Source organism: Castor canadensis, chromosome 1 (genome assembly GCF_047511655.1).
Source record: "Castor canadensis chromosome 1, mCasCan1.hap1v2, whole genome shotgun sequence".
Classification (NCBI taxonomy): Eukaryota; Metazoa; Chordata; class Mammalia; order Rodentia; family Castoridae; genus Castor; species Castor canadensis.
Window position 1 is genome coordinate 197730352 of NC_133386.1, and position 55338 is coordinate 197785689.

The following is a 55338-nucleotide window of genomic DNA, read 5'->3' on the forward strand; positions in this document are numbered from 1 at the left end:
TTGACCTTCAGACCCTGTGACAGTTAATCTTCCCTGGTTGGTGAGGTGGAAATAAGGCCTTTTGGAGGCTCTATCTTCAGGCAGGTAGAGAACTTCAGAGAAAGCCCCTGAGGAGAAAGTTGTGAGGAGGAAGAGAGGCCAGAAGCAGGAGGGCATACCAAAGCACCAAACTTTGGGGTATCAGTTTCTGAGCTCCAGCAATGCCTTGTTTGGCCCTTGGCCTATTGAGTTATTAATGTGAGAACTGATCAGGCCACCACAAAAAAACTGATTGTGTCATTTACATACCACAAAAGTACCACGTAACAAAAAAACTGTCAGTCCTAAGACACTCCCACAGGGAGCAGTCATTCCTTTTGCTCACTGTGCCTGGTTGGCTGGGCAGTTCGGTTTAATCTAGGCTTGTAGGACTCTTCCAAACATTTGTGTTCCACCAAGGGCCAGCTCAGTGGCCCTGCAGCTGTGGTTCCATGTGTGGCACCTCAGTGGGGACAACTGTGCAGGCTCAGCTTTGTTCTGTGTGTCTTGCCCTCCAGCACGGCAGCCAGACACATCCCGTGCTGGTGCAGAGTTCCCACAGCACAGAGCAAGCGAGGCCTGTTGGCAAAGGAAGTCGAAAGTTCTGTTTCAAAGGGTTGGGGAAATGAACTCCAGCCTCTGCAGCAGGGGGAGTGGGTATAATATAGGGGGACAGATAGAAAGGGAGTAATAAAACACAAAGGAGCCAAAAGCAGGGGCAGCACCATAACCAGGTACATTTTGGCAAACATGCTGTTCCACTATTTTCCTGAATCCACAGGTGGCTGGCGAGGGTCGAAGCTGCTTCTTCATATAGCAGCCAGTAGTCCCCAACAGGGACTTTCCCAACTGTAGAGGTTAGCCAGAGGCCTCACCTACATCTCATTTTACCTGAGGTTTCATGAGGCCTCCCTCAAATCATCACCTTAGCTCTGAGGGCAACTTTGTAGGTAAATCACTCCCCGCTCTCCATTTCTTGGTAATGCCTTCCCTCTTCTTTGGGAAACTCCACAACTATGTACATACCCTTAGCATAATCATTAAACCCTATCCATAAAAGTGTCTAAGACTGGAGCCCTTGACTGCTTGGTCAAGCTGCCTGCCTTGGTTTCCTTTGAAGGTGGACTACTACTTTGTGATGACTTCTTCTTTAATAAAATCTAGTTTTTGCTTAAATATATCTGTCAAAGACTTCATTGTATGTCTACCCCTGAATTCTTTCTTTGGTGAGACCAAGACTTGGAGACCTGGGGTGATTTTGCAGTCAATCTGCCACACTATTCTATCCCAAGTTAGTTGAGTGCTGGTTCACGCTTGTCCCCAGTCCATCTTGAGCCCATGGGTCCCATGCAGTCTCCCTGACTTTGCACAGGGGCCTCAGAAGCTATTTGAGTGAGAACCTGATCCCAGAAACTGATGTACAAATTCTCCATGTACCTGCACCACTCGAGTACCACACACACACACACACACACACACACACGCACCCTAACCTATGTGCACACACATGCATACTCACACACTCACACACCCTGTGCCTCCTGCCATTAGAAAGCCATGGGCCACCCAGCCCCCTTATCTAAGAGCAGACAGGCCCAAGGCAAGAAATATAGACAGCCTTCCCAGAATGGGAAGAAATACGGACAGAAGGTAAGGGGAGAATGAAGGCCAACATAGGTTCCCACTCCAGCTCTGACACCAACAGCGGGACCTTAAGCAGGCTACTTGCCTCTATGGGTCTCAGTATCCCCTTCTGTAGACTGAAGGAAGGGAGGTCTCAGGGCCTTTCGGGCTGGGAGGCCAATGACCCCACATTGGTGTTCTCAGCCAACCTCCACTAGGGAGATGGGTGGAGGCCTTAAAGCCAGGAAGGACTGAGAACTTCCCAGAGGCGCAGCTCACAAGCAGAGTGATTTCCAAGCCCCACGCGAATAGCAAGGCTTTCACACGAAAATGTGTGAATGCAAAAGCACAGAGGCAGCGGGGAGACAGCAGCCAGCACAGCAGCAGCAGCAGCCCGGTAAGTACCCCCTGCCCTTGTAGGAAGGCGGCCCACGCTGCCCAGCCCCTGGGGCACAGTGGGGGACTTAGGGCAGGTATGCATGGGGTCGCTGGGGAGGGAGAAAGAGATCACTGGGAAGAGAAGTTTGGGCCCCATGGATCTCCTCCCAACCTGGCACTAAGAGGGGGCAGGAGGCTCCCAGGGCCCCCGTGGGCAGGAACCTCCAGCTCAGGGCCATGGCCCCCTGCTGTGTGGCAGGTGGGGGTAAAGGATGGATATCTGTCTTCTCTCCTCAAAGCCACTGGCTGAGATGACTCAGAGACCCACAGGCCCTAACCATCCTCTTATGGAAATGGAGTCTCACCCTGAAACCCCACCCAGCCCCAGGCTGGCCAGAGGGGTGATTCCAGCCCATTGCAGGCACCCTGCCCTGTCCCTTCCTCCTAATGAGAAGAAAAAGGATGTAGCAAGTCTTCTCGGCTAGAAAGAGGCGTCAGGCAAATACTGTCTCACCCTCATTTATAGATGGGGTAACAAGACCCCGGGGAAAAAAGGGACTGTCCCTGCTGCTCTGCCTTTAGGGGGTGAGCAGCAGAATCGAGTGGAGCAGAGTCTGCCAAAGGCCAGACAGTGAGCATGGGGTGATCCAGCCTAGAGGGTATAGGACAAGTGTCTGCATCTGTTGACATCCTTTCTGGGCCTGCGGGACAGGCCTGGGCTGTCCCCAGTGGGCTGAAAGGCAGTGGAGGAACCTGGAAAGGCCTCCTAGCAGCCTGATGCTACAGGGTCAAATTTAAACAGAAGGAGCAAGTTACTGCCCCACCCACCAAATGGCAGGCCAGGCAGCACAGCTGCAGGTGGAGTCAGAAGATCCTTGGAAAGCCTGGAGTGCCTCCATCACAGCCACTCATTTAACAAATGGGGAAACTAAGGCCCAGAGAGGTTAAGCAACTTGCCCAAAGTCATTCAGCTGATTAAACTCACAAAGTGACAGTATAGATTCTTACCAGGATGACCCTGGGGCCTAACCAACTAAGCAAATCTGTCCACTCCCCAGTTGTGCAGCCCCCATCCACCAGATCTGCTCGCACATTTCTTCCACGTCCCCCTCCTTAGAGTCTCTCTCTCCTCCAGCTGTAACACTTCCCCAGCCAGCAGCTCCAGCCTGGAAATGAACAAAGCTGCTTCTAGCCTCTTTTGAATAAAGATGGCACACAAGAGATGCTCCTGAGGCCGAGTACTGTTGGCCCTGGGGGAAGCAGCTGGGCTGGGACTCTGGGGCAGCCTTTTACTGAGGACCTGAGCCCAGCTTCCTCATCTGCAAAATGGGCACAATGATGGTCCCTGCCTCAAGAGGTTGTTAACAGCAGGAGCTGACTGGTATGAGGGTCTCTCACCTGCCAGGCACTATTTCTTTTAAAATTTGTAACAATCGTAGCAGGGAGAAACGGGGGCAGTCCTGTGACTTTTCTGGCTGCTCTCTGGCATGACAAACAGCTGCGACTTAGTAATGAGAGTATCCCATCTTAGTGACAGCATATCTCGGTCTGGAGTTGGCCCTCAACCCAGAAACAGGCAGGTAAGAAGGGCATTTGCTGCACTCCCCTCCCTTTTTCCATGGCTTCCCCTCTGCTTTGTGACCTGGCATCACCCTCCTTACAGCCCTCTCTGCAAGGGTGTTTCATGAGCTGTATGAAGATACCCCCATTATTGAGGGTCTCACTCCTGTGAACATCCCCCACAAAAAAAAAGACTCCTCAATCAGCTCAGAAATTGGTAAGTCCAATATGCAGGGCCTACATACAAATTTCTCCCTGCTGGCCTCTTAAAGCAGCCTCTCTGCCAGGCCTTAAGGCAAACAAAGCTGGAGCGAACAAGGAGCTCTCACTCCCAACTCTGTGGCTCAAAGAAGATGCAAAGGTCACCCAGCAGGTTCTTGGCAGCCTGCTTTTTGCAAGTCCTTCTGGGCCACATGCATCTCTGCTGCAGGAAGCTGTTCCCCTGGTGAGGACCATGTACACACCTGGAGGCAGGGGGGCTATGGCTTTCCCTCTTTTCCACCTGTATGCCCCTGCCATGCAGGCATGAATGTTGGGGGCACGCTAGCTGGTTGGTTAGTAAGGAAAAGGGAATTCTCTTTCTGGGTGGCACAGAGCCAATCTCAGTTGAGGCAGCCTCTGGAATGCAGCAGGTGGGTCGGTTCCTGGCCTCAGGGAGGGGGTGGGGTGTGAGTCCGGATCTATGTGACACTTCCCCTGACTGTGGGCTGAGAGCCTATTTTTGTAGGTGTTTTTCTTCTCCTGAAGATCACAAGGTCTCTGCTGTGTCAAATTTCTCACCACCTGCCTGGGAGAGATGTTGTTAATTATCCCTCTGCTCCTCTGTGGTTGCTCAGGCCCCATGGGATCTGAGAGTCCTTCCCCACCCCCAATGTCCCCAGCATGCCCACTACCCACCAGGGGCCTCGGACACAGTTTTCAATTGTCCTTGGTAAAATGACAACCATAGGGTTGGGGGTGAGTTTTTCACTCAGCTAAGTCTGTTCCATTTAAAGATAAAAGGACTTTTATTCAGAAATTATGCCCTTCCTGCCTCACTGGTATTTCTAGATGAAGGTAAGAACATGGTGATTTTTTTCTTTTAATGAGCTGACTTAGGGAAGTGCAAAGTTGACAGGTTCATTCAGCCCTCCTTTGTCTTTAATTTGATGATCTGTGAGTACAAAGCATTTTAGAACTTACTCCAAGGAGTGAAGTACAGTGTGGGTCCCTTCACTCTGACAAAGCCAGGATTCAAACCCAGAGGTATATGAATTCAGTAAAGTCAGTATCATTCCTTTTGGGAAGTGGGAGTCTGGGATCTACCCCGATTCTGTCACTGAGGTACTGTATGACCATAAGGGAGGCACTTGCCCTCTCTGAACCTCTGTTCCTCATCTCTAAAGCACAGCTAATAATCCATGCCTGCCTCTCCCTCAGAATGTCATGAGGGCTGTAAATGAGCATATTCACACCTCAGGAACCCAAAGACCTACAGGCAGGTAGCTCCTCCTCAGCCCAGATGTTCCATCTTTCTGTCCTCTTGTCTCTGATACCCCACTTTCATGGACTCTCAGGCTAAGCAATCTTTAGTGATGTCCTCAGATCTTCCAAAATATGTCTGGCAGGAAAGAAAAAGGTTAGAAAAGGATAAAGACATGGATAAAGAGGGCTGGAAGTGTGGCTCAAGCAGTAGAGCTTCTGCCCAGCAAGTACAAAACCCTAAGTTCAAACCCCAATACCTCCAAAGAGAGATGGAAGAAGCAAGAGAAATAAAATGAAAGGCACATGGGGTCTAAAAAGGATAAGAAAAGCAAGTTCTGTTGTAGGGCCACATCCCCCATGAGGTCCACACTCCAGGACACTTTTCCCCTCCCTCCCCTGGCCTCTCTCCTAGCAGTGACCCCCTCTACTTTTCAAGACTGTGAGAGCAGGACACCTGCCTTATTTCATCTTTGCCTTCCCAGCCACTAAGTTTGTTGCCCATAGTAAATGCTCATAATTTTTGCTGAACTAAACTGCAAATTTCCTGTGTTCCTATACTAGATGACCTAACAGTCAGGAGGATTCAGGTTACGCTGCTGTAACAAACATCTTAGTGGCGGAAAGCAACAAAGATTGATCTCTTCCTAGTGTTCCACACCCTCCTGAGGCTCTGCTCACTCAGGGACCCAGGCAGATAGAGCAGCCTCTGTCTGAAGCATTTCTGTGACAAAGCACTGTGACAAAGGGGATTCTGCAGTATCCTGCACTGGTCACTAAGTGGTCCACTCAGAATCTGTGAGTTTATTTCCACTTACATTAATTTAACCAAAATAAGTCATGTGGCCACACCAAACTTTAAGGCAGCCAGAATGTAACTGCTGGAACAACAAGCAAGTAATAGTGTGACGGTCCCTGGAGGCAGCAATGCGGACAAATGCAGACCTTGGACATGGGCTTGGACTTGAATCTTTACCCTGCCATGTGCCATCTGAATCACCTGAAGCATGTCCCGACACTGCTCTGAGCCTTGACTACCACAGCTCCAAGAGAAGCTGTTAGGACTGATTATGGATGATTATGGAGGAAAGCCTCAAAAAAGGTTTCGTACAAGGTGTTGGTGACCCAGTCCCACCACCGCAGTGAGGTGAGCTCCAGTCACCGTGACCTGATTCAGAAAGTGCTACAGGTGAATGAGGAGTTAGGGTCACTAGCAACACTGCTATGTAAGCAGCACAGCACTTCGCCAGTTTCCAAAGACGTTCTTATCTATTGTTGCGTTTGATCCTAACTGTAAACCTCTGAGGAAGATGAGCGGCCATGTTGCTAGCTTTCCATCACTGTAACAAATAACTGAGAGAATTAATTTATAAAGAAAACAGGTTTATTTTGGCTCATAGCTTTGGAGGATTGGTTTGCCCTGTTACTTTGAGCCTACAACACATCATGGCAGAGCAAAACCACTCACCTCATGGGGAGGAAGCAGAGGGGCCAGGATCCCACAATCCCTTTCAAAGGCATGTCTTCAATGGCCTAAAGATCTCCCACCAGGCTCCACCTTTTAAAGATTCCACTACCTCCTAATATTTCCACCTGGCAACCAAACCTTTCTTAATATATGTACCTTTGGAGGGCATTCAAACTACGGCAGTAGCTATCATTATTCTTGTTTTATAGAAAGGTTGAGTTACTCAATGCAATTTCCTATCTTGCCCAAAACCACAGCAGGAAAAAAAAAAAAAAAATGTAAACAGCATTTTAAGCATCAAGTAAATTTCACTGAGCATTCACTTACATCTGGCAGTGTTCTAAGTACAGGGTTGGTATACTAGAGCCCACCAATTGGATCTGGCCCACCACTTGTTCATGTCAATAAAACTTTATTGAAATATAGACTCACCTACTTGTGTATGTGTTACCCATACATTAATGAAACTGCACAGGTGAGGAAACTCTTGCCCCAGGTCCTCACAGTCAGTTACAGGAGCCAGGATTCAAATCCTGGCTTCTATCTCAGAGTCCTGTCCTAAGCTGCTGAACTCTTTGCCCATCAAGGCCAACAAGAAGGGTAACTATTTATAAAGCCTTTGTATCACAGGATAAACTTCTAAAAAATTTATCTCCTGACACATGGTTAAGGAGAGGTTTTCCCCTCTAGTGTTTTCCCAGGCCATGATTTTCCAGCAAAACAAGAAATTATGTGCATGCATTAATATAGATCGAGAAGGTCAATGTGGCCAAATGTTAACAACGGTAGATCGATGGCTGGGGTAGCTCAGTGCATAGCATGCACCCCACACCAAACACCCTTATCTTGTCAATGTTAATAACAATTGCTCTAGTGATAGAAAAGAAAGGGTCCCATGGCAGGAAATTCCCTAGGGGATTTATATAAACAAGTTCAACAGATGTGGACAGAGAGACAGGAAGTAAAGGGTGAGTCCCTGGTCTCCTGGGAAAGAAACTGACACTCTGGCTAAGCTGTACCCTGCACTAGCTGTGTGTTCTTAGGCAAGTCACTTACCTTCTCTGAAGAAATGAAGATGCTTAAATACATGCTCCTACAAAACGTTCCACTGGGCTGGGGATGTAGCTCAGTGGTAGAGCGCTTGCCTAAAACACAGCAGGTCCTAGGTTCCAATCCCCAGCACTGAGGGGGGTTGGGGGGAGGCTCCTTCCACATAATTTTGCACAGAGATTAAGATTGGGGAGTCAGGGTCAAGGAAACCCCAGTTCAAGTCACAAACCTTACCCTGAGTACAAGCCCTTGACCTCGAGCTACTTTATTTCTGTGAGTCTCTGCTTCCGCAGCTATGGTCGGGATTTGGGCGCCACCGCCCTGCTCCCCAAGGCTGCAGTAGGCTAGGACAGGTGAAGTTATTTATAAATTAATAAGCCTTATGCAAATGTGTAGCCACCATCGTTACCGTTATTATCTCCCGAGCCTTTGTTTCCCAGGCCCTCTGAGCACGATGTCCACACCTCCCGCCAGCAATGGGGTGTTTGTCGTCATCCCGCCCAGCAACACCAGCGGCCTCCGCCCGCCTGCGGCCATTCTGCCCACCTCCATGTGTCAGCCTCCCGGGATCGTGCAGTTCGAGGAGCCACCGCTGGGGGCGCAGGCGCCCAGGGCCACGCAACCTCCTGACCTGCGTCCCATGGACACATTTCTGACCGGAGAGCCCAAAGCTTTAGGGGTGAGAACAGTTTCCCCTGACTTTAGGCGTAGGTGCTAGGCAGGTAGTAAGTGCCCGACACCCGATCACTCTGCACATCTGGTAGAAGGGAGCAGGTGGTGGGCAAATATTTACTGAGGAGGCAGTCATGCACCAAATAAGCAAGGACCCTTCCCCACGGAGCTCACAGACAGCAACACGGTAAACACATGACTAACAGAACTTCAAAGAGGGTAATAAGGTTGGGAAGGATGGATGGAGAAAAAGCAACACCAACAAGAAAGGGCAGGAAGTTCTCTGGGGAGATAACTTCCAATGAGCTAAATCCTAGATATTAGATTGAAGCCAGCCCAGGGAAGAGCTGATGGAAGAAGAGTGAGGGGAAGGATTCAGCAGGTAGAGGGAGCAGCAGGTAGGAAAGTCCTGAGTTGGGAATGTGACTTGCTCCCGGAAGAGATATAAGGTGAACAGAGCTAGAATACAAGGGGCAAAGAAAGAAGATGATGATAGAATGGAGATGAAGGGGTAGGCAAGAGCCAGCTCCTGTAGGGCTGGCAATCCATGAAAAATGGCCTGAAAGCCTTTTTCTAATCTCAGATGGCTTTAAGAGATTGGTCTCTTGGAAAGCATAAAATATCAGACAGATACACAGATATATAGACATAGATACATGTGTATTGCTACAAAGAAAAACATGAAACAAATTCAATTGAGCAGGCTTTAAAAGATTTGTAAATGGGGCAGCCCACAGAACCAGAGGTTCACAGGGTTCCACCTAGCAGTGTAAGCAGCAAAATTTTAAAGGCCAAAGTAGAGAAATCACCTGAGTGGCTACAGATAGGTGTCTGCTTTGTTTGGACAAGACTGCCTAAGACTTTTGCCTTATTTGGGCATGGTCTGATCAGCTTGTGATTGGCTGAAGCTCACCTGTTTTGTTTGTGTTTAACCGAAACCTATCTGTTTAAAAAAATACTCCCAAATTACGTTCCCATTTGTTTATTTACTAAGTTTAAGTGAGTTAGCAATTTCTTACCAAGGAACTCAAAGTAGGAAACAGTCTATAAAGGCTAAATCACTAGCCCAAGGCCATAAATACAGGTGACATCCTGTAACCAAGGACAGCCTGACGTTATTAAAGTTCTACTTTCTACCCCACTACATCCAAGACCTCTGGCTCAAACTTCCTGGAACATAGGACTCTGCCCTAAAAGCTGCATCCAATTCACTGATGCACAAAGGGACTGGAGCCAGTGAACAAAATTCAGCATTGAATGTTAGAATTCTGAAACCTCAGAGCAGAGCAGGGAACCTATGACCCTCCCACAAAGGAATCTGACCAGACAAGTACAAATTGGTAGAACCATAACTGTCAAGGAGCACAGCCCAAGGAGACAAGCACTGCTTTAGGAATACCTGGCCTGCTGCTCTGTAACTGGCAAGCACTAAATATCCCTGAGCCTTGGTTTTCTGGTCTCCGAAATGAAGATAATTGTACTCACCTCCCCCCATTAGGAGTCAATGAAATCCTGTATGAAAACACCCAGCACAGCACTTAGCATAGACAGGCATTTGGTACATAGTGTTTGACAAGGAGTAATTCCAGTATTAGGGAAAGGACTTACAAGAAAGACAGCCAGACTGGCACGGGGACACTGCACAGAAGGAAGCTGAAAAGACCAAAGACAGGCACCTGATGAGACAGAGATAGAAGACATGGGTCATGCCCCAAAAATATCCCAAATCTTGGCACCCACATTAGACAGAGACATTAGACAGAGATATGAGCCCAAGAACAGGATCTAGTTGTTCACAGAGACTGTCCATGAGTGGACACTGCTCCTTTGAGTAATGGTGAGCCCTGGTCAGGGCAGTCCCACACAACAGACCTCCTGGGCTGGGCAGGGGCTGGACTCAAGGATCTTCCACACCTCTTTCCATTCAGCTCCGGAATTCATTCGTTACCAGAAACTCTTGGAAATCAATGTGGGAGAACTTACCAGAAGCCCTCTCTCCCTGAGGGGTTTTCCACTCTTGGGAAACCCTCCCACTTCTGCGGATGGATCCGTGGAGTGTTGGTAAAATCTACTCTCAAAAGTAAACTAAGGCCACAGTTTCAGCCAGATGGAGGCAGCTGCAGCCCGCCGCTGGAGTGGCTCAGGGAGAGACCTGTGAAATGAGAAAGGTGCTCAAGGAGCATCTGCAGGCTGCAGGGGACAGGAAGGGTGAGGTGAGGCATTCAGCACACAGAGGCTAAGAAAGCCAGGCAGCAACAAAAGGGATGAGAGAGACCCACAGATCAGATCACAAAGCCATTGCAGCCCACTGGGAACTGTGCCCTGTGGGTCCCGAAGGCTTCGGGGAGGCTATCTCTTCAAACTGTCTTATAGGATTGTTGATGCTGTCTCAAAAGAATGGAATCTGGGTTTATTTCCAGAAGCTGGGACGGGCAGGCAGGGGCAGGCCGCACTTTCCTCCGGGGCCGACAGGGGGCGATGTGGAGCCGGAGGCCCGCAGGCCGAGCGCTCGCTTCTTTCCGCAGACGGTGCAGATCCTCATAGGTCTCATCCACCTGGGCTTCGGCAGCGTGCTGCTTATGGTCCGCCGCGGCCACCTGGGGATGCTCTTTATAGAAGGCGGCGTCCCCTTCTGGGGAGGAGCCTGCGTGAGTACGGGGGTCATTGGGGAGGGGGCCTGCTCGGGTTCACCTCTTCCCCCTGTCCGACTCCCACTATTCTCCTGGGCTCAACCTATCTAGGTGAGGGCCCAAACCCTCATCATAAACCTTAGGTTGATCCAGTTGTTATGTATGGAAAGCTCCCGACGAGCAGCCAGAGAAGACTGCTGAAAAGGATGGGATGACTTGGATGGAAGCCACATCCAAACCTGGGCACCTGGATCCTCAGCTTCACCCCACACCCAAAACCCCACATGCAAAAACTCTTGCTGGGTCCCAGTCCTCCATGATCTCTCTTCTCTGGGGATCTGACCAGCTCTGAAGACCCTAAGCTCATTCCTCCGACCATCCCTGGCCACGGCAGCTGGAGCAGCAGGGGAGGCCATCAATGTGAAAGGACAAAAGTGCAAAGATGTTGGTACCTCTGTAATGTATTGCAGAGCCTCCCAGCCAGCCCCAGGAGGTCAGGCCAATGGGATCAAATCTTAGCTCAGGCCATGGGTTACCATGGAGGACCTCAGGCAAGTCACTGAAACTCCAGCCTCCACTCCCTCACCTAAGAATTGGGTTCATAGACCTACCCCATAGTTTGCTGAGGAAATCAGGAGAAAGTGCAGGTGAGAGCCAGTGACTAATCCTCAAATTTTGCACCTAATAATGACCTTCATCTGCAGTGATCTCCTTTTGGAGAGTGGCTCAGAGACAGGCATGAGGAGCCTTGAGAGTGAGTGATGATTCCAGAACCCAGATAGTGACTTTCTTCCCAAGCCCCATCTGCCTCCAGCAAAAGCTCAAAACCCTCAGAAGTAGGGTGCCTGGCACATCACAGTTAGAGCACCATGGTCACCTGGCCATGCCTGGTGACAAGCCTAAGCTCTCTCCAAGTTGGAAGAAAATACTGGTTTCCACTGGAAGAAACTTCTCTGTACTCCCTCTGCCAGGATCTATCGCAAAATATTCTTTGTTGTTTGTTTTTGATACTGGGTTTGAACCCTGAACCTTACACTTGCTAGACAGGTGCTCCACCACTTGAGCCCTTTTTGCTTTAAGATAGGGTCTTGAGTTTATGATGGGGCCAGCCTGGAGTGAGATCCTCCTATCTATGCTTCTCTTGTAGCTGGGATGACAGGTGCCTGCCACCACGCCCAGGTTTTATTGGTTTGAGATGGGGGGGGGGTCTCTTGAACTTTTTCCCCAGGCTGGCCTTGAACTGAGATCCTCCCAATCTCCACCTCCTGAGTAGCTAGGACTACAGGTATGAGTCACCTCACGTGGCTTCTGTAAAGATTTCAAACATGGTGGGAGGAGAAAAAAAAAAAAGAAGAACCTGCTTGCTAATCTTAGGAGACATCAGGGCCAGAAGACCTGAGCAGGACATTTGTAGCTCCAACATTTGATTGCTGCCTTGGATCTTTCATCACTGACCTCCAGAGGTCCCCTGAAAGTATGTGTGTCTTATGTATGGTATTTTAGAGGGGGTCTCATAGCTTTTCTCAGAGGCACAAAGAATTCTTTAGTTGAAAATTACCAAAATTCCAGGATGGCAAGCAGCTTGGTATAAAAGGAAGAAGACAGAACAGCTGGAATGTGGGTCTCCTTCTGTATAACCTTGGGCCAGTCACTGCCTCTCCAGGGATCAGCTTCCTTGTTGGTCTCCAGCCTTGAGTCTGGACTCTAAATCCAGCTGCCATCTTGACATCTCCTGGTGTTGAAGAGGCAACTCAACATATCAAAGCAAAGCTTACTTCCCACTCTGCTCCCAGCGCTCTTCTTCCCCCTTCTCCTCATCTCAGCCATCCAGTTGCTAAGGCTAAAAGCAAGCCAAGAGCCATCATGGACTCTTCTCTTCCCCACTCCCACATCAACCCACCAGCAGGTCCAACCTTAGGGCCTCCCCACCTCATCACCCCCACTGACCTCTCCATGTGACCTGTCCCTGTGATCGCTCCAGCATGATAGCTGAGTGCATGTATGCAAGCTTCCAGGCCTGCTAACTCATTAGGCCAGAACTGCACAGACCTCGGCCACTCCATAATCTCAGTGAAGCCAGTCTCAAGTTCAGCAACCGACTATGTGAGGCAACTGCCCAGTGTGTGGGCACCATGATGCAGGTCCATTGGGAGCCATCCTTAGAGCCAGCATCTGTACCGCACATGCCTGGCATCTTTCATTGTCCCCCCGCCCAGCTCAGAGAGAGGACTTCTCTGCCCTGTCCCCCAAACTCAAATAGCCCCCAGTAACTCCGTACCATATCATGACAGCTCTTGTCCCTACTCTCCCTTGATTTTCAACATTACTTATTTGCTAAGTGTCAGTGCTGACTAATTAGAATGTTAGCTTGGCCCTCTTACCTGGCAGTGTTGTGTTCTTGGCACATAATTGCTCCTCAGTAATGTTTGATGAGTGAATGTTTTGAATTACAGTGCCTTCTTCATGAGGCTCTGATGATGTAGTCAATGAAAACACTTACTTTGTAAGCTACTGGTCCAAGTTCCCAGAACAGGGGCCCCTAGAAACCCTTAGAGATCCTCTCAAGTACTCTTAGAGAAACCCCAAGGGACCTGGACAGGAGTCAAATAAGCTGGCAACCAGAATGTAGCTGTTGCACTCTCCCTGGTACTCATGACCTCCTAACAGAGCCCAGGCATGGTGTGTCCTGAACAGCCTCCCGGCTGAAACCTCATTGGGCCTCCTCTTCCCACACAGTTCATCATCTCTGGGTCCCTCTCAGTGGCAGCCGAGAAGAACCACACCAGCTGCTTGGTAAGTCCGAATGCAGATAAGGATACCAGGGGCAGGAATGTGATCTACTTGATCCAGCTCCCCACTCCCATCCATGCACTCCTTTGGCCCCTTCAACAAGCTCTTCCTGGGGTCTACTAAGTCCAGAGGAGGAGCATCCCCAGGCAGACCAGACATACAGGAGTCTGTGTATAGGAAAGAAACTTCCAGAACCTGTTTCCAAAATATAGTCCAGCGTAGAAAGTAAGGGTCCAGGGAGAAAGTGCTTATGGTCACTTTGAGGAAGGAAAGATGCATGAATGGCTCCCAGAAGAAGAGACACCAAGCTGCTTTGGTGGGTGTGTAGCATTAGTAATGCCTGGGCCTAGAGGGGGGAGGGACCCACAGTGAGAGGTAGGCCAGGGATCTGTGGCAAACCCAGTCGAGGAAGGCCATGAATGAGGTCTGGCTCTCTCCCTGCCACTCCCCAGAAGATGAGAAAAGGAAAGAGAGGCAGTGGGGCCTCCTCTTAACATTCCAAAGAAGAAGAGGGAAGAAGGGCAGTCAAGAAAAATAACATCCATACACGATCACATAGTGTGGTCACAGACACTTTGACCATAGCCACCTTGGCCATGGAAGAGGGGGTGTAGGAGGCTGGGCTCAGTGAGCTGTTGCATCGTGTCCTTTTTCCTTCTCTGCCTCTTCCTCTGCTCCTTCCCTCCTGTCTTTCTTCCTCCTGCAGGTGAGGAGCAGCCTGGGGACCAATATTCTCAGTGCCATGGTGGCCTTTGCCGGAACGGCTATTCTGCTCATGGATTTTGGTGTCACTAACTGGGTATGTTGTCAGATGCCCTGGGGTGATAAACTTGGAATGATAGAGCCATACCCAGGAGAGGGAGGAATGGGAGGGTTGGCAGTACTGGGTCATTAGCAGGGCCTGTGGGTCCCAATAGACCCCATGAGTATACTGACCCCATAACCCTACCCAAGGATGGGCATCATGTCATGGAGGTAGAGAGGTAGCCTGGTAGAGTGAAGGGGGCAGGGAACCACTGGACTGGCAGCAGGAAGGCTGGCTGCAGGTAGAACTCTGCTACCACTGCCTGGCTGTGTGTCCTTGGGCAAGTTATTCTTGCTTGGGAGAACCTTACTTTTGATACGGCTACAAGCTTATCCTTGACAAGTTGGCCTTGACTGTGGGTTTGGTCCCCAGGATGTGGGCGGGGGCTACCTCGCTGTCCTCACCATCTTCACTGTCCTGGAGTTCTTCATTTCAGTCATTGCCACCCACTTTGGATGCCAAGCTACCCGTGCCCAAGCTAATGCTGTGAGTACCCCCACCCCCCACCCACCCAATCTGAGCCTCTGAGGAAGCCTGTCAGCCTCCAGCCCCCTCCAGTATCCCTCTGGGAAGCAATATGGTGGGGCTGTGCTGCAGTGAGCTCCCACTGTCAGACACAGGGGACCTGAAGAGGTTTTCATAGATCGATGAAGATAGGAATTCACCTCAGGGCCACAGAGGGCACCACACAAGTGGACCTGCTATGCTGAGATCCTTGATATGGAGTGGGAGGCCTGGGTGGAAATTAATAGCAGAGGAACCCCTTAGAGCAAAGGCTACTGGAGGATGCTGTCTGGGGAGTGGGGTGAGGTAACTGAAGGTCTTGAAACAAGGGAATGAGCTGGGACCAGGGAGATCAACCCAGTACAGGGGCTGTAGGCCAGGAAGCAGCCTGGGGCTAGTGCTCTGGACCAGGCAAGAGATATAGAAGCCCCAAACCAGAGCAGGGCTGACCAGAGAGAAAAACGCAGCACTGTTTCTCCTAGACAAACGGAACTCTTGCCTGGCTGTTCTAGGATCATAGTTGGCCCCAGGTGATGTTTAGTTAAATGAATGACAGTTCTGAGTGTACAGTTCAGACTTGCAGAACTCATCATTAAGGCACCATTCTCAGAGTACCCACAAGGTTACAGAGCCCCAGAGCCCACCAGGACTTTCACAGAGTTCTTTTCCTTTGCAGTCTGTGATTTTCCTGCCAAATGCCTTCGGCACAGACTTCAGCATCCCCAGTCCGGCAGCCTCTCCACCTCCTGCCTATGACAATGTGGCATATATGCCCAAGGAGTCATCTGAGTAGAAGGTTGTAAGTCCCACATGTTGGGGTCCAGTCTTCCTCCTCTGGATCCAGCTTCTCCCCCAGCTTGTTCATCTGGGGGCAGCCATTCCCCAACTGTCCACTCTGAGTCACATGTCATGTGGCACTGAGTGAAGTGTTCCCAATGCCCCTCTCCCGTTTCCCCCAATGACTTCTTTCTTAAAAGACACTAAGCTGATGTGAAGCATATATGTCCTTCAGCCTCCTGAGCCCTGTCACCCTTCTAGTGCTGGCCCCTGGGACTGCTCTACATTGCTCTCTGCTCATTCAGGGAAATCATGACCTATTTGGAGACACAGGTTTGAGGCTTGGCCTAGCCTTCAGACCTTGGGAAGGTCATTAAGCTCAGAGAACCCAGAATGGAGTGAAAATGACCCCATGACTTCACAGAAGTGTGGACTGACTCAGGGCTCTTGACCCCAGGACCAGTTCTGTCTTTCTTATTTGCTGCCACATCTTTGACCTCAGTTTCCCCACTAAAGTATTGAACCACATAGTCATAAGGCCCTTCCAGAATTCCTGGGCTCATGATGTCCTGGGTCTAAGCCAGGCATTGCCCCTGATCCCTCTAGGAACCCTCCTTTTCCTTATCTGATATATAGAGTCAGTATTGACTCCAGCCCTGACCACCTCCCATGGGATAGGAAGTTGCAGAGAAGGCTGAAGCCAGCCTGTTCCTCCACCACCTGTCAACATCAACATGTGCACAGTGAAGATGACCGTCCTGCCCCAGGCAGCTGGGGACTCTCCTGTTTTTCACCACTCCCCTGTCCCATCCCCTGCCTGAGGAGCAAGGATACCCCTGAGGGTTACCATGGAAACTGGGATGGGCCTACAGGAGACACTTTCAGCCTGGCATTCACAGGCCCTGGCATATGGCTTGTTTCATCCATTCCATGGGGGAAAATAAACAGTTTACATTTTGAGCTGGTCTCATTGCAATGACTTTTACTTTCTAACCTTGGAGAGTTCTAGGTGTTAACCCAGGTTTATCAGAAGCGCTATGTAACTGTTTCACTATCACAGCCAGAGGACACCTATGCGTGCCAGGAATGTACTCAGTGTGACATAATCCTTACATTTATTCTGTTCCCACCTCAGTCCAAACAAGCCAGCATTCATATCCTCACTCTACAACTAAGGACACTGAAATCTATAGTGGTTAAAGTCTATGCCCCAGGCCACTGAGCTAGTCAAAAGCAATGCTAAAATTTGAACCCAGTTCTACCTGGCATCAGAGTTTGTGCTTTTCCCCCGTGGGCTCCTCATAGTACAAACCAAAGTGCTTCCCACCAACCTCCTTCCTTCCTTCCTTCGGTTTCTCCCACCCAAAGACTGAAACAGGGCTGTGTTCATCACCACACCCACTTCTTCATCTAACAATCTCCCACTCCTACTTCAAGACCCAATTCAAATGTTACCTCTTCTGTAAGTCTTCCCAAAGGAGGGGTCGTCATTGGACCATTGACTGGGACTAAGGTGAAATCAAGGTGCCTTTAAGAAGGCCTTCACTCCCAGAGTGATGCCAGGGCAGAGTTAAGGGGAGGTTTCACTTTAAAAACTCAAAATAGGAGCAAGGAGTGGTGGTGTACACCTGGGCTACAGAGCAAGTTTCAGGCCAGCTTGAGCTGCAGAGTGAGTTCCTGTCTCAAAAAAAAAAAAGTCAAGATGAGACTTAAGAATTTAGAGTTAAGGATTATATGATATAGAATTGGGAGAAATGTGCTTGAGGATTTAAGACCAATTTTCTAGACACACATAAAGGAGATCAGAGACATTTCAGAAATGAGGGAGGAGTTTGGAGACAAGGAGGGAGAGACAGAGGAAAAGGAAGAGGGTACTTAGCCCCAGGCGAGATTACTGCCTTCTACCCTCAACTCCCTCAAGAGGTATGTAGGCCAAAAACCATGGACCAGTTAGGAGAAATTAAAGAACAGGGATGCTTCCTTGCATGCTAGGTTGTAACCTGAGACAGATGCAAGGCCCCTAGAGATGTTCCTGTCTAGACAACATGGAGCCACAACATAGAGTAGAGGTGGCTGTGGACTATGCCTAGAGTCAGAGTCATGTAGCCCCATCTGGTACATAAACCAAGCATCAGAGAGCTTCCTGTGCTTCCTGAGAGAGCCGGTGGCCAGATGTGCAATGTGGATTGTATGGGGCTGTAGCTTTATAGCAAATAAGAGAGGGGGCACTTCTCGCTTAGAAACCAGTGAGGACAACCTACCTCAGCCAAAGCCAGGAACAACAAATAATAACTTATCTATTATCTGTCCACAGTTTGGAAGTCATGGAAAGTGACTGTATTGTCCTTAACTTGCAAGCTTAAGTTTTCTACCACTGAGAGGAAAAGGTAGCTACAGAGATAAGTTCCTGGAAGAAGAACCCTAAAGAAATTAACAAATATTTAATAAATGAAGGGATATACTATGTTCATGGATTGTGGGCTTGATTTTATTAAAATATCATTTATCTCCAAAATTTACCTAGAGATTCAATAGAATCTCATTCAGAATTCCAACAATTTGTTTTGGAGGGAAATTGGCATGCTAACTCTAACATTCATATAGAAATTCAAATTATCTAAAGGATCTAAGAAAATCTTAAAAATCTCAACAGATGATGAATTTCTAGCCAGACACTAAATTATTATTCCACTGATATGAATTTCAAGAACAGACAACCTAGAGCTGGTGGAATGGCTCAAGTGATAGAGCACCTGCCTAGCAAGCATGGAGCTCTGAGTTCAAACCCCAGTACTGCCAAAAAAAACATAAGAATAGGCAACCTAACCCAATGGCAATGGCTTAGGTTGCTCCATGGAGTGGAAATACTGACAAAGCATGACATGAGGAAGAATTTGATAGCCTGGGACATTTCTGTATCTTGAGCTGAGTGATGTTTACATGGGTGCATACATATATGCAAATTAACTAAACCCAACACACTTAATCGATTATTATTTGTTTTTAAAAAGTGGGGGGAAATGGAAACTATTACTATGTTAGTTGTCTATTTTTGCAAACACAAACTTAATGGCTCAAAGCCACACATATTCACTCTTTCATTATATCTTCTGAGTTAGGGTCTCTCAGAAGGGTCTCACAGAGAGGTCTCACAGGCTACAATCCAGGTGGCTACTGGGCCGCGCTCTCATCTGACAGCCCTAATGGTGGAGAATCCACTTCCAGACTCACTCGGGCTGATGCAGAATTCATTACCTTGAAGCCATGGGGCTGGGGCCTGGCTTCTTTTTAGATGGCAGGTGTCCATTTCCTCAGCCCCTCATCACATAACCTCTTAACTTCTTCAAAGCCAGCAAGGGAGAGATCGCTAGAGTGAACCTACTAGCAAAAAGCAGTCTTCTATAACAACACAACTATGGAAACAACATCCTCTACTCTGCAGTAAACTATCCAGTACAGGTGAGTCACAGGCCCACCCAAACTCAACAGGGTTAGTGGGGCCCCTAGAAATCTGTCCACCATGGTTACATCTCTGCTCACTTAAGTTTTGTGAATGTGAAAACTTGTCATATTTACATTGTTCCCAGCTTAGGAAGCCCTATTTTGGCCTCCTAAGTCTCCTGGCTGTGGTGTACAGTTCCCCTTTCCTTTAAGAGTCTCCACTTCCTCACCCTGCTTACCCCACTAAAATCTCTCTCTCCAAAGTTGTTGTCAGTGACCTTCTTATCAAAGCCAAGGGACTTTTAAACCTCATTTTAATAATGGTTCTCTTCTATGCTTATGGATCAGTAGAATCAACATTGTGAAAATGGCCATACTATCAAAAGCAATCTACATGTTCAATGCAATCCCTATCAAAATCCCAATGACATTCTGCACAGAAATAGAAAAATCAATCTTGAAATACATATGGAAACACAAAATCCTTGAATAGCCAAAGCAATTATAAGCAAAAAGTCCAATGCTGGAGGCATCACAATTCCTAACTTCAAACTATACTCCAGAGACATAACAATAAAAAGAGCATAGTATTTGCACAAAAACAGACAGGAAGACCAATGGATCCGAATAAAAACTCCAGACATAAACCCACACATCTATAGCCACTGATCTTCAACAAAAGAGCCCAAAACACACAATGGAGAAAAGACAGCCTCTTCAACAAATGCTGCTGGGAAAGTTGGATATCCACATGTAGAAGACTAAAACTAGATCTGTGTCCTTCACCCTGTACCAAAATCAACTCAAAGTGTATCAAAGACCTTGATATAAGGCATGAAACCCTGAAACAACTCCAAGAAGCAGTAGGAAATACACTGGAACAGATAGGTATAGGGAACGACTTCCTAAACAGAACTCAAAAGGCTCAGCATCTAAGAGAAATAATGAACAAATGGGACTGCATCAAACTAAAGAGCTTCTGCACAGCAAAGGAAACAGTCACAGAAAAAGAGACAGCCCACAAAATGGGAGAAAATTTTGCCAGCTACTTATCCAATAATGGACTAGTACCCAGAATCTATAGGGAACTCAAAAAACTCAGCCTCCAAAAAATCAACACCACAATGAAGAAATGGGCACATGAATTAAACAGGGAATTCTCAAAGAAAGAGGTATAAATAGCCAGTAAATACAGCAAGAAGTGTTCAACTCCCCTGGCTATAAAAGAGATGCAAATCAAAACAACGCTTAGATTTCATCTCACCCCAGTTAAAATGGCCATAATTGAGGGTAATAGCAACAAATGCTGGTGAGGATGTGGTGAAACAGGAAAACTTATACACTGCTGGTAGGAATGCAAGTTAGTACAACCACTTAGGAAAACAGTATGGAGATTCCTCAAAAAACTAGAGATAGAACTGCCATACGATCCAGTGATACCACCTCTGGGCATCTACCCAAAAGAATATAAGAAAGGATACAGTAGAGACACCTGTACACTGATGTTCATCACAGCACCATTCACAATAGCCAAGCTTTGGAAACAATCCAGATACCCTACAACTGACAAATGGATCATGAAATTATGTTATATACACACAATGGAGTATTTCTCAGCCACAAGGAATAATGACATGGGGTTTGAAGGTAAGTGGATGCAATTGGAGGAAATCATGCTAAGTGAAGTTAGCCAGGATCAGAAACACAAAAGACACGTGTTTTCCCTCATATGGGGAAGGTAGATCCAAAGATAAACATATACACAAAAACAAGCATGATCATATACAAACTCAGATGTAGAACATGTTTGTAACAGTGGAACCACTCTGTGGAACTTGGGGAAAGAAGGAAAGGAAAAGAGAGTGATAAGGCATCAGTAATATCCCATATCATAAGATGTGAAGGTAGAGGATATAAGGATGTGTATAGAAAACTGTTGAAAAATGGCAGGTGGGAGGTAAAGGGGTAAGGGAGAATATTCAAAGGGATTAACAGACCAAAGTAAAGCACACCCACAGTGAGCATACATAGAGACACACTTTGAAAGTCAACTTAGATATTAATAACAAAATTCTGGACTGACAAATAGGCACCCTGTGTGGGGAGATATAATACTAGTGGGAAGAGGGAGGGTGACGGAAGGAGAGTAAGGTGATGGTATGTGGTTCATGGACTTCAAATGCCTATAGAAACAGAACTAAAAAACCTCTTGCAATTGCTTTAAGTAGGGTGAGGAGGGGGCTGAGGGGGAGAGACGATGAGGGCAATGTAAATAATGTACAATTTAAGTCTAATCAGAGTTGTCATTATGAATCCCCCCTGAAAATGAATACTTCCTAATAAAAATTTTATAATTAAAAAATAATAATAGTTCTGTTTCTTCCCTTGGAGTCTCCTCTCCCTATGCTGCACACTCCCTGGGTAATATCAGCCATCACTTTGTTTTTATTTAATCATTTGTTCAGCAGGTGTTTTTTTGGATGTGTCCTGGCTCTGGGGACACCAGAGGTTAGCCAAGACCCCTGCCCTCATGGAGCTCACATTAGTCATCTATCACCATCCTGACAGTTCCCAAATCTCTATCTATCCAGATCTCTTTCTTGGAGACAGCTTCAGCATCTACTTCCATGGCCCACTGAAAGGGAATTTACAACCTCTCTTCCAACTCAAACCATCTTCCCTCCTGGGTTCCTGATGTCAGTCAACATCACTGTAGACTGAACTGCTGCCCAAGGCAGAATCTAGGCATTACTCTGGTTTCTCCTCTTGCCAGCCCATATGTAATCATGCCCCACAGACTCGCCCTGCTCCTGATTTCTCAGTTCATCCCATCTCCCCATCCTCCATCACAATACTTTGACTCACCTTCATCTTTCACCTGTGTCTGGCATTCAGGCTCCAAACCTCCTAACCTATGACCCCAGCACTGAGCTTATCTATCCCATCTCTTGGCAAGATAAGCCATGAGGATTCTTCTAAAGTACAAAACTAATCAAGCTACTTTTCTCCCTCCATGCATTTTGAGACCCTCCATGACAAATGCTCTAGCCAGGTGCAAGAAGCCCTGGAACTGTAACCTGCCCACCTTTCCAGCTTTGTCCCTCCCACCCTTTTCTGACCAGGCAGTCATAGTGAACCTCCGTGAGATCCTTCTGCCTGGAATTCTGTTCCCTGCCTGCCCGCCCCTCTCCCAACCTCCTTCAGATCTTAAGGAAGTGGTTTTGATACCACTTCCTCTGGTTTCAATATCACTTCCTCTGGAAGCCTCACCTGGCCTCATCCCTCTCTCTGTCTCCAGGTTGGGTGGCCTCTGCCCAGCTCTCACCACACCCATCCAGAACACAGTGACTCATCTCCCTGGTTGTCTTTCCCATTGGACTCTTTGTTTCCTATTGCTGCTAGGACAAATTACCACAAACTTAGTGGCCTAACCCAACATAAATTTACTGTTGTACATTTCTGAGGTCAGAAGTCCTAAAATCAAGATGCTGACAGGGCTGCCTTCCTGCTGGAGGCTCTAGGGAGAATCCCATTTCCTGGCCTTTTGTGGCTTCTAGAGTCCACCAGTATTCCTTGGCAACTTGTCCCTGTACTCCACCTTACCATCTCTTTTCGACTCTGACCCTCCTGACCTTCCCCCCTTCACCCCCATAATCACATTACACCCACCAGATTGTCTGCTTACTTCAAAATCCATAATTTAATCATGTTGGCAAAACCCTTTTTGCCATGGGAGGTAACATGGTCTACGGGTTCCAGGAATTATAATGTGGATGTTTTTGGAAGTAGTTATCCTGCTGACCACAACCTTTGAGCTCCCCAAGAATGGGGGCAGCCTCTTGTCTGCTCCTGAGCCCCAGCATGTAGCACAGAGCTTGTCATGAGCGCTCATTGCTTGCTTTATCAATGAGCGAGTCAATTAGTGAACAAGAGTGTGGGTGTGGGTGGGTGTCTTGTCCTCTGGCCCAACAAAAAGCCGTGGCATGATGGAAAACCACCCCATGTTTGAGGAGGTAAGGCAGTGGGTGCCAAGCAACCAGTGACAAGTGTCACCCTTGAAGACTGTCGTGGCAGGAGGGGCCTCTAGGAGAAATGGGTCTTAACCCTCACCCTCACAGGAGGACTGCACTCTCCAGCAGGCCTCTCTCAGTGGGTATGATAGGCAAGAGAGCGCATGTTCCGTGCCTGATTGTGTGTGTGACATTGCAGTGCATACTACATTGCATGCTCAGGACAGCTGAGCGTGAGTGGCCTCTGAAAGCCACAGCAACCATTGTAATTATGCACAGCCACTAGCATGTGCCAGGTACTGCTTTCAGCATCTTACATATGCTAACTCATTTAACCCTCCAGCAACTCCATAAGTTTTATTACCCCCATTTTACAGAGGGGGAAACTGAGGCCCAGAGAGCTCAAATAACTCACACCAGATCACACTTAGCTCTTAAGTGGTAGAACCAAGATTTGAACTCAGGCAAGTGGACATGTGAGTCAGCTCTGAAGTGCTCTACCATGCTCCAAAGCAGTGGTCAATAAGCACTGGCCTTGGGGACCGTCTGAGATGAGGTCTGATGATGCTTTCCTACCCACCTTCTGCATAACGAGGTGGAGAGAGAGGAGCCTCCAGAAGTTGGGGGTCATCAGAGCCCCTGTACAGGTCTAGCACCAGAAGAAGCTCACAGAGGACCTGCACCTCCCAGCCAGTGGGCACAAGCTCAGGGCGGGGTGGGACAGGTGCAAGATGGCGTGACTGGATCTGCCTGATGTAATTTGGGAGCCGTGCCTGATCCTGACTCCAGAAAATCAGAGATACTACAGCACTTATAAGACAATCAGAGGAATGTGAACGCTGACTAGATGACTGGAGGGTATTTATTGGCATATATTAAATTGAACATAGTAAGGAGTTTTCATCATAACATACATGCACTTGTACTTTGATATGCTTTGATCATGTTCACACTCTCTATTATTCTTTCTCATTCTCCTTTTCCCCTCCCCTTTTTCCCTTCCCCTTCTAACTCTAGTAGCCCCCCTTTTACTTTCTTTTTTATATTATTATTCATTTATTCACATGTGCATACACTGTTTGGGTCATTTCTCCCCCTGCCTCCCTCTCCCACCCTCTCCTCCCTTCCCCCCTCAGTTCCAGGCAGGTCCTGTTCTGCCTTTATCACTAATTTTGTTGAAGAAAAGACACAAGCATAATAAGGAGGACAAAGCATTTTTGCTAGTTGGGTTGAGGATAGTTATACAGAAATATTCCTAGCATTGCTTTCATGTACACGTGTTATGACCCATGTTGATTCATCTCTAACTGATCTTTACACTGGTTACTGATCCCCTTCTCATGATAACCTCTGTCGCTTTAAGGTTTCTGTATTATTTCCTCTGGAGTGGGGACATCAAACGCTTTCGTGTTTTCAGTTTTCTACCTATTTCTATATCACCCATATGTGCTCTCCCCTTGTCATGTGATCCAAGTCCAACCACATTGCTGCATTTGCCCTAGATCTAAAATCCACATATGAGGGAGAACATACGATTTTTGGCCTTCTGAGCCTGGCTGACCTCACTCAGAATGATGTTCTCCAGTTCCATCCATTTACCTGCAAATGATAAGATTTCATTCTTCTTCATGGCTGCATAAAATTCCATTGTGTATAGATACCACATTTTCTTAATCCATTCGTCAGTAGCAGGGCATCTTGGTTGTTTCCATAACTTGGCTATTGTGAATAGTGCTGCAATAAACATGGGTGTGCAGGTTGCTGCTGAAGTAACCTGTGTCACATTTCTTTGGGTATATCCCCAGGAGTGTGATTGCTGGATCATATGGCAGGTCTATGTTTAGATTTTTCAGAAGTCTCCAAATTTTTTTCCAGAGTGGTTGCACCAGCTTGCATTCTGACCAGCAGTGTAAGAGGGTTCCTTTTTCCCCACATCCTCTCCAACACCTGTTGTTGGTGGTGTTGCTAATGATGGCTATTCTAACAGGGGTAAGGTGGAATCTTAGTGTGGTTTTGATTTGCATTTCTTTTATGGCCAGAAATGGTGAGCATTTTTTCATGTGCTTTTTTGCCATTTGAATTTCTTCTTTTCAGAAAGTTCTGTTTAGTTCAGTTGCCCATTTTTTTAACTGGCTCATTGATTTTAGAGTTTAGTTTCAAGTTCCCTGTATATTCTGGTTCTCAGTCCCTTGTCTAATGTAAAGCTGGTAAATATTTTCTCCCACTCTGTGGGTGGTCTCTTCAGTTTAGAGACCATTTCTTTTGTTGAGCAGAAGCTTTTTAATATTATGAAGTCCCATTTGTCCATTCTTTCTCTTAGTTGCTGGGTTGCTGGTGTTCTATTGAAGAAGTCCTTGCCTATACCTATTAGTTCCAGAGTGTTTCCTGCTCCTTCCTATAGCAACTTCAGAGTTTCAGGTCTGATATTTAGGTCCTTGATCCATTTTGAGTTGATACTAGTACAGGGTGATAGACATGGATCTAGTTTCAGTTTCTTGAAGACAGTTAACCACTTTTCCCAGAAACATTTGTTGAAGAGGCTGTCTTTTCTCCATCGTATGTTTTTGGCACCTTTGTCAAAAATAAGGCAGGCATAGCTGCGTGGATTCATATCTGGGTCCTCTATTCTGTTCCACTGGTCTTCATGTCTGTTTTTGTGCCAGTACCATGCTGTTTTTATTGCTATTGCTTTGTAATATAGTTTGAAGTCAGGGATTGTGATACCTCCAGCATTGCTCTTTTTGCTGAGTATTGCCTTGGCTATTCGCAGTCTCTTGTGTTTCCAAATGAACTTTAAGGCAGATTTTTCAATCTCTGTGGTGAATGTCATTGGGATTTTGACAGGAATTGCATTAAACATGTAGATTGCTTTTGGTAGTATAGCATTTTTACTATGTTGAGTCTACCAATCCATGAGCATGAGAGATCTCTACACCTTCTGTAGTATTCCTCGATCTCTTTCTTCAGGGGTTTGTAATTCTCCTTGTAGAAGTCATTCACATCCTTTGTTAAATTTACTCCTAGGTATTTGATTTTTGGGGGGCTGTGAATGGAATTGTTTTCATATATTCCTTCTCAGTTTGTTCCTTGTTGGGGTATAGAAAAGCTAATGATTTTTGTAGGTTGATTTTGTATCCTGCCACCTTGCTGTAGCTGTTTATGGTGTCTAAGAGTTTTTGAGTAGAGATTTTTGGGTCTTTAAGGTATAGGATCATGTCACCTGCAAATAAGGATATTTTGACAGTTTCTTTACCTATTTGTATTCCTTTTATTTCTCCCCTTTTACTTTCATATGCTTAGTTGTTTTGTTTTACCCTTCCCCTAGCTTCTACAAATGAGAGAAAACACATGCCATTTGTCCTTATAGGACTGACTTATTTCACTTAACATGATATTCTCCAGTTCCATCCATTTTCCTGCAAATGACATGATTTCATCCTCCTTTATGGCTGAATAATATTCCATTGTATAAATACACCAAATTCCCTTTTCATTCATCTGTTGATGGGCACCTAGGTTGATTCCATAATTTGACTATTGTGAATAGTTCTGCAATAAACATGGGTGTGCAGGTTTCCCTATAGTAAGCTGACTTTGCTTATTTTGGGTATATACCCAGAAATGGTATGGCTGGATCATATCAGAGTTTTATTTTTATTTTTGAGGAACTTCCATACTATGTTCCACAGTGGCTGCACTAATTTACATTCCTACCAGCAGTGGATAAGAGTTCTTCACACACACACACACACACACACACACACACACACCCCGCATCTTCACCAAAATGATATTTGATATTTAGTAAGTAGCAAAACAGGAAGAGAACAGGCTTTTCTGACCCCTGTAATGAGCTTTTTTCTCTACCCGAGTAGTTTCTAAATATGCAGCTTAGCGCAGTATGGATGCAGGGCTGGGCACTGAAACTTCTTTTTCATATTTTAGTGATAATCACAGTCATCCTTTTATAAATAGTCCCCATCTTTTAGAAACAAACACTAAAATGTTCATAAACATGGCAGGATGTCTGAGTTTTGTTTACCAACTAGGAAGAGCAAGGTCAGCCAAAAACTAATGACAGCTCCAGCTTGGGGAGGGACCCAAGGGGGGAGGTCCCTGCATCATTATTTCTACTTTTGTGAATGCTTGAAAATTTCCAAAATTTAAAAAAAAAAAAAGGTAATTTCAAAACACTCAAACTCTACCAAGATATGTGCTCCTCCCCCTCATCCCCCTCCCAAGTCCTGCACCATAAGGAGGCTGAACTGTCGATATTGTGCCTGCCAAAACAAATTTGCAACTATAAAAGGGAGACACAAAGAACACTAAGGTTTTCACTTGCCCAGGTTTGGAAGAGGAAGAGACTTTGATGGCTCCCACGCACTTGGGCCATAAGCAGGAGGTGGGTCCAGGAGGGCAAAGAGCCAAAGTCTATCATTATAAAGACGTTCTGATTTCCTTCCGCTGTCTCTGTGGGGCTCAGGCAACTCCAGAGGGCAAAGCATGGCTGAAGCTCAGAGCAGAAGTCCCCAGGCCAGGTGAGTGGTCTACACACACACACACACACACACACACACACACACACACACACACACACAAAGGGTAGTGTCCTTGTGATCCCATGTGGGGTCAGGGATTGACCACAGACTTGAGCTCACCTTGAATGGGACCAGCCTTTTATTATCTTCCCCTGCCCCCTCCACCTGCCCTGTCACCAATCATTGGCTATAAGGTTGGAAGTGGGTGGGTGAAATTTAAACCCCCAGAAGAGAAGCAGGTGTGAGCCCTTAGCAACCAAAAAACACAGACACTGGGGAAACAGGTGTTGCATGCTGTGAAGAGGATCTAGGAAATGGGGGACCACAGCTTCTCCCCTGGGGAGGAATTTGCCACCTAAAGCCCCATCCTGCTGGTAGTGGGTGACCCTGGGAGCAGAGAAGAGCAAGGCCCCTTCTAAACCAATCCCAGAGGCCAGGCACACAGAGCCTAGTTTGAGAAAGCAAAGGACCAGAGAGGGAAAGGGACTTGTTGAGGACTATTTTCCCAGAGCACAGCCCTCTGTTTCCCACAGACCCTGGGAGTCTTTACATGAAGGTCTCTTGATACCAGTGCCTCCTTCTGACACCCTGGGCGGATGCTGCTTTGCACACTCATAGCTGCTTCCTAACTGGCATACACCAAAACCCAGATCCTCTAAAAGTACCCACCCTAGCCTCTCTATGACATGGTACATACAACTCAATATCTCTCAATTCCTGCCTTCCTCTGCTTGCCTGCATGCATGCACACGCACACACACACCCTCAGAAACTCTGTGTGAGGCTGCCACTACACAGTCTGATTAGAGTCACATTATTCAAGCCCAGGTTTTCTCTGCCTGCCTGACCTCCCATAGACAGATTTTACTCATTCCTGCATGGAATCCTGCACATGGTATCCAGCTCAGAACTCCATAGACAAACCCATGAATGGCAGTTTTGGTTTTCAGATCCACAAAGTGCCCTCCTTCCCTCTCCACCTTTACCAGCCCACCTGCAGAAGCCCAGAGAACTCATGCCCCTCTCCCCTTTGAGAAGTACAGGCAAACTCACCACTCCTGGTGATAAGGTTGAGTGTGACTTGTCTTAACAAAGAATCAGAAACGGGCAAGGTGGAGCCTGGCTGGCAGGATTCCAGGCATGTGAAGACTGTAATAAACATAGCTGATATTTACTGTTGAGTGCCAGGCCTCACTGGTCACCCCGGGGACAGGCACTAGAACTCCATGTGCTGGTGAGGAGAGACTCAGGCACTGAGATGTAAACCACCTGCTCAAGGTCAGAGATCCCAGGAGCAGAGCCCAGATTGGGCTTCAGCCTTCAGCTCGTGCACTTCTGGGCTCATGGTTTGACCCACACAGCTTCCCAGCTGGGGAGCCTGGAGGGTTCTACTCATTTCTGCCCCTGCCCTCTCAGAGCTGAAGGAACAAAGGGAGTATGTGCAAGGGGCAGGCAGTGCATGGTCCAGGACAGTGACAAGGCCTTGGCAGGTTTCTTTGGGATGCCAGTCTGTCTGGCCCTGCGGGTCCTGAGCTGGCCAAGGGAACAGGGCTAAAAGGTTTCCGTCCAATACCCTGTCTCAGTTAGCCCACCTCCACTCCAACGCGGCCCAGCCCAGGTCCCGAAGGTGGAATAGACAGGACAACAGAGCCTAAGCACTTTAGGAAGTAGAGTTTGTTACCAAAATCAGGTTCGGAAAGTCATCACCCAGAAAAGGCAATGTCTTAGAGGAGTGTTGGGGAAAAGAAAGGTCTTAATGAGGATGCTGGTAGAAAGGGGAACAGACTAAAGTCTCAAGTTCATTATTCCAAGTCTGTGGGGAATATTCACCTGAGGATCAGGTCAAGGGCCATCAGCATTTCCCAGAGATTGACTAAGCAGCCTGATGTCTCGCTGGCCAGACGTGATAACCTCCTAGTGACACCTGTTCTTATCTGGAGGGCAAGACATTGGAATGCAGAGTGAAGGTCACTGGCCTGTTATAAAGTTCACACCCTTCATGTTGGAAAGTGGCCACCAGACTTCATAGCAAACAAGCCTTTCCTTCTGACATCTAAGGCCCAACTCCTGCAGCAGCTCCCCCTCCAGTTAATGGAAGCTTCCTTGTAGCAGCTCTCTATCCTGGGAGTGAATTATTTCTAGTTGGAAGTGACTCTAGAGATGAGAGCCAATTCTCAACCACACCATGATATACCCATGAGAAAACCAAGAGGAGAGAAAAGAAGGCGAGGAAGGGAAGGGAAGGGAGGGGAGGGGTTCCTAGAAATGCCTTAGCAGAAATTCCCTTCCCTCCTCTTCCCCATCTCCCCAAACTCCAAAGTTAATTATTTGGTTTCCACCTGCCTTCATCTTGGGCAGGTGAATGGGAGCTGTTTACAAAGTACCCACATCTGTCAGGCTGCCTACCAAACTGTGCGGTGGCCAGTGTGGAGTTCATCTGCACTAGTTGTGAAGTTTGTCTGGTCCTTGTTTTTCTGCACCCAAAGTAGCCATGTCCCTGTACCCCCCAGAGCGGCTGTGAACCACAGTTACTCCCCATCCCCAAGGCCCAGATTATTCCAGGCCACATCAAGGTCAGAGATTCCAATGTCCTGGAAGGTGCCAGCCCAGGGGTGGCGGTGACAGACAGAGTCTCACTCAGGCACGAGCCTCAGAAGTGAGCAGGGCTCTGATGGGGCCTTTCTCCTTGGCCTGTAGGCAAGGCCCTGGGCTCCAGTTAATGGCAGCAACGGACCATGGAGCAGCAGTAGCCGCAGTGACTCCCAGCCCTGGTGCTGCGGGCCTCCTGACATGGAAGGACCTTGGCCCAGCCCAGCCTGTGCAGACAGGTCTACCCCAGGGTCTGGCCCTGCCCAATCTCCAGGCTCCACACAGGCACCGGGAGAGGAGCAGCTTCCTGCAGGAACTGGGTGTGAGTGTCTTCTCCCTGGGGCCCTGAGCGGGAGGCATGGGGCTAGGGGAGTCTCAGCTTCCCTGCTTGACACTCATTCTAAAACTGAAAACACCTTGACAGGGAGAATTTGTGAGGCATGAACAGGGCCCCCGGGGTGCCAGGCACACAGAGCCAGCCCCAGGACAGATGCCCCTTCTAGGGACTTGGAAGCCTTGGCTGTTTCTGGGGAGGGTTTTCCTTGGAGCCCAGGATCCCTGAGAGGGTGGGAAGAGAGTTCCTTTCAGCCAGTGGGCCCAAGGCACTGAGGGCCTCATTTCCATCCAGGCTTTCCATGTCATCATCGCTCTGCTGCACCTGCTCTTCGGGGGTTACCTGGCCTCCACAGTCAAGAGTCTTCACCTGGTGGTGCTGAAGTGTTGGTATCCATTCTGGGGGGCTGCCTCTGTGAGTAGGAGCCCAAGAAACCTGCATACAGGGAGGAGTAGGCAGGGATGGTCTTGGGGGACCCTTAGTTTTTGAGGCTAGATACAAGGTGGAGGGGTCGGGAGCCAGAAGCCTCCTCATTTGCCATTCTCCCAACTCTGCCCCACTGCCTTAGTCACACTAGATGTAGCTCCTTCCCAAGGTCCCATTGCTCCTGAGTCCCAGGAGGGCACCCCAGGCTCTGTGGACCCTTCCCTCATCGTATATGTGCATCTGCCAGGGATGAGGGCAAACATCAGCCCTTCCTCCTCAGGCTTCTGAGCCACCCACAAAACATCCCTGGTGCCCTGAATCTCTGTCAGGGTCCTTCTGCAACCACAGATGGAGCAAAACACATGTCTTCTATCCTCCCAAGGCCATGGCCAGGATGAGACAAGACCAGATCAGTGCACACCCCATTTCTACAGTCTCCATGTTCCTCTCCAGGATGCCCACCCCAGCCCTCACTCTCTGATGGAACACTCCTTATGCACTAAGTCCCTGCTCCATAGTGCCCTCTTGGGCAGGTGTCCTGTCCCCCTCATTTCCACCTCAGATCAGAGGTCTCCCTACACAGTGATGGAACTTTCTACACATGTGATGCCTGTTCATCCTGTGCTTCTGGGGACTGCACTTAATAAGTGCTCAGCAAACATTTGAAAGAAATGAGAGGCATGAAAGATTTGAAAGAATGCTTGAGAGCACCAAGGCTCGCAGCCTCCCAAGCACAAGATTCGGGAAAGGAGAAAGGGTTAGGTGGTAGGGTGGTGCCTCTGATAACACAGGGATGCTTGGGGTTTGCAAAATGGGGGAAATGGAAGGTACTGAGGACATCCCAAGGGCAGGCCCAGCCTGGTCCCAGCTATGCAGACAGACGAGGTATGGAGGTTCTGCACCCACTGGAAGGTACGAGGTGGGGCAGGACAAGCTTGCTTCATCCAAAGACTACTGTTCTCTGCCAGCCACTGGGGGCTGGTTTTCTTGAACAATGGGTGGAGGGGAAATTGTGAGTTTCAAGGAACCCCAGCTTCCCTCCCGTGACTTTGGAATCTGGCCTGCAGTTTCTCATTTCAGGGATCTTGGCGATAGCAATGGCGTCATTTTCTAAGTCCTATCTGGTGAGTTGTTGCCTTGAGATCATTTGCTGTTGTGCCAAGTTTGGGGTGACTTTAAGAGTATCTGTGTGTCTTGGTGATTTGGGAGGAGTTGCTAGGAGCAGGTATGCACCTTCAGGGGAGCTGAAGGTCCAGATGCAGACAGGCTGGCAGATTTGACTAAAAGGAAAGGAAGCCCCCATCCAAAGCTTCTACCCTCCCAAGTAGCAAAAAATTGCTTCTAGGTTCACCAATTCCACCACCACCACCACCCCGCTGCATCTAGAACAGATTGACTTCCTCCCACATCTACTGGGTTTTAATCTTGGTCACTACATGGACATCCACCCAGAAGCCTGGGAACCATGCCTTGTTCTGCTCCCCTGCTCCAAGTCCAGGCTGCTTATAGACACCCTTGCTGGTGTCTCTCCACCCCATGCTCTCCCTCCATCTGGTCCTGGTCCTGGCATCTCTGGCCTGGAGGGGGTCATCCCTCATTTTCTCCACACAGCCCAAGGGATTATTCTTGAGTGTGAGACCCACCATGTCACTCTGCTGCTGTCATCCTCATCTGGACTCCAAGTGCCCTCGGCTTGCTTCCAGCATCAGCAAGTCTGCAGGATGTGAAAGCCCCAGCCCAATTTCTACTTATTCTACCTCTAACTACCAGGCAGATGGAAATGTTGCCCTGCCTCTTCTGCATCCTGCTCTGTCTCCTACACATGACTCCTATACTTAACACATTTCTGTTGTCTCTCTTTTTTTTTTCTTCTGTTGGCTCTTTAAAACTCCACTCACATGCCTTGTCCTCCAGAAGTCTTCCCTGACTCCCATGGCCAGCTTCCATGTCCCACATCTCTTTGTCCTCCCTGCCCCCACCATGCACTACATTCTATATGGGCAGCAAGTGTCCCGATCATCTTTGTAGCTCAGAGTAGCCCAGGTGGGCACAGAGCAGAAACCCAGCACAAGACTGGATGGGTGGGGATGGACAGATGATAAAAGGACCATCCCTGAAAATCCTGTCTCATGGCCTCAGCCCATGGTGGGGTCTTCCCAGCCCCTTCTACTCCCTACCCTGGTCCTGTGTGTGTGTGCCCTGCAGCCCAGGCTGGGATGTAGCTGTTCCCTGGCTTCTTGGGGGCATAGAGAATGGAAAGAGGTTGGTGCAATTGGCCCAGCAGAAGCAAAAGATGCCTGGCAGATACCTGCCCAAGAGGATGGTGGATCCAGGACCCATTTCAGGACCACAGTGGACTGAGCAGAGACTGACACTAGGGTGCACCTTTTGGTGCTTTTGTTCTTCCCTGTGAGGTCATCTGGGTGTCTGGCCCATTGGCATATCTGATAAAGAATGGTTGGAGCTGATTGTAAGATGGATGTAATATGGGGCATCCTTCTTTATACAGAGCTCTGTGTATCTGGAGGCCACTCTAGAGCATAAAACCTCTGCTCCTCCTCAGTGGTCAGGAGCTCAGCACCTCACGTGTGTAAGTGAGCAGCCTCAGGCCCAGAGATGGGCAGAGTCTTTCAGGGGCTCAGAGCCAGCTCCCAGCAGGCCTGGGGGGAGGACTTAGACCTAGGCAGAGTTTCTAAACCCTGGTGCTAAACTTTTCTCTTTTTTTGCAGAAAGTGTTATGTATGACAGCAAATCTCGTCAGCTTCTTCTGTGCGCTAGCCGGCCTCTTTGTCATTGCTAAGGACCTTTTTCTGGAAAGTACATTCCCATGGCCAATCTGGAAACCATACCCCCACTCCACAGTGAGTGCCCGGGACCCAGGGGTCCTCTCTTCCAAGGAGGGATCTGCCTTTGGCATAACTGAGAGGAAGCATCAGACTCTTGGAAAACCTCAGCCAGGCACAGACAGCTGAGCCCCTGGCCAATCTATCCCCCTCCATTCCAAAGCATTATAGATGGGGATGCCCGGTCTTCTCATGGTCAGTACCAGGGAGCAGGACATGACCTTAAGTCAGTGTGTCTCACCCTACTTTTCTAGATGGAGAAACTGAGGTCTAGAGAGGAGTTGGGACCCACCTGAGGTTGAGCAGCAAGTTGGCTGCACATCTAGGACCACAACAAAGAACTGCCAATCCCCAGCCAAATCTCTAAATATGGTGTACATGGAGGCCTCTCCCAGCAGCCTCACAGAGCTGGCCAAGTCTACTTTGCTACTCCCATTTTATGTGAATGAACACTGAGGTCCAGAAAGACTAAATTAGTGAGCCAAGGTACACAGCCAGTCAATGGTACAGAAAAGACTAAAAGCCAGATCAGTGACTCCAAGTCCAATGCCCTCTTCAGCATACCTCGGCTGCCTCTGGATCAGATCCCAGGTAACCCGGCCACAGTAATTAGCTCTCCTATCTCCCCCATCACGCACACACCTGTGCAAGGACACACATGCTTCCCTAACAAATGTCAGCGATCTTGTGAGATGTCACCGAGCTGCTCTGTGGTTTTCAACCCACTCTTCCCCTCCCCTGCTATAAAAAAAATGCTTCTTTCTGGGCCCAGAGAAAAGCATCCTCCTCTGCCAAGTAGAATTAGGGCAGCTGACCTTTAAAGCCACCTTCAGTTCTCCCAGGGACCCGTGAGATTTCCCAACCCTCAGACTTCAGGCAAACACTTACCAATGACACTCACGTGCTGGGTGTTGGGTGCAGAGCAGTAACTGAGGCAGCCCCAGCCCAGTCCTTCCCCACACATGCCTAGGAGCTGAAGCCCACTGCCTGTGCTGAAGATCCGACCCCCTTTCCTGCCAGGCCCACAGGATGGGTGCAGATACCCAGCAAGACCTCACCCCGTCTCCCTCCTATCCCCTCTCAGATCCACATCCAGAGACTGGAGCTGGCCCTGCTCTGCTTCACCTTCCTGGAGATCTTCCTGCCAGTGCCCACTGCTGTCATAAGCTATAGGAGGGGCCGCCTGTCTGCAGAGGTGAGGCCTTCCTGGGGACAAGCCCTCAAGAGATGGGGATATGAGGCAGCAAAGTGTTGGGGAAAGGAAGAGAGCAGGCAGGGGTCCAAGAGGAGAGGAGCATTGCCTCTCACTCATTTGTTGCATTCCTGAGCATTTTCTATGTGGTAACACACAGTCCAGGAGGAGCAAGGCCATCACAGAGAAAATGCCACTAGCATGAGCCATGGCCACCACACTCCTGGTTGCGAAGGTCCCAGGGGATGGCATTCAGGAGACACATAGAAACTGGGTAGAATTTGAACCCGCAGGTATGGAGAAGGGATTTCCAGCAGAGAAAGAGTGTAAGCAGAAGACTGGAGACAGGACCAGGAAGACCTGGGAGCAACAGCACATGCAGGAGGAAGTGAGAGTTGGGGTGGTAAGTGACTGAACACAGGGCACTCAGTGCACTCTGTGAGGTCCTATAGTAATCTACATAACTACATATGGTTACATACAGTTATACAGTATGTGACAATATAGATAAACATAACTGCTTTGTCTTCTCACCATCCCTATTAAGTAGGTATTTACTTCCCACTCTATAGATAAATAAACTGAGGCTTAGAGAGATCACATCACTTCCAAAGACCTAACAGCCAGTGAGGGAATCCAGCACTCAGCTTGATGTGTACCAAACTCCTGACCAAGCCCTCTCTATGAGCAAGGCTAGCAGAATGGTGGACTGAGGCCGGGCATATTTTAAAATAGAAGACTGGCCTTTTGACAGGATGGTGGTACGTATATGTAATCCCAGCTACATGGGAGGCCACTGGTAAGAGGATCACATTCCAAGGCCAGCCCTAGTGAAAACACAAAAATCTTATCCAAAAACTAAAAGCAAAAAGGGTGGGGCATGACTCAAGTGGTAGGGCTCGAGGCCCTGAGTTCAAAGGATTACCAAGAAAAAGATTGGGCTCTCCCCACCCCAAAGACCCTGCCTGCAAGTGACCTTCAAGTTTCATGTCTTTATTCATTTTTAGAGACAGGGTGTCACTGTGTAGTTCATGACCTTAAACTCATGCTCCTCCTGCCTCAAGCCTCCTGAGTTCTGGGATAACAGGAAGGTTTGTTTCTTTAAAGGAAAAAAATTCATATTACAATCTCAACTTTAGAACACCATAAAAACATATACTCGTCATCCCCCATAATCCTACAAGAGCAGCACTAGGGATTTTCTGGTTTTGCTGTGCTGTGTTTTTGTTTTTCCTTTGTAAGACAAGGTCTTTTTATGCAGCCCAGGCTGGCCTTGAACTCTTCAGTCCTCCTGCCTCAGCCTCCTGAGTGCTGGGATCACAGGCATGTGTCACCATGTCCAGACTCAACGCTGATGAAACTGTGCACCCATACACAGTACTGAGTTTTCCCCTGAGGCAGATGTGACTCTGTGGCCCTCAATTTTATGTAACACCACCAGGAAAATATGTTACCTTCCTTAATGCCTGACCTGACAGGAAGCCTTCCCACTGGGGTGTCAGAGGCAAATGGGAACCTTGAGTCCACTGCTAAGGATGCAGAAACTGAGCCTCCACACCTGGACACAGATCTTAGCAGTGCTCGTTCCTATTTCTTGGCACTTATGTGCCAGGTACTGTGCAAAGTACTCCAAGTGGTTGTGTTTATTTCTTTTTGCCACTAGGACAAATTATCACAAATTTTGTGACTTAAAATGAAAGCTATATTACCTGGCTCTTCTGGGGCTTGGCACTTCGAAATGGGTTTCCAGGAGCTCAAATCAAATCAACGCTGGCAGCCACAGTCTTTCAGGAAGTGTTGGGAAGAAACGGTCTTCCTGCCTTTTTCACCTTCTAGAGGATGCCCCCATTCCTTGGTGTCCGGCTAAGCATAGGGCATGAACTGTTTGGGTGACCCGTGCTTCTACCCCTCACTAACTGGAACTTTCTTGAGTCCTGCAGCCATTCTGGGAAGCAGGTCCAGCTTTTCCATCCTAAACAGGAGGGGATGAGGCTCCCAAGGGTTAATTGACTTCCCAAGGTCACACAGCCAGTAAGTGGCCTTGCTGAGCTTTCCCTGAGGGGTTTTGGGCCCCTCCATCTGAGGGGACAGTGCCATGGTCAGGTTCTACAGCACTGGGTTGGTGCCACCTTGTCACAGATCAAGGATGAAGATGTGGAAGCAGTCAGTGGGGACTCTGAGGGTGTCATTAGATATGTCCCTAGAGCGTGTTCCAGTTAGAAGTGACTCAGTGTACCACCTGGCTTCAGGGAACCCAGCAGGGTCAGTGACCTGCCCATGGTCACCAGGATACTAGTAGCAAGAACAGAACTCACACTCCATCCACTGACCACCGTCCTCCAAGGGTCTCGCCTAGCTCTCCTCTCTAGATGAGTGACAGGGCGCCAGTATGCACTGGCCCTGAAAGTCACCTATCTCAAGCCTGTTCCTATCTTTGTGGGGACATCGAGACTTCAGAGGAGACCAAGCAGGGAAGTGTTTTGTAAACAGCTAATCACGCCACATTCGTGAACAGCTAGGATGGATGTCCTCTTGCAGGACAAGAATGACTCTTCTGTCATTCCCAACACACCATTGGAACTCAACGGCCTGTCACTGGAGCCTCTACCATCCTATGAAGAAGTGACTCGAGGTGACACACGAGTTGAGCAAAAACAGAGGTGAGGAGGGTCTGGCCTGGGCTCCACAGATCTTCAGAAGACACCATGACCCCTCTACCCAGCACGGATAGCAGCCATTCCTGAGGGCAAGGGGCAGATAGTGCTGTTGCCTGAGCCACTGGCCCTAGGAGTGATGGCAGAGGTGCAGGTGGTCCCTTCTCTCAGGCCCACCCCCAGGGTCACCTCAGTTCCAGACTTAGTTGACCAGAGGTCACAGCCTCTCCAGGCCTCAGTGTCTCCATCTGTAAGCTGAGGGGCAGGTGGTCTCAGTGATCCGTGAGCCTCCTGTGATCTCAGAAGCCCAAGAGCAGGAGTGGCGGTCAAGTTTCAAGTTTCTGGTTGTGCCATCTAAGGCAACCTGCGAGACCCCAGCTTCCAAATTCCAAACCTAATTGTGCTAATACTAGGTAAAGTGAGAGAGAGGCCTACGGTCCTCGTTTTCCAAATTTCAGTCACCTGAGGAACTTCTTCATGATTCTGGTTTATTTATGGGCAGTGTTATGTTCTGTTTCCTTTAGTTGACTTTTTGTCTTATTTTGAAAGGAGACTTTGTAGCAGCAACAAGTGGGAAATCAGTATCTTAGCCTCCAAACCAACACGAGCATGGTGAAATTAAGCACCATGTGACTCCCGCCCCACCTCCATGATCTCAGTACTTCCTGTCCTCGGCCTCACTAAACTCCAGCCACTCAAGATGCCTTGAGGTTTCCCTGACGCCCAGCCTACCTACCCCACCTCTGAGCCATTGCCCTGGAGGTGCAGGTGGTCCCTTCCGGCAGGCCCACTCCCAGGGTCACCTCAGTTCCCTCTGCAAATACTCCTCTCCGGGTATTTGCAGAGCTCACTCAAGAGTCTTTACGGGCCAGGTTGATATCATTTACTCTTCCACCTTCTGGGGTGTCGGTGCTGTGACTACAGCCATTTCGCACAGGCTCTGAGAAGTTAAGCAAGTTGTCCAAAAACATTCAGCCTGGTTCTACCCAGCTGCCTCCCAATTTTGTCCAAAATTGGTTGTAGTGTGACCCCTGTTCTCCTGAAGGGTCACATTCACTGGGGACATATGGTCTGTACATACAAAGGGCTGCTGATCCACATAGCCAAGTCAGTCCTCATAGCTCATGGGAACCTGTCCTGCCAGGATGGCTTAGTACTATGGTAGCCGAATTTTTAGCTCTCTGGAAGGATGATCCATTCCACACTGTCTTGTGAAATCCCTTGAGTATATGGAGCCCTTGGTCTCAGCTGCCCTTTCATTGAATATCTCTGGAGTTCTCTGAATTCACTTCTCTGCCTTGTCACCTCCCACACTGTCACCTGTGGCTGTCACCTATGGCTGTGGTCTCTGGCTTGCCCAGAGCACCTTTTCTGCTTCTGATCTGCTATTTCTAAGTTTCCATGGGTTGTAGCTGACTTTATTTTTTGGGGGGAGGGGGTAGTTAATTCTTTTTTTGGGTTTTTTTTGTTGTTGTTTGTTTGTTTTTTTATTCACATGTGCATACAAGGCTTGGGTCATTTCTCCCCCCTGCCCCCACCCCCCCTTTACCACCCACCCCACGCCCTCCCTCTTCCCCCCACCCCCTCAATACCCGGCAGAAACTATTTTGCCCTTATCTCTAATTTTGTTGAACAGAGCATATAAGCAATAATAGGAAGGAACAAGGGTTTTTGCTAGTTGAGATAAGGATTGTAGCTGACTTTAAAATAAAATGTCAAGGAGGAAACACAAGACCCTGACAGAGTGGCAAGTGTTTAAGAACACTACTATCATTCAAAAGATTCACCTGGTAGGGTGAATCTTAGCTTGGCCGTCCAGAGTCCTGTGTGAAAAACGCCACCTCTGACAGAAACATGTATGTGATCTGGACTCAGCCCCTTTCCTTCTCTGGGCCCATTTCCTCATTTGTAGAACAGGACATTGTGCTAGAGTTGTGCACTGGTGGCTCGAGCCTGTAATCCTAGCTACTTGGGAGGCTGAGATTGGGAGAATCAAGATTTGAGGCCAGCCTAGGCAAATAGTTCATGAGACCCCATCTCCCAAAATAACCAGAGCAAAATGGACTGGAGGTATATCTCAAGTGGTAGAGCACTGCTTTGAAAGCACAAAGCACTGAACTCAAACCCCACTCCCACCAAAAAAGTGGGGAGGGGTGACCCTAGCCTCTGTGGGCAACTCATGGAAGGCCAGGCAGGATAAGCAGAGCTCGGCCAAGGGCTCACAGCTCTGTCCTGGACGGCTTAGCAACACTGCCACCTTCTGGAGGTCCTGCCACACACAGTTGGTATTTTCAGTACAGGATGTCATTTTTTTGTAGTTTGGGGGGAGGTTTTTTGTTTGTTTGCGGTACTGCAGTTTGAACTCAGGGCCTCGCTCTACCATTTGACCTGTGCCCCACCCTTTTTTGCTTTAGGTTAATTTTCAGATAGAGTATATCATTTTGGGACAGGGTCAGCCTTGAACCGTGATCTTCCTACCCATGCCTCCTGGGTGGCTTGAACTATAGTTGTGAGCCAATACACCCAGCCTAGACATAGAATTTCTAATGGTAGCCAAGAAACTGAAAGCAACAGTGATTCCGGTTGATGTTAAATTTCAGTCAACATTTGGATATGGACACAACTGTAAGAATGAAGCCTAATTTCATTTGTACCTAGTATGAAAAAAAAATCAAACATGCAGAAAAGTTCAAAGAATAATACAAGGAATATTCCTATACCCTCCACCAAGATTAGGGTCACCATTTTGCATATTTGCTTCCTCTTTCTCCATTTTGATCTATGTCTCTCATATTCTTTCATCGTTTTTTTTCTTTGTATTGCAGTTCTGGGACTCAAACCTAACCTTACAAGTGCTAGACGAGCTACATTCTCAGCTCCTGGTTTTTTGGAACAGGGTCTCTCTGTATAGCTCAGGGTGACCTTGAACTCACTATGTCGCCCAGGCAAGCCTCACATTTGCTGTCCCCCTGCCTCTACAGGTATATGTCACCATGGCCAGCTCTATATCCCTATTTTTTTCATTATTGTTGTGCTGGAGGTGTATTGTGACATTTACAAAAGTTCTTACAATATATCATAGCTGAATTTACTCCCTTCTTATCGCTTTTAAATATTTGTGTGTATAGATATGTGTGTCCAGCATATATGTAGTTTGTATGTGCACACACATTTATATTTTCACATATACAGGTTTTTTTGCAGTACTGGGCTTAAACACAGAGCCTACAGCTTGAGCCGCTCCCTCAACCCTTTTTTGTGATGGCTCTTTTTGAGATAGGGTCTCACAAACTATTTGCCTAGGCTGGCTTTGCACCATGATCCTCCTGATCTCTGCCTCCTGAGTAGCTAGGATTACAGGGGTGAGCCACCAGCACCTGGCTTCACATATCTACTTTTTGTGAAATTATTTAAAAGTAAATTGCAGACATCAAGACTATGTCCCTAAATTCTTCTACCTCCATTATTTCCTAAGAATAAGGGCTTTCTCCTACATAATCACAGTAATATTGTCACACTAATTCCATAATTCTAAAGCCCTGTCCATGTTTAAATTTCCTCTGCTGGACCACAGCTGTCTTTATCATGATTTATGTTTCATTTGGACCTAATCACATCTCACACATTGTATTTGATTGTTACATTGCTTTGTTTTCTCCTAATCTACAATAATCCCCCACTTTTACTCATGAAGTGGACTTTTTAGCACATTGTCCCTGGTCCTCCACCCTCCCTCCTTCCCAGAGCCTGGTGGAGGGAAGTTTGAAAAAAAGTGGTTTTGAACTCTGTGGTTGAGATTAAAAATTCATGGTGGCCCTTGAACATGGAATTCTACTTTCTAATCTCATTGAACTTTTTGTGTTGAAAGAATCTTTGTGGATCATCTCCCCTAATCCTTATGTGACAGATGGAGAAACAGGCCAAGGTGGGTGAGGGGGCTTACTGAAGGTTACCCAGCAGGCCTCATTGATGGGGATGAGATTAGAACCCAGGTCTTATGTAGCCATCCACCCGGCTCATGGCTCCCCAGCCCTGTCCCACCTGCTTCCCTGGGAACCTGAGAGCAGAAAGAAGGCCAACTCCTGTCTCTGTCCAGTCCCCACCCTAAGTCCCCAGCTTCCAAACTTACTGTCTCCCCAGTCTGTGAGGCAATCTCCAGCCTCACTGGCACCCCAGGAGCATCAGGACAAACTTCCAGAAGGCCCTTCCTCCTTCCCTCCCCCCATGCACCTAGCCCTGGAGGCAGATCCTGGCATTGCTCTCATTTGTGCCTTCCCTCCTCCTCCCACAGGTGAAGATAGTTCCAAAAGTGCCATGCCACTTGCAAACCTCACACCATCCCCAGTCTCTCAGAGGCAGGAATCTGGCAGGTGACACAGGCACGAACCAAACAGTCATGCAAATAAATGTATTATTGTTGTAAAGGGAAAAGAGGGAAGGGAAGTCATGTTAATGGAGGCCTTAGGCATAGGGTCAAGCTGTCCTGGCTCTGCTGTTTCTTTAGTGTGTGTGTGAGAGAAAGATTTAAAATTTGTTTTTTTATTATTATTGTGCTGGGGGTACATTGAGGCATTTATAAAAATTCTTACAATATATCATAGTCAAATTCACATGCTCCATCATTCTCCTTTATCCTGCCTCCCCCGTTCCTGGATAGTTTCAATAGGTCTCATTTTTCCATTTACATACATGTGTACACATTATTTGTATCATATTCACCTTCCTACACCCTCTCCCCACTGGCACACATCCTCCCCACTACCGCCACTGGTACCAACCCCCCAGACAGGAACTGTTCTGCCCTCTTTTTCTGTTTTTATTTAAAAAATATATTTTGCATGTGTAAGATAGTTACACAGGGAGTTTCCTTGTGACATTTCCGTGCATATATGTATTATAACTCGAATTGGTTCATCCCCTCTGTCTTCTTCCTACCTTAATCCCCTTCTTAAGGTGATTTCAACAGGTTTAAAAATTCCACATTCATTCTTGTATAGGAAGCACCTCAGCCACATTGCTTCCAAGAAGATGCCTAATTCTTCCCAGGCTGGGGCCCCTAAGCCCACCCCTTCTCCTCCTCACCACCCCACAAGGCTGCCGTCACTTCCTCCCACCTCCCACTCACTCCCCAGAAGTCCTGCTGCCTTGCGTTGGTTCAGCAGCAATTGCTAAGCTTATGCGTGGTCTCTGCTGGATGTAGGACAGTCACCTGTCAGGGCTCAGACAGAATAACAGAATACTGGGAGATACACACTGAGGTTTATTGCAAGGAATTGGTATACACTGGCAGAGCTGGTGATCAAAAAAAGCAGACTGAATGTCTCAGGCACAGCTGGAGCTGCCCCCCTTGGAGGAATCCCTTCTTCATCAGGAAAACCCCAGTTCTGTGCTTTACACCTTTCCACTGGTTGAGTCAAACCCACCCAGGTTATCTAGGAAAATGTCCCTTGCTTAGTCTCTCATTATACATTCCATCACTCCCAAAATACTTTCATAGCACCACCTAGTGTTTGATTGAATAACTGGGGACTGTGGCCTTCCCAAACTGACAAAAGACCATCACAGAGACACAGGTAAATGAAGTACAGGAGCATGGGGTAGGACTGGCGATTATAGAATTATCTTTGGCAGACTGGAGGGAGCTAGTCCTCAATAGCTAATATTTACTGAGGGTTTACGCCAGATACCACTCAAGCACTTTTGTAAGAAGTCCTCATTTAAAAAGAAAAGTTTGTGGTTGAGGCACAGGGTGGTTAATTCATTTCCTCAAAGTCACACAGTAAGAAACAGGAATCACACTCAGTTACATGCCAGAGCCTGAACTCATGATCTCTTTGTTAGCTCATATATGCCAGAAGTGGCTGAGCAGTTTGTTGGCCTCATCTCTTAGTCCTCAAGAATTCTTTTACACGTAAGATGTTGGGTCCTAGAGAGGCCGTGTGGTGCAGTTCTTGATGGCAGAAACAAGACCAGACCTTCATCTTTTTGATTGCCAAGCCCAGGGCCTTGGCCTCCCCGAAAAACAGGTGAGGGAGCTCGTCTGCAGGGTGACTCCAGGGAGTAAAAAAGTAAACACAGGACAACCCAGTGAAATAGGAGTGCCAGGGCCCCACCTCTGGGAACACAGAGGGAGAAGCCATATTTCAGCCCTGGGGTGGAGCCAAAGTGATGAACGAGGACTGGATGCCCAAGCCGGCTCTCAAAGGGACCAACGATGTTCCAGGCAGAAGGCACAGCGTGGTGAAAGGCCTGGCATGAGAGACACGGGAAGCAACTATGCCCACCAAGTACAGGAAATCCCCTCTGCACAGATGTTAGCACCCTAAGCCAGCGGGCAACAATAAAATCATAGTGAGTCAAGGTTATCCCTGAAAATCCCTTAAACGCAAAGGTTCAATAATGCAAAACAGGAGTAGCACGCTCTGCGTCCCACCTGGATTCACCCTGGATGCAAAGAAGGCAGTGGGAATGGCAAATTGCTTAAACCTTCCTTTTCTCTCCCCAAGCCCTCGGGCAGGGGGCGGGGGAGGCTGAGCCGCAGAGTGTGCACAGTTGAACCTGAGGAGGTTACAGGCGTGTCTGCGGATCTGCTCTGAGCTGGTGTAACTGGGCTGAGGTGCAAAACACTGGGGCAGATGTGGTGCTGAGGAATGTGGGGCCGGGGGTCCAACGGGGATCAGATCACTGGGGCGAGGAGGGTCTTTAAGATACTCAGGCCTATCCACACCCACAGACCCAACTCTCGTTTGTTTAGCCTGGAGCTTGGGACTCACTGGCAGTGTCTGGGGACATCTTGGGTTGACACAGCTGATGACAACTGAGAGGATACTACCATCACGGAGTAGGAGGAGGCCAGTGACATTGTTGAACACCCTACGGTGCACAGGGGTGAGGCCTGGACTTCCATACTGTGCTGCAGGTCATGGGGGGAACCACAGATTTGTGTTCTGGGAAAAGCTGGAGATTTTCTCACTTAGGTAAGAGTTTGCACCTATTCACTGGCTCATCAGCTCACAACTCAAGTAGTTCAGGAGCTTCTTGCCTGTTTCCTGCCTGTCACCACTCTCATAGCCAGTCCCCTACCCACTCTGGCCAGTGCATCTCACCTCAGAGCAGTTCTGTGACTTGTCCAAGGAGGCACAGCTAGTGAGCAGCATTGCGGGTCTGTCTAGGTGAGGGAGCTCAGACCATGAAAGCCAGGCCTGTTCCCCTGAAGAGGTGGCAAGCCAGCATGGCTGACATGAGGGAGAGTGTGAAGAGAGGGCTGAGAAAATAGTGACCAGAGGGTGCCTACGACGGGAGGCAAAAGAAGCTGTGGAGTGAAGACAGTTACAACAGGAGGAGGGTAAAAGAGCTGAAGACTGTGTGAGAATGTCCTTGTGTATCTGTGGATGTGTGTGGATGTGGATGTGTGTGAGGGTATCTGTGTGTGTATCTGTGTGTGAGTGTATGTTTCTGTGTGTGAGAGAGTGTCTCTGTGTGGGAGAAAGTGTCTATATGTATGTATCTGTCTTGCCGTGTCAACACCCTTCTTTATTCAGTGAGGTTGCCATGCACCCAAAGTCACTTGCCGTGTGTCTGAATGACTACATAAGAATGCATGGTTATCCATATGATGCTCCACCATGGATTTAAAGGGCACCATGGGCCCTGCATGACAGAGGCACTTGAGGCAGAGGCAGGAAGATCTCAAGTTTGAAGCCAGCCTGAGAGTACACAGCCATCTTGTCTTAAGAAAATAAAAGGGGGATGTGAGGGCAATCTGGCTCCGACATCTGTCACCCCATTGATCTCCAGGATTGATTCAGCTGATCTGGCCAGCTAGATGGATGTCCCCTTCCTCCCTCACCACTCCATGTGCATCCCTCCAAAGCTGAATGCTTGGTCAAAGAGGATGATCGTCCCCAATAGAGGAGGACCGTTCTTCAGTCAAGGGTTTATGAGGAGCTGCGCCCACCCACCACTAGAACCTCCAAACAAGCTCTCAAGAAAACAAAAGGGAATTGGTACTGTGGGAAAATGGAATATTCTAGTCTCAGTTTTCCTAAGTGAGTGAAGCCTGGCTGCAGAGTCCACCTTTAGTAGTTATTGTTGCACTGTGTCACATAGAAACCCCGGGCCTTGTCCTTGTAATATTGGGGGAGGGGAGAAGGACCACTTCCTTGGTGGAGTCTGTTACCTGTTGGCTACTCCAGTCTGCTGATGACCCCAGAGATGCCCCCACGCCCTCAGTGTGGGGCTAGCTTGCCCCCACTTGCCTGAAGGCTGGTTCTGGGTGATCCATCCCTGTGTACTCACTATGGGGAATCCCCTAACGCCTCCAGGAAGGTCCCTCTGCATTTCCAAACCAAGCACTTTCCTCTCCTCCTCTCCCTCAGACTCCTTCACACAACTCTGTTCTTTTTTTTTTTTTTTTTTGAGACAAGTTCTCTGTTCTGTAGCCCAGGCTGGCCTCAACTTTGCAATCCTCCTGCCTCAGCCTCCCAAGTTCTTGTATTATAGGTATGTGATACCATGCCCAGTTTCCCTTCTAATTTTTTGATGGACCAAAGCTTTTCAGAAAGATCTGCATGGAACATGCTGAGAGCAGCCCTTGAAATCATAGATGCTCTTCCTTCTCCTAGTCTCTCTTTGCCTCCTCTGACAAGAAGAACCTCAAAAGATTTCTCTGTTCTTCCCAGGAAGGGGGAGGAAAGAGCCTCAGGTCTGGAATACAGGAGAAGGTACAGCTTCAGGAGAGGCAGCTCTGCTCTGGAGCCTCCATGCACCTACTCCTAGCAATGTTTGGAAAGTCAGAGAGAGGGGGGCAGGTCCTGTCGCTGCATTCAGTATCACCATCATTCTCCTTTCAGAGGAGAGAGCACCAAGGCCCATGTTTATGGAGCTGTGCAAAACCTTCACCATAGGGAGGTGGACCGGGAAGGCACCATGCAGTCCCATGTGCAGCCTTCACACTCTTCAAAGTGACTCAGCCTTCAGCCTGCCACTCTCCCTGCTGCTCAAGTCTTCCCTGGACACTGTTCTGTGTCCACAAGGGCTGCCTCCTTCGCTGTCTTTCCCAGGCTCTCACTTCCACTCCAAAACTTCTGCAGAGGGGCTCCCAGGGGACCATAGACTCTCCTCCCCCTCTCTGGGAGAATTGTGGCTTCAGAGCTCAGAGGAGAGAGAGGGGAGGAAGAATGGAGCCAGGAGTCCCCAACAGTCCCATTAATCTGGGGACAACACATCTGGGAGACTGAAGAGCAGGAACCACCACATCTGACCCATTATCCCCAAGCCCTGGCTTATTTCTGAACAGGCCCTAAGGAGGAAAGGCCCTAAGGAGGAAAGGCCCAAAAGAACATATGTGTTACCCAAAGTCCCTTCAGAGGGCTCTGTGACCACCAACCTCTTCTGCTTTCCAGAAACTCCTAACTCAAGTCACACCTAATACCTAGCATCCCCCACCCCCAAGCAAAAAAAAAAAAATGTCGTGGATATCCCCATGCCCCTCTGTCTGGAAAGGTCCTTGACCTATATCCACCTCATCATCCTTCTCCTCCCTCCTTTTGTCCCCAATGTATGCTGTGTGTTCTACCTTGGTTCTCACGGTGCATCATTCATTTTTAAGGGTATCACACAGCCCTTTGGGGACCTGGTAAGTTGCATAAATGAGTGACAATATGAGTATGTATGATAATAACGTGAGGATGTTAACTGGAAAGGTCTTACCATTTCATCTCCCAAAAAATAGAAAAGACTTGGGAAGCAGACAACTACTTCCAAGGACTGCCAACCTTTACCCCTTGGCAGGTGTAAGGAAGATTCTTCACAAGTCCCTCCAGCCTGGTGACATCTTTTACTATCTCTTTGCTTAGTCAAACACAAGGTTTCAGTTTATCCAGTTAAACTAACTGAGCTTGTATTTTCTCTGTCACACCCTTACACACAGTCTGGGAAGAGCAACATGTTGGGTGAAAACAGCAAAGGCAACAGCTCTCACCAAATCCCTGTCACGGTCCGGGTATGAATTACAGTTCCTAAAGAATGGCAGATTATAGATTGCAGCAATACTGAATTTCCAAACTGATGTCTTAATTCTCTTCAAAAAACTCTCCTCCCTGGCCTTCCTCATCCCCTTTCCTTTGGGACACTCAGTGATCTTCCTGACCTCTCTAGACATCTCCACCTGAATGTGTACCAGAGTGAGGTAGGATGTTATTCTTCTCTACTTCCACTATGGCATGGATGAGCACAGAACTGACAGAAATTAAGAGGTCAGAAAAAAGTGCTGAGAGCTTGGAAAGCAGTGAAAGAAAAGGGAAAGAAGACATTTAGAAAGCGAAGCTGGAGGGATTTCCAAGATGGCAGCTAGAGGGAGGAAGCAGAAAGCATGTCTCCTAAAGTGAAATCTTGGAGAGATGCTGGAGACACACCTTGCAGGCAAGGCCACCGAGAAGAGGCAAAACTTTGACCCCTCCACACCTCCAGCTGGCACAGAGCATCTCCACTTCATGTTAAACAGAGAAACCAGGAGAGCCCCTGGGCCGCCAGACGCCCATGCCCAGATGGCTTGGGAAGATGCAGAAAAGGTGAGCTAAGTGGTACGTGGTACTTCCACAGACAACCCTGGGCCAGATCAGCATAGCCCCCTGGACGGACTGACCCACACCCGGGGAAAAAAGAGAAACTGAGTAATAAGCAATAAGAACAATGAAGACATGCGGAAAAGAGGGTGGGGTGCCCTGAGCGCCCAAGAGTGGGGAGGGGAATCCTTCCCGGAACTAAAACTAAACAAGCCAGGCCAGGGGGGAGAGGGCGGGAGCGGGGGCGTGCACCCAGCAACCAGGAGCGGGAAAGCTTGTGAGAGTGGCAGAGGGAGGAAAACTCCACAGGAGAGGGAGAAAGACCCACTTCCCACGTGAACCGTAAATAAACACGCCGGCCTGAGAAAGTGGGTGCAGTGTCACCTCCCCCAGTGTGCTTGGAAAGGAGAAAGCTTGTAGCAGCAGCTCACGCACAGGACTCTGAGGAAACAAAGCCTTTGGGGCCAGGTGAGTGCTAAGCTCACCCCTGAGATCTGCATAAATAACACCTCCAGCAACAGCAGACTGACAGCAGCAGGCAGGCAAGCCACAGCCATAAATAGCAATTCATAGACCTGTCTCCAGACTCTTTTTTTTTCTCTCTCCCTACCTTTGATGAGAAAACAACCGAACTACACCTGCATGCTGAAAAACTTACTGAAACTGTATTGCATTTGAACTTGGGGCACTTTGTGGGTTTTTTTTTTTCTTATGTTACCCCTTTGATGAGACAACTACAGAACAACATCTGAGGCACCATCTCCAGGATTAGAGGCTGAGGGACGAACACCAAAATTATTAAGACTGAAATGTCATTTGAACTTGCAGGGGTTTTTTTATTTCATTTATTTTTATTTTATATTTTATTTTATTTTATATATATATATACATTTTTTTCTTTCATTTACTTATTTTTATTTTTATTCTTATTTTTATTCTTTTTACTTTTTATTTTCAATCCTCTCTCTGTCTCTCTAATGCCTTTTCAGCTCACGGTTGATTAGTACACTGTCTCTCCCTGTTATATCTTTGAAACTTTTTTTGTTTGTTTCTTTGTTTTGCTTCTTGGTTTTTTTTCTACTTCACTATTTGTTCTTCCCTTTTCCTTTAACTTCTTTGCTTTCCATAGCCTCTCACCCTTCCATTCTAAATATCACTAGTGCTATTATTACAGCCAGAAAATACTTAATTGCACACAGTACAGGGACAGTAACAACACCAAGGACAATGACGGGAAGACAGAAAAAACAGGGAAACCAGTTTCCCCACAGCAAAAAATTAGTACAGGAACCAGAGGGAAATGAAGAAAACAGATACTCAGATCCAGACTCCAACAAAATGAAGATAAACTATGCCAAAGAACCCAATGAGGCCCACAAGAATAATTTAAAAGAAGACATACTACAGGTATTCAATGAGAATTTTATAAAGATACTGGATAGGGTCAACCAAAATGTACAGGAGACACTCAAGAAATTCCAAGACAACAAAAATAGAGAATTTGAAAAAGCAAAAGAAGAAATAAAGGAAACCATAGAAGCACTGTATAAATACCAAAGTGAAACAAAGAACACGATGAATAAACAGATAAATGAACTCAGGACAAAAATAGACAACATTAAAGAGGAAACCAGCCAGGATATGGAAAACCTCAGAAAAAAGAATGAAACAGAACTGCAAAACAAAATGGAAGGCCAATCCAGCAAAATAGAACAAACAGAGGACAGAATCTCAGAACTCAAAGATGAAATGGTAATTAAAGGAAAAACTGAAGAACTATTAATTAAACAACTCAAGTCCTGTGAAAAGAAAAAGCAAGAACTCACTGACTCCATCAAAAGACCAAACTTGAGAATCATGGGCATTGAAGGAGAAGAGGTGCAAGCAAAGGGAATGCATAATATATTCAACAAAATAATAACAGAAAATTTCCCAAATCTAGAGAAAGATATTCCCATACAGATGCAAGAGGCCTCCAGGACACCAAACAGACCAGATCAAAATAGAACTACCCCACAACATATCATCATTAAAACAACAAGTTCAGAAACTAGGGAAAGAATATTGAAGGCTGTAAGACAGAAAAAACAAGTAACATACCAAGGTAAACCCATCAAAATCACAGCAGACTTCTCAACAAAAACATTAAAAGCAAAAAGAGCTTGGGGTGAGATCTTCTGGGCACTGAACGAAAATAACTTCAACCCCAGGATACTCTACCCAGCAAACCTATCATTCAAAATAGATGGAGCAATAAAAGTCTTCCATGATAAGCAGAAACTAAAACAATATGTGACCACAAAGCCACCACTACAAAAGATTCTTCAAGGGATTCTGCACACAGAAAGTGAAACCCAACATAACCATGAAAGGACAGGCAGCACCAAACTACAGGAAAAGAAAAAGCAAAACAGTAGAGAGTAACCTAAACTTAGGTACACACAATCAAACCTTCAAACAACTGAGACAACTAAATGGCAGGAATCACCACATACCTATCAGTACTAACGCTTAATGTTAATGGACTTAATTCACCCATCAAAAGGCACCACTCGACAAAATGGATTAAAAAGGAAGATCCAACAATTTGTTGCTTACAGGAGACCCATCTCACCGACAGAAATAAGCATAGGCTTAGGATGAAAGGCTGGAAGATTTACCAAGCCAATGACCCCTGAAAACAGGCAGGAATAGCAATACTTATCTCTGACAAAGTAGACTTCAAACCTACATTGATCAAATGAGATAAAGAAGGACATTCCATACTAATAAAAGGGGAAATAGACCAAAAGGAAATAATAATCATCAATCTGTACGCACCCAATGTCAACACACCCAATATTTCATCAAACATACCCTGAAAGACCTAAAAGCATATATAAACGCCAACACAGTGGTTGTGGGAGACTTTAACACCCCATTATCATCAATAGATAGGTCATCCAAACAAAAAATCAATAAAGAAATCCTAGATCTAAAATATGCAATAGATCAAATGGACCTAGTTGATGTCTACAGAACATTTCATCCAACCTCTACACAATATACATTCTTCTCAGCAGCCCATGGAACCTTCTCCAAAATAGATCATATCCTAGGGCACAAAGCAAGCCTCAGCAAATATAAGAAAATAGAATTACACCGTGCATACTATCTGATCACAATGCAATAAAAGTAGAACTCAACAACAAAAATTAAGACAAAAAACATGCAAACAGCTGGAAACTGAATAACTCATTACTTAATGAACAATGGGTCATTGATGAAATAAAAGAGGAAATTTAAAAGTTCCTGGAAGTCAATGAAAATGAAAACACAACCTACCGGAACCTATGGGACACAGCTAAGGCAGTCCTGAGAGGAAAGTTTATAGCCATGAGTGCATATATTAAAAAGACTGAACGATCCCAAATCAATGACCTAATGATACATCTCAAACTCCTAGAAAAACAAGAACAAGCAAATCCCAAAACAAATAGAAGGAGAGAAATAATAAGAGCTGAAATCAACAAAATAGAAACCAAAAAAAACATACAAAGAATTAATGAAACAAAAAGTCGGTTCTTTGAAAAAATAAACAATATCGATAGACCCCTGGCAAACCTGACTAAAATGAGGAGAGAAAAAACCCAAATTAGTAGAATCAGGAATGCAAAAGGGGAGATAACAACAAACACCATGGAAGTCCAGGAAATCATCAGAGACTACTTCGAGAACCTATATTCAAATAAATTTGAAAATCTTAAAGAAATGCACAGATTTCTAGATACATATGATCATCCAAAACTGAATCAAGAGGAAATTAATCACCTGAATAGATCTAAAACACAAAATGAAATTGAAGCAGCAATCAAGAGTCTCCCCAAAAAGAAAAGTCCAGGACCTGATGGATTCTCTGCTGAATTCTATCAGACCTTTAAAGAAGAACTGATACCAACCCTCCTTAAACTGTTCCACAAAATAGAAAGGGAAGGAAAACTGCCTAACACATTTTATGAAGCCAGTATTACACTTATCCCAAAACCAGGCAAAGACACCTCCAAAAAGGAGAACTATAGGCCAATCTCCTTAATGAACATTGATGCAAAAATTCTCAACAAAATAATGGCAAACCGAATTCAACAACACATCAAAAAGATTATTCACCACGACCAAGTAGGCTTCATCCCAGGGATGCAGGGGTGGTTCAACATACGAAAATCAATAAACGTAATAAACCACATTAACAGAAGCAAAGACAAAAACCACTTGATCATCTCAATAGATGCAGAAAAAGCCTTCGATAAGATCCAACACCATTTCATGATAAAAGCCCTAAGAAAACTAGGAATAGAAGGAAAGTACCTCAACATTATAAAAGCTATATATGACAAACCTACAGCCAGCATTATACTTAACGGAGAAAAACTGAAACCATTCGCTCTAAAATCAGGAACCAGACAAGGATGCACACTATCTCCATTCCTATTCAACATAGTACTGGAATTCCTAGCCAGAGCAATTAGGCAAGAAGAAGGAATAAAAGGAATACAAATAGGTAAAGAAACTGTCAAAATATCCCTATTTGCAGATGACATGATCCTGTACCTTAAAGACCCAAAAAACTCAACTCAGAAGCTTCTAGACATCATCAATAGCTACAGCAAGGTAGCAGGATATAAAATCAACATAGAAAAATCATTAGCATTTCTATACACTAACAATGAGCAAACTGAAAAAGAATATATGAAAACAATTCCATTTACAATAGCCTCAAAAAAAATCAAATACCTAGGTGTAAACCTAACAAAAGATGTGAAAGACCTCTACAAGGAAAACTATAAACTTCTGAAGAAAGAGATTGAGGAAGACTATAGAAAGTGGAGAGATCTCCCATGCTCATGGATTGGTAGAATCAACATAGTAAAAATGTCGATACTCCCAAAAGTCAGCTACATGTTTAATGCAATTCCCATCAAAATTCCAATGACATTCATTAAAGAGATTGAAAAATCTACCGTTAAATTTATATGGAAACACAAGAGGCCACGAATAGCCAAGACAATACTCAGTCAAAAGAACAATGCAGGAGGTATCACAATACCTGACTTCAAACTATATTACAAAGCAATAACAATAAAAACAGCATGGTACTGGCACAAAAACAGACATGAAGACAGTGGAACAGAATAGAGGACCCAGATATGAAGCCACACAACTATAACCAACTTGTCTTTGACAAAGGAGCTAAAAATATACAATGGAGAAATAGCAGCCTCTTCAACAAAAACTGCTGGGAAAACTGGTTAGCAGTCTGCAAAAAACTGAAACTAGATCCATGTATATCACCCTATACCAAGATTAACTCAAAATGGATCAAGGATCTTAATATCAGACCACATACTCTAAAGTTGATACAGGAAAGAGTAGGAAATACTCTGGAGTTAGTAGGTATAGGTAAGAACTTTCTCAACGAAACCCCAGCAGCACAACAACTAAGAGATAGCATGGATAAATGGGACCTCATAAAGCTAAAAAGCTTCTGCTCAATAAAAGAAATGGTCTCTAAACTGAAGAGAACACCCACAGAGTGGGAGAAAATATTTGCCAGCTACACATCAGACAAAGGACTGATAACCAGAATATATAGGGAACTTAAAAAACTAAATTCTCCCAAGACTAATGACCCAATAAAGAAATGGGCAAGTGAACTAAACAGAACTTTCTCAAAAGAAGAAATTCAAATGGCCAAAAAACACATGAAAAAATGCTCACCATCTCTAGCAATAAAGGAAATGCAAATTAAAACCACACTAAGATTCCACCTCACCCCTGTTAGAATAGCCATCAGCAGCAGCACCACCAATGGCAGGTGTTGGCGAGGTTGTGGGGAAAAAGGAACCCTCTTACACTACTGGTGGGAATGTAAACTAGTACAACCACTCTGGAAAAAAATTTGGAGGCTACTTAAAAAGCTGAACATCGATCTACCATTTGATCCAGCAATACCACTCTTGGGGATATACCCAAAAGACTGTGACACAGGTTACTCCAGAGGCACCTGCACACCCATGTTTATTGCAGCACTATTCACAATAGCCAAGTTATGGAAACAGCCAAGATGCCCCACTACTGACGAATGGATTAAGAAAATGTGGTATCTATACACAATGGAATTTTATGCAGTCATGAAGAAGAACAAAATGTTATCATTCGCTGGTAAATGGATGGAATTGGAGAACATCATTCTGAGTGAGGTTAGCCTGGCCCAAAAGACCAAAAATCGTATGTTCTCCCTCATATGCGGACATTAGATTAAGGGCAAACACAACAAGGGGATTGAACTTTGATCACAAGATAAAAGCGAGAGCACACAAGAGAGATATGAGGATAGGTAAGACACCTAAAAAATTAGCTAGCATTTGTTGCCCTCAATGCAGAGAAACTAAAGCAGATACCTTAAAAGCAACTGAGGCCAAGAGGAGAAGGGGACCAGGAACTAGAGAAAAGGTGAGATCAAAAAGAATTAACCTAGAAGGTAACACACACGCACAGGAAATTAATGTGAGTCAATGCCCTGTATAGCTATCCTTATCTCAACCAGCAAAAACCCTTGTTCCTTCCTATTATGGCTTATACTCTCTCTTCAACAAAATTAGAGATAAGGGCAAAATAGTTTCTGCCGAGTATCGAGGGGGTGGGGAGGAGAGGGAGGGATCGGAGTGGGTGGTAAGTGAGGGGGGGGTTAGGAGGGAGAAATGACCCAAGCATTGTATGCTCATATGAATAATAAAAATTTTAAAAAAAGAAGAAAGCGAAGCTGGAGCACCTGCCTAGCAAGCACAAGGCCCTGAGTTCAAGCCCCAGTACTGCAAAAAAAAAAAAACAGTGATTTTGCATCTCTTGCCTAGAAAGCGAAGCTGTTGGAACAACCTGTATCAGCTGTCTCCAACAAGAACAAATGTCACACTCAATGTGGATAACAGGAGGAGAGTTTAATAGTAGACTGTTTACAAAGGTGAGGGCAGGAT

At 47.0% G+C, this 55338-nt stretch overlaps 2 protein-coding genes across 3 annotated transcripts; both read left to right on the forward strand.

The window, feature by feature from the left end:
* The first annotated feature begins 1964 nt into the window (after window positions 1–1964).
* Window positions 1965–16696, forward strand: Ms4a15 (membrane spanning 4-domains A15). Of its 2 annotated transcripts, XM_020176188.2 has the most exons (7): window positions 1965–2038; window positions 7985–8237; window positions 10756–10878; window positions 13597–13653; window positions 14357–14449; window positions 14828–14941; window positions 15636–16696. In XM_020176188.2, the coding sequence occupies exons 1-7, from the start codon at window positions 1980–1982 to the stop codon at window positions 15750–15752; spliced, it is 816 nt and encodes a 271-aa protein (XP_020031777.1). In that variant the 5' UTR covers window positions 1965–1979; the 3' UTR covers window positions 15753–16696. The 2 variants fall into 2 exon arrangements, with proteins under 2 accessions (XP_020031777.1, XP_073902600.1); XM_074046499.1 differs by lacking the exons at window positions 1965–2038; window positions 7985–8237 and adding an exon at window positions 10211–10443.
* Window positions 16697–27536: 10840 nt separating this feature from the next.
* Ms4a10 (membrane spanning 4-domains A10) lies at window positions 27537–41664 on the forward strand. Its single transcript, XM_074046517.1, has 8 exons — window positions 27537–27725; window positions 30423–30636; window positions 30943–31062; window positions 32142–32198; window positions 33804–33935; window positions 35002–35112; window positions 37648–37769; window positions 40589–41664. Exons 1-8 carry the CDS (start codon window positions 27691–27693, stop codon window positions 40605–40607), a joined length of 810 nt encoding a protein of 269 aa, XP_073902618.1. The 5' UTR covers window positions 27537–27690; the 3' UTR covers window positions 40608–41664.
* Window positions 41665–55338: the final 13674 nt, after the last annotated feature.

Excerpts from the sequence above, each read along its gene's own strand:
- Ms4a15 (XM_020176188.2), top strand. The coding sequence starts at position 1,980 with ATGCAAAAGCACAGAGGCAGCGGGGAGACAGCAGCCAGCACAGCAGCA. Across the intron at positions 14,450-14,827 it reads ATTTTGGTGTCACTAACTGG|GATGTGGGCGGGGGCTACCT; the intron begins GTATGTTGTCAG and ends TTTGGTCCCCAG. Across the intron at positions 14,942-15,635 it reads CCCGTGCCCAAGCTAATGCT|TCTGTGATTTTCCTGCCAAA; the intron begins GTGAGTACCCCC and ends TTTCCTTTGCAG.
- Ms4a10 (XM_074046517.1), top strand. The coding sequence starts at position 27,691 with ATGGCTGAAGCTCAGAGCAGAAGTCCCCAGGCCAG. Across the intron at positions 31,063-32,141 it reads CATTCTGGGGGGCTGCCTCT|TTTCTCATTTCAGGGATCTT; the intron begins GTGAGTAGGAGC and ends TCTGGCCTGCAG. Across the intron at positions 32,199-33,803 it reads CATTTTCTAAGTCCTATCTG|AAAGTGTTATGTATGACAGC; the intron begins GTGAGTTGTTGC and ends CTTTTTTTGCAG.